Source organism: Monodelphis domestica, chromosome 5 (genome assembly GCF_027887165.1).
Source record: "Monodelphis domestica isolate mMonDom1 chromosome 5, mMonDom1.pri, whole genome shotgun sequence".
NCBI lineage: Eukaryota > Metazoa > Chordata > Mammalia > Didelphimorphia > Didelphidae > Monodelphis > Monodelphis domestica.
In genome coordinates this window covers 212,566,732-212,637,119 of record NC_077231.1, presented here as the reverse complement: position 1 = coordinate 212,637,119, position 70,388 = coordinate 212,566,732, and the positions used below count along the sequence as shown (strand labels likewise).

At 37.7% G+C, this 70,388-nt stretch overlaps 1 pseudogene; it reads right to left on the bottom strand.

The window, feature by feature from the left end:
• Nucleotides 1-34,291: 34,291 nt before the first annotated feature.
• LOC100619279 (ribonucleoside-diphosphate reductase subunit M2-like) lies at nt 34,292-37,346 on the bottom strand (annotated as a pseudogene).
• Nucleotides 37,347-70,388: the final 33,042 nt, after the last annotated feature.

Here is a 70,388-nt window from a genome sequence, read left to right as displayed (position 1 = left end):
GCTGACATATTGACCAGATGAAGATGAAAGAAGGGGGGTGGGGGTAGAGTGGAGCCAAACTCCAGAGAAGCTAAATATGTCTTCACTGTTTTTGGAAACAGTAAAACTCCTTTGTTCAATGACTCATGAGAATTTCATTTCATTCAGTGTTGAATCTGAATTGAGTTGTGCTGGCTTTAATATTCCATCCACAATATTTGGTAGTCTTGGCAGGCTGGGACAAGAAAAGAATTGGCCCTTTGGTTCACATCAGGGTTAACTTGGGGCAAGAGACTTACAAATACCAAAGAGGAAAGTAATCTAATCAGATGGCAGGACATTGCTTGGTTCCCTATTGCCAGAATCTTCTCTCTATAGGACTAGCAGAAGGCTCCAGCTCCCACAGAAGGATTAGCTACTGGAACAAGTTTCCCAGGAGGGTAAAGGGAGTAATAGTAAATCCATCATTCCCTAGATTTTGTTGATTGGGCTTTAGAAGTAGAATTGCCAACATAGTCAAACTAAAAGTAAACTGAGCGAACAAATTCAAAAACTAGAAACAGAGCTCTTAACATTAAGGGACTGTGTAGTGAAAACAGAGAGACAGCTAATGGAGCTAGTGGCTATTGTAAAGGTAAATTTAGGGTTGTGACTGAATATAAATGTAATTGGTCGCCAGGGAAAATCCCAAATAAAATACTCAAGTCAGTTGGAAATTTGATGGTGGTTTAGTTAATATAGAGGGAAGGAATTAAGAAGAAGAGAGAGGGAAAAGGGTATGGGATTTCTCTGGCATAGCCAGTGCCAGGGGGAGTTCAAAGACATCTGCCACAAGGTCTCCTTGGAAGATTAGAGGCTTTTTAAGAGGATAGTGTTTTGGAAGGTAAAGGAGAAAAACAAAAGGAATCAGCCTAAACTCCAAGAGAACACTAACTGCCAAACTCGGACAATAGCTACAACCACACCATGATGCTGAGCTCTCAATACGCTGCCACCAGAACCACCTCTTCACAAAAAGAGACCAGAGAGAGGAAGTATTGCCAAATATATAGACCATTTTTACATCACTTTCCTGTGTCTCACATGTACCAATGGTAGCTTAAGCTTGACTTAGAACAGCCCAGGGGTCTGTCAGTTGTTTCTGATTTGTCATTTGCTAGCATATGTTTGCCATAGGCCATCCTTCTCAATACTTAATCCTTAAGTAGGGGTGTAGACATTCCTGTTTTGTTAGACTAAGCAGGGTGGAGTACATCTAAAATTCACACTATGCAAATGATGATATTTTTCCTGATGCAGATTGGGACCACTGAGTCCCAAACAGGAATCCGCTCTTCTATGGTCTCTGACCCAGGAATTCCAGTTCCTCTGAAGATATAAACAAGGAGACTAGAGGAGAACAGACTTGAATCAGAGCCTAGGGAATTCCTATCAGCAGTAGGAAAATTTCAGGGTTATCCTATCATTGCTCCTCCCAAAAGGATTTTGATGAGTTTCCTACCTGAGTAAGCAGGCTGACCCTTTCCACCAAAGAGCTGAGATGATTGCAGAAATTGAAGCAGAAACTGGAGGAGTCTCTGGTACACTGGCTCCTGAGGGAGTGTGAAATGGAGCCAATATGGAAAAGCTATCAGCTTAGGATTTCAATAGCCTGGTGATACTCTCTGAAGACCTTTTTGAGAACCATCTAAATTTGTTAGAATTTGCAGAGGTGGGATTGTTCTCTTTAAATTTGGAGGTGACTGAGAGAAAGACTTATCTGTTTTCAATCATTTTTCAGTTGATTTCCACTCTTCATGACCCCTTTGGAATTTCCTTGGCAAAGATACTAGCTCGATTTGCCATTTCCTTCTTCACTCATTTGGCAGAGGAAGAAACAGGCCAACAGGGTTGTGACTTGCCCAGGGACACATAACTATTAAGTATCTGAGATCTGATTTAAACTCAAGAAGATGAATCTTCCTGATGCCAGGTCTGGTGCTCTATTGACTAGCTGCCCAGAGTTATATGTGCTGGCCTTATAAAAAAATGAATTCCCCTTAAAGTCAGCTTAAAGATGAGGATCTGAAATTCCTAAAAGAAATAGTTTGCACAGTTTGTATTTATGCTGTCCCACCAAGGCCTGTCACATTGTATGCCCAGGATGTTTCAGAGGCAATTAGATCCTGCTTTCTGAGTATACACACACACCACTGAATGGCTTCAGATATGGGTCCCCACAACACAATCTTATATTTGTGGGCTAGTGTTGCAAATAGTTTAATTGAGGAAACAAAGTTCAAGCTATGAAATTTATTGGCAAGGGAGAAAAAATGGGGATCAAGGATCCCTTGCATAACAAGCAAGCAGGAAGAAACCATTATTGGTGACTATAAAAACCAAACACTGACATTACACTACTTTTAATGACATTAACTATTCTACTGATGGACAATTGTCATGCTGACATCCATTGGTCTTTTATACCTAAACCAATATCAAGCATGTCAACTTGTATGGACTAAACCCCACTCGTATATATTTATGACACCAGATGGATCCCACACTCCAAAGACTTTATCATGGGATCAAAATCGAGACAGCTATAATTGTTCAAACACTAATGTATACCTTTCATTTTGGATATCTGTTATATATGTCAAAAGGAAATTTGTTTTGTATGCATTGTAAAACTCCTTGTATTGTAAAAAATTGGTCTATCAACAAGGGAATAGACATTGGTATGACTCTCCAAAGGAAAGGAGATAGAAATTTTTCATTCATAACACAAACCTAGCAACCCTAACTACAAAAATTATGTTCAATGCAGGAGATGCTGCACAGAAATGTTTAATGGACAGATGGTCCTGATATCACTCTTAAAAAAGGGATGAGATATCAGGCAAAATGCACTTTAGAAATTTTTAATTAGGAACCAACGTTATTGAAAATTGATCATCTACATCTATGTGTAGGTTATATTCCTAACAATGACTATGTAGACATTATGTGCCAACTGCCATTGCTGTAGTTAAATGATAATATAATTATTGATCACTACTCCTGAAACCCCATCTTTTGGATTAATATCTTTATGGAAACTCTTTCTTGCTCTCTGACACCAGTCCCAGAATTCAGGTGGGCCACTGGATTCGGGGTCTATTAGCTTCCACTTCAAGTACTGGAAGACTTTCTGGTACATGAAAGTAAAGCCTAGGTTGGACAATCTCTATGGACGCGCAGTTGTTGAACCTCCTAGATGAAATAGGTTATTATACACATACATGGAGCAAGGGCAAACTATACACTAAATTTCTCTTTTTTGGAGTATGTATTGAAAATAGGAAAAAATTTGGCACTAATAAGATTGTAGAAAAAACACATTGAATATTATTCATTTACAACTAGGAAAAATAAGTTACATCAAACTCTGTATGAACAAGTAACTGTAGAAATTGATTCTACATAGAAAGCAACTCAAGCTTCTATCAGTCCAAACATTGGTTTGGTGGAATGAATTTTGCAAACATTGGTTATGTTATATTCTTGGTTATTACACTGATTAATTCATTTATAGCAGAGATTTAAATAAGGCTCATATAAGAAATATGCAGCCAGAATGTACAAAGTCATTTTATTAGCTTCATTTTTGTTATGTCTTCAACAAATCAAAATGTTATATTTATGGCAAAATTGATATTTGTATTAATGTTTGCACTACTGTTTGAAAAATGTAAAAGATGTTAATATATTTGGTATGCTATTCAAAAAAAGGGGGATAAGACAGAAAGTAATTTTAAGAACATTTTTATACCATTTTTATATCATTTTAATCCTATTGAGCAATTTTGATTTGATGCTCTCACTTTTCTCTGAATATTATGATTATACTATGTTGTTTTCATTTTTCTCTTATATTTTGAAAAATATTTCAAGTACTTTTAACACTCTAATCCTGAGCAATGAAGGTGCAAATGTTTCTCTTAATATGTACCCAACAGTATCAGATTATAAGAACATGACAGCATTTGTTAAAGTTGCAGGTGACTATCCTGGGAAACCATCACTGATTGCATAAAAAGGGAATGCAGAGGACACCTCAATGGGCCGGATAGCCAAAGCCACACATACAGGCATATATTCCATAAGAGATGGATATATGTGGGCTGCTGAGGTTGGAGGTACTGGGACATGGTGCTTGACACCCTCATTCACAGGTGGCTCGGGTATCAAAGTCCAACCATATTGCCATGTGGCAGGCATCTAGGCGGGTATCCCTAAAATGCATAATCAGTCCAAGGGAGAAAAAGGAAATTCCCCTTCATATCCAGAGACAGTCATCTTTTATCTTGCTACAAAAGCTCTGGCAACTTCTTATAATCCTAACTGTGTGTGGGTAATAATCTAATGCACCTATCCTATGTTCTATGGGACTATTACCTCAATAATTCAGGATAATCAGAGTGAAATCTATTTTCTCATTACTTTTGTCATTATTTTTAATCATTTATGAAAATTTTCATCCTTGATTTTGATTGTTTAGTATTAAGAACACATTTTATCTTTGCAATAATCTTTATGAGCAAAGAGGAAGATTTTATTATTGTTGTTAATCACACTTACTTTTTTCAGCTAAGGCTTTGGCAATATATTTTGAATATCTATTTTTAATCACCTCAAGCATCAATTGATGATTCTACATGATTTTTATATTTTAATTTTAGTCACATTTCTATATCAATCACCTTTCATTTTATTTTAAAAAACAAAAAAGGGGGATATGTAGCATTCCAAGCATATTCACATCTATGAAATATAAATGACTGTATGATTACTGTGTCTCCAAGCATAAGGTTATACCAATAAGGCTTGTGAATGTAACCTTGAACTGGCCATGCGGCCCTTGGCTAAGACAAACTCATTAACATGCTCGGACTCAATTCCCCCGGGAAAGCACAGTTTGCAATCTACACGCCCAAAGGTGTTCCCTCTACCTTGCCACCCAATCTTAATTGTCTATACTTTGTGATGTGGTTACTACGTGGTTGGGAGTACCAACCAAGTAGGACAGGATTAAATTCAGAGGCAAACCCATGAACTTCCTCTTGGCTTTTTCTCCCCTTTCATGGAGCTCCACTCAGCTCCTTGGTGACTATGTCTCTCTCTCCTCTTAACCTTCTCCTTCCCCGAGGCTATAACCATCTCGGCCTGCATTCCCTATCTTAATCTCCTCATCCACCTCCTGTTCCTTTGTACTCATACTTTCCTATCAAAGGGAGTATCATAGGTCTGCCTGCCTATTCAAACACTGACTTGTCCCTGTCTTTCATTCTCCACCCTGGTTCTCGGTTCCTATCTCTCCTCGGTCCCATCACAAAGGTGAGCCCCTTCCCTTGTGGGACCCTGCTGGTCAGGGAAGTCCATTAAGGAAAACCCCACACCCTGGGGGGTAGGGGGGGACAGGGTACAAGAACTCTGAGGAGAGATTTACAGAAGTGTTTATAATACAATTATTATTTTTATATTTAGGGACTTTCTTGAGTTCAGAAATTTGATTAGTTGCATCTACCTGTATTATGTACAATAGTAGATGATTTCCAAAATCATGTTACTCACAAGAAAACAAAATTTAACTTAGAAAAATGAGACTTCTCTTCAGCAGCTATATAAAATGCTAGCAATGATATAAAATGGAGTCAGTTTGGTTCTCTCAATTTCCCCCTTTGATCCATGGGATCTCTCTATATAAGCCAATTATATAAGATTTTTAACATAGTCATGGTCAGCAGATTACATTAACATAAGCCTCTCTGGGAATATCCTGAAACAGACTTTAATGCACGAATTCAAACAGTCTAAAAAGAATTATGAGATGGAGAGCAGTAAAGGCGCATTTACAAAGGTTGGCTATTGCACTATTTCCCTGCAGCTATGTGAACCAACAAGATGGAATCACCAGGTTCCAATACATCTCAGCAGCAAGAGTTAGAAAGAGAAATTCCATTTAAAATCACACTAGACAATATAAAATATTTAGGAATGTATCTACTGAGACAAACACAGGAACTATATGAACACAACAACAAAACACTCTCCACATAATTAAAACTAGATCTAAACAACTAGAAAAATGTTGTTTGCTCATGGGTAGGACGAGCTAGCATAATAAAAATGACAATCTTGACCAAATTAATTTACTTATTTAGTGCCATACTCATTGAACTACCAAAAAACTTTTTTTATTGAATTAGAAAAAAACCATAACAAAATTCATTTGGAAGAACTTGAAAGATCAAGGATATCCAGGGAAATAATGAAAAAATGCAAAGGAATGTGGCCTTGCAGTCCCAGATCTCAAGCTATACTATAAAGCAGAGGTCATCAAAACAATATGGAACTGGCTAAGAGACAGAAAGGAGGATCAGTGGAATAGACTTAGGGTAACTGACCTCAGCAAGACAGTCTATGATAAGCCCAAAGATCCTAGCTTTAGGGATCAAAATCCACTATTTGATAAAAACTGCTGGATAAATTGGAAGACAGTATGGGAGAGATTAGGTTTGGATCAAAATCTCACACTCTACACCAAGATAAACTCAGAATGGGTGAATGATTTGAATATAAAGAAGGAAACTATCAGTAAATTAAGTGAACACAGAATAGTATACATGTCAAATCGTTGGAAAAGGAAAGATTTTAAGACCAAGCAAGAGTTAGAAAAAAAATCACAAAATGTAAACTAAATAATTTTGATTATATTAAATTAAAAAGCTTTTGTACAAACAAAACCAATGCAAACAAAATTAGAAGGGAAGTAACAAATTAGAAAAAAATCTAACAAAAACCTCTGAAAAAGGTCTGATTACTCAAATTTATAAAGAGCATGTGAAGACTGTTTCAGCGGAACAGGAGAAAGAAACAAACAAGAAGGTTCAACAGCTGAGATGGCGATGCAGCAAGGCACTGTGGAGTGCTTAGTGTGTGTTGGAGCACAAAGGACAACATGGCCATGGCCATCCAATGCAGCTGAGGAAGTCTCCAGGTGTAATGACTTTTCGTGCCATTGGATCCAGGCTTCCAATGCCGAGAGAGTGGGACTGTCTCTGTGCATCGACTTTTCCACTTAAATCTTCACGCAGAAGTGTCTTTGTGCACAAACACGCACAAAGACAATCTTTATCCTCGGTTACTAAGAGACCACTACATACATAAAGAGCTAAATCAGTTGTACAAAAAAATCAAACTATTCCCCAATTGTTAAATGGCCAAGAGACATGAATAGGCAATTGTCAGATAAAGAAATAAAAACTGTATTGATAAGCACATGAAAAAAGTATTCTAAATCTCTTATCAGAGAGATGAAAATCAAAACAACTCTGAGGTATCATCTCACACCTAGCAGATTGGCTAACATAACAGCAAAGGATTGTAATGAATGCTGGAGGGGATGTGGCAAAGTGGGGATATTAATGCACTGCTGGAAGAGTTGTGAATTGATCCAACCATTCTGGAGGGAAATTCGGAATTTTGCCCAAAGGACTTTAAAAGACTGTCTGCCCTTTGATCCAGCCATAGCACTGCTGGATTTGTACCCCAAAGAGATCATAAGTAAAAAGACATGTACAGGACTTCCGGTCAAGATGGAGGCTTAGAGAAAGCTAAAGTTCAGATCTCCTGAAACTCTTCCTTACCGATCTCAAATTGAATGCTCCTAGGGCACCGAAATTCAAAACGATCAACAGCATAGACCCCTGGAGTCTTCCTCCTGGACCTGGACCTGGATCAAAAGGTACAGCACCCCCCAAAAGCCAGAACCCAAGACCATTCAGACCTATGGAATAGGCAGAAGGAAGGTCCTAGGACCCATCCCCCCCCAACCCAGAGTGCCGAGTCCGAGTCCAAGGCAGCAAAGGCAACTTCAGACCCCACGGCCAGCTACTCTGAAGGCCACATCCTGAAAACAACCTAACCCAGTCGAGGGGGCACCCAGACAGCAGGGAAACAGAGAGGGACGGGGGAGCTCGTAACCCTCTGGCTGGATCCTTCCATCTGAGTCTCACGAAAAAAGTCCCTGCCTCAAGGCATACTAAATTCAACCCAGGGAAAGTTAATCTCATTAGAAGCCCTCAGCCCCCCTCCCCCCCCCCCCCCCGAGTGCAGGCGCTGGCCGGCTAAGGCACAGGAACAAGGGCCAAGCTAGGCTTAGAGCGTGGAAGTAAGGCAACAGAGAAGCATCAGGAGGGTGCCGAGGAGAGGAGTGCAGTAACAGGGACACACCAGCAACTCCTGGCTTCCTGGGAAGACAGAACAACAACTGCATAGAACGGACAATCTGCCTAGGGCTAAAACCTCTGAACTCCAGACAGAGATAAGAAAACCTAGTCCCCCCCACTCAGATAGAGATGGCAAACTCCACAGAAGCACAAAAGTCCCAAAATTAAAAAAAAAAAAAAACAAGAAGAAGGGGGTGAATTTGGACACATTTTATGGAGCAAAAATACAAAACACAGAGGAGATAGAAGAGGAAACACAAGCAAATGCTCCGAAACCTTCCAAAGGAAATGGAAACTCTCCACAAACCCATGAAGAATTTGAATCTGAAATGAGCAAAAAGATGGAAGCCTTCTGGGAGGAAAAGTGGGAAATAATGCAAAAGAAATTCACGCATCTACAAAACCAGTTTGACCAAACTGTAAAAGAAAACCAGGCTTTAAAGCAAGAACTAATAAAGCAAAGCCAAAAGAGCAAGAAATTAGAAGAGAACATAAAATATCTCACTGACAAAGTGACAGATTTGGAAAATAGAGGGAGAAGAGATAATTTAAGAATAATTGGACTTCCAGAAAAGCCAGAAATAAACAGCAAACTTGACATCATAATACAAGAGATAATCAAAGAAAATTGCTCAGAGATTCTAGAACAAGGGGGCAATACAGCCACTGACAGAGCTCACAGAACACCCTCTACACTAAACCCCCAAAAGACAACTCCCAGGAATGTAATTGCCAAATTCCAAAACTCTCAAACAAAAGAAAAAATCCTACAAGAAGCCAGAAAAAGACAAATTAGTTATAAAGGAATGCCAATCAGGGTCACACAAGATGTTGCAAGTTCTACTCTAAATGATCGTAAGGCATGGAACATGATCTTCAGAAAGCCAAGAGAACTGGGTCTTCAACCAAGAATCAGCTATCCAGCAAAACTGACTATATACTTCCAAGGGAAAGTATGGGCATTCAACAAAATAGAAGATTTCCAACTTTTTGCACTGAAAAGACCAGAGCTCTGTGGAAAGTTCGATATTGAAAATCAAAGAGCATGGAATACCTGAAAAGGTAAATATGAAGGAAAGGGAAAAGGAGAAAAATGTTATCTTCTTCTTTTACTCAAACTCTCTTCTATAAGGACTACATTTATATCAAATCTATGTATACTAACATGGGGGAAAATGTAATGTGTAAATAGGGGTAAAAGAAAGACCAAATAGAATAATCTTTCTCACACAAAGATTCACATGGGAAGGGGAGGGGAAGAAAACTCCTATAAGATGGAGAGGAAGAGAATTTTTACTTAAACCTTACTCTCAGGGAAATCAACTGTGAGAGGGAAAAACATCCAGATCCATTGGGATCTTGAATTCTATCTTACCCAACAAGGGTAGGGAGAAGGGAAAACCAATGGGGGGGGGAGGGGAAGAGGGAAAACAAAAGGGGAGGGAAAGAGAGGGCGGAAAGGGGAGGGAACAAAAAGGGAGGGACTAAAAAGGGAAACATATCAAGGGAGGGGACAAGGGAGACCAATATAAAGTAAATCACTGGACTAAAAGGTAGAGCCGAAGAAGAAAAGGTTAGAACTAGGGAAGGATATCAAAATGCCAGGGAGTCCACAAATGACAGTCATAACTTTGAACGTGAATGGGATGAACTCACCCATAAAACGTAGATGAATAGCAGAATGGATTAGAATCCAAAACCCTACCATATGTTGTCTTCAAGAAACACACATGAGGCAGGTTGACACCCACAAGGTCAGAATTAAAGGATAGAGTAAGACCTTCTGGGCCTCAACTGACAGAAAGAAGGCAGGAGTGGTAATCATGATATCTGATAAAGCCAAAGCAAAAATAGACCTGATCAAAAGGGATAGGGAAGGTAATTATATTTTGTTAAAAGGGACTTTAGATAATGAGGAAATATCACTAATCAACATGTATGCACCAAATAATATAGCACCCAAATTTCTAATGGTGAAACTAGGAGAACTGAAGGAAGAAATAGACAGTAAAATCATATTAGTGGGAGACTTAAACCAACCATTATCAAATTTAGATAAATCAAATCAAAAAATAAACAAGAAAGAGGTGAAAGAGGTGAATGAAATCTTAGAAAAATTAGAATTAATAGACATATGGAGAAAAATAAATAGGGATAAAAAGGAATACACCTTCTTCTCAGCACCACATGGCACATTCACAAAAATTGACCATACATTAGGTCACAGAAACATAGCATACAAATGCAGAAAAGCAGAAATAATAAATGTAGCCTTCTCAGATCACAAGGCAATAAAAATAATGATCAGTAAAGGTACATGGAAAACCAAATAAAAAATTAATTGGAAATTAAACAAAATGATACTCCAAAATTGTTTAGTTAGAGAAGAAGTCATAGAAACAATTAATAATTTTATTGAGGAAAATGACAATGGCGAGACATCCTTTCAAACCTTTTGGGATGCAGCCAAAGTGGTAATCAGAGGTAAATTCATATCCCTGAGTGCATATATCAACAAACTAGGGAGAGCAGAGATCGATCAATTGGAAATGCAAATAAAAAACTCAAAAGTGATCAAATTAAAAACCACCAGCAGAAAACCAAACTAGAAATCCTAAAAATTAAGGGAGAAATTAATAAAATCGAAAGTGATAGAACTATTGATTTAATAAATAAGACAAGAAGCTGGTACTTTGAAAAAAACAAACAAAATAGACAAAATACTGGTCAATCTAATTAAAAAAAGGAAGGAAGAAAAGCAAATTAACAGCATCAAAGATGAAAAGGGGGACAGCACCTCCGATGAAGATGAAATTAAGACAATCATTAGAAATTACTTTGCCCAATTATATGGCAATAAATACACCAATTTAGGTGATATGGATGAATATATACAAAAATACAAACTGCCTAGACTAACAGAAGAGGAAATAGAATTCTTAAATAATCCCATATCAGAAAATGAAATCCAACAAACCATCAAAGAACTTCCTAAGAAAAAATCCCCAGGGCCTGATGGATTCACTAGTGAATTCTATCAAACATTCAGAGAACAGTTAATACCAATACTATACAAACCATTTGACATAATAAGCAAAGAGGGAGTTCTACCAAACTCCTTTTATGACACAAACATGGTACTGATTCCAAAACCAGGCAGGTTAAAAACAGAGAAAGAAAACTATAGACCAATCTCCCTAACGAATATAGATGCAAAAATCTTAAATAGGATACTAGCAAAAAGACTCCAGCAAGTGATGAGAAGGGTCATCCACCATGATCAAGTAGGATTTATACCAGGGATGCAGGGCTGGTTCAATATTAGGAAAACTATCCACATAATCGACCATATCAACAAGCAAACCAACAAGAACCACATGATTATCTCAATAAATGCAGAAAAAGCCTTTGATAAAATACAACACCCATTCCTATTAAAAACACTAGAAAGCATAGGAATAGAAGGGCCGTTCCTAAAAATAATAAACAGTATATATCTAAAACCATCAGCTAATATCATCTGCAATGGGGATAAACTAAATCCATTCCCAATAAGATCAGGAGTGAAACAAGGATGCCCATTATCACCTCTACTATTTGACATTGTACTAGAAACACTAGCAGTAGCAATTAGAGAAGAAAAAGAAATTGAAGGCATCAAAATAGGCAAGGAGGAGACCAAGTTATCACTCTTTGCAGATGACATGATGGTCTACTTAAAGAATCCTAGAGATTCAACTAAAAAGCTAATTGAAATAATCAACAACTTTAGCAAAGTTGCAGGACACAAAATAAACCCACATAAGTCATCAGCTTTTCTATATATCTCCAACACAGCGCAGCAGAAAAAACTAGAAAGAGAAATCCCATTCAAAATCACCTTAGACAAAATAAAATACTTAGGAATCTATCTCCCGAGACAAACACAGGAACTATATGAACACAACTACAAAACACTCTCCACACAACTAAAACTAGACTTGAGCAATTGGAAAAACATTAACTGCTCATAGATAGGACGAGCCAATATAATAAAAATGACCATCCTACCCAAACTTATTCATCTATTTATCTATTTAGTGCCATACCCATTGAACTCCCAAAATATTTCTTTACTGGTTTAGAAAAAACCATAACAAAATTCATTTGGAATAACAAAAGATCAAGTATATCCAGGGAAATAATGAAAAAAAAAAAACACATATGATGGGGGCCTTGCAGTCCCAGACCTTAAACTATATTACAAAGCAGCAGTCATCAAAATAATTTAGTACTGGCTAAGAAACAGAAAGGAAGATCAGTGGAATAGACTGGGGGAAAGCGACCTCAGCAAGACAGTATACAATAAACCCAAAGATCCCAGCTTTTGGGACAAAAATCCATGATTCGATAAAAACTGCTGGGAAAATTGGAAGACAGTATGGGAGAGATTAGGAATAGATCAACACCTCACACCCTACACCAAGATAAATTCAAAATGGGTGAATCACTTAAACATAAAGAAGGAAACCATAAGTAAATTGGGTAAACACAGAATAATATACATGTCAGACCTTTGGGAGGGGAAAGGCTTTAAAACCAAGCAAGACATAGAAAGAATCACAAAATGTAAAATAAATAATTTTGACTACATCAAATTAAAAAGGTTTTGTACAAACAAAACCAATGTAACTAAAATCAGAAGGGAAACAACAAATTGGGAAAAAATCTTCATAGAAACCTCTGACAAAGGTTTAATTACTCATATTTATAATGAGCTAAATCAACTGTACAAAAAATCAAGCCATTCTCCAATTGATAAATGGGCAAGGGACATGGATAGGCAGTTCTCAGATAAAGAAATCAAAACTATTAACAAGCACATGAAGAAGTGTTCTAAATCTCTTATAATCAGAGAGATGCAAATCAAAACAACTCTGAGGTATCACCTCACACCTAGCAGATTGGCTAACATGACAGCTATGGAAAGTAATGAATGCTGGAGGGGATGTGGCAAAGTTGGGACATTAATTCATTGCTGGTGGAGTTGTGAACTGATCCAACCATTCTGGAGGGCAATTTGGAACTATGCCCAAAGGGCGATAAAAGACTGTCTGCCCTTTGATCCAGCCATAGCACTGCTGGGTTTGTACCCCAAAGAGATAATGGACAAAAAGACTTGTACAAAAATATTCATAGCTGCACTCTTTGTGGTGGCCAAAAATTGGAAAATGAGGGGATGCCCTTCAATTGGGGAATGGCTGAACAAACTGTGGTACATGTTGGTGATGGAATACTATTGTGCAAAAAGGAATAATAAAGTGGAGGAATTCCATGGAGACTGGAAAAACCTCCAGGAAGTGATGCAGAGCGAGAGGAGCAGAACCAGGAGAACATTGTACACAGAGAAGAATCCACTGTGGTATAATCGAATGTAATGGACTTCTCTATTGGTGGTGGTGTAATGGCCTGGAACAATCTGCAGGGATCTAGGAGAAAAAACACTATTCATAAGCAAAGGATAAACTATGGGAGTGGAAACATCGAGGAAAAGCTACTACAGTGGTTGAGGGGACATGACAGAGGAGAGACTCTAAACGAAACTCTAATGCAAATATCGACAACATGAAAATGGGTTCGAATCAAGAATACATATGACACCCAGTGGAATCATGCGTCAGCTATGGGGGGTGAGGGTGAGGAAAAGAAAATGATCTTTGTCTTTAATGAATAATGCTTGGAAATGATCAAATAAAATATTATTTAAAAAAAAAGAAAAAAAGGAAAAAAAAGACTTGTACAAGAATATCCATAGCTGCACTCTTTGTGGAGGCAAAAAATTGGAAAATGAGAGGATGACCTTCAATTGGGGAATGGCTGAACAAATTGTGGTATATGTTGGTGATGGAATACTATTGTGCTCAAAGGAATAACAAAGTGGCAGAATTCCATGGAGACTGGAACAACCTCCAGGAAGTGATGCAGAACGAAAAGAGCAGAGCCAGGAGAACATTGTACACAGAGACTGATACACTGTGGTACAATCGAACGTAATGGACTTTTCCATTAGTGTCAATGCAATGTCCCTGAACAACCTGCAGAGATCAAGGAGAAAAAAACAGTACCCTCAAGCAGAGGACAAACGGTGGGAGTAAAAACACCTAGGAAAGGCAACAACTTAACTACAGGGGTGGAGGGGATATGATTGAAGAAAGACTCTAAATGAACAACCTAATGCAAAAACCAATAACATGGAAATGATTTTGGATCGAGGACACATGTGATACCCAGAGGAATCATGCATCGCCAATGGGAGGGGTGGTGGAAGGAAGGGGGGGGGGAAGAAAAAGGAAATGATCTTTGTTTCTAATGAATAATGTTTGAAAATGACCAAATAAAATAATGTTTAGAGAAAAGAATAAAAAAAGAGGCCTTTCCCAATGTCCTGCTCACCAACAATGTATCAGTGTGTCCACTTTCTGTAACCACGAAAAATGTGGGTTTCAAGACTGTGAATTGCCAAAACTGTAAAGGTTTCAGCCAAACTGTAAAGATAATTTTTAGTGTCTTGATTTAAATAAAAAATAAGTGGTCACCATGGGAAAATTCCCAAATATGAAAATACCCAAATCATCTGGGTTTTATGGAGATTTTAATTAATATAAATGAAGGAATTTAAGGGAAGGGAGAGATAGAGAGAAAGAGAAAATAGTAGGAAGGACCTAGGCCATTTGGCCTAGGCCTGAGCCTTAAGAGAGACTAGTCAGTCTTTTATCACTCACCACAAGATTTATCCCAAGCAAAACTCCAGTCCTTCACTGAAATCCTCATCTCCTGAACTAAGTTCAGAGATCCAGCTCCTCCAACTAACTCCAAACTTCAACCTCCACGGTGAACTCCCTAACTGAACTACAAACTCCAACTAGTCTGAACTCCAACTAACTCAATTTCAAACTCTCCTTCCTTTTAAAGAAATTTTCTCTTGTGTCACCTCCCCTAAATTTTCTTTTTTTTTTTGTTTTAGATATTTAATTTATTTTTTGTCATTACATGTAATAAATTTTCACAAAAGTTTTCAGAAGTTATGTGATGCAAATTTTCTCCCTCCTTCCCCCCCCCTCCCAGAGCTGGAAAACAATTCAATCTGGGTTATATGTGTATTAGGTATTTGGGGTATGTTGTATTATTACATATAATAATATATAATAATGTAATATATTATTTTAGGTATATTACAATTTAACAAAATGAATTTTAACACTTATACAGTGCAAAACACTGTGGGATAGAAAAAGAACATTGGAACTCAATTTAGAATTTTAGACATCAGAATTTGAATCTGGCCTCTGATACTAGCCATGTGACTAAGGACACATACTTAAAGCCTCAGTTTCCTCATCTGTCAAGTGTAGTAGTTAGCTCATAAGGTTATTACTAGGATTGAATGAGAAATGGTAGAGAAAACACTAGGTTTTTTTTTTTCCTAAGCCCTTACCTTCTGTCTTAAAATTCATACTAAGTATGGGTTTCAAGGCAGAAAATGCATAAGGGCTAGGCAACTGGGGTCACATTGTTCAGGGTCACATATTTAGGAAATGTCTACGGTCAAATTTGAACCCAGCACCTCTCATCTCCAGACTCTATCCACTAAGTTACCTAGCTGTCCTCTAGCTGTTGTAATGCAAAGTGATATACAGGGTGTCCCCCAAAGTCTTAGTGTAGTTTTAAACTTTTGTAGTCTCAATAGCTTAAAACTTTTGTAATTTCAATAGCTTAAAAATCTAATAGCTTAGATTTGTACCTAAGATTTTAGGGACATTTTAAATGTTGACTACTATCATTACTATTGTAATGAAAAGTAGAGAATAAAGTGCATGAGACAGTTAAAGAGCAGTGTGGGAGTTTTGAAGAAGGAAAGACTTTCCAATTAGGGAAAATCAAGGAATCTTCATAGAAGAGGTGGCATTTGAACTGTTTTTTCAAAAAAATATCCACTATAAAAGCTTTCATGCCTTTTTTATGTAAGATAATGTACCCCATTCTATTTCTCTCTTCTTCCTTCTCCCAATACATTCCTTTTTATCACTCCTTAATTTTTTAAAATATATGATCCCATCATATTCAACTCATACCCTTGCCCTTTGTCTGTGTATATATGCCTTCTAACTTAACTAATAATGATAAAATTTGTAAGAGTTACAAGAATCATTTTTCTATGAAGGGATATAAACAGTTTAAATCTTACTGAATGTCTTTTGATTTCCCTTTCCTGTTTACCTTTTTATACTTCTCTTGAATCTTATATTTGAGGGTCAAATTTTCCATTCACCTCTAATCTTTTCATCAGGAATATTTGAAAGTCCTCTATTTCATTAAATACTCTTTTTTTTTCCTAAAGGATTCTGCTCAGTTTTGCTGGGTAGGTGATTTTTGGTTGAAGTCCTAGCTCCTTTGCTCTCTGGAATATCATATTCCAGACCCTCTAATACTTTAATGTAGAATGTGCTAAATCTTGTATTATTCTGACTGTGGCCTCATAATATCTGAATTTTTTCTATTTAGCTATTTGTAATACTTTCTCTATGAGCTTTGGAATTTGGCTATAATATTCCTGGGTGGCATCCTTTTGGGATCTCTCAGGAGGTGATTGGTGAATTCTTTCCATTTCCATTTTGTCTCTGGTTCTAGAGATTTGTGTTTTTTTTTTTTTTTGATGATTTCTTGAAAGATGATGTCTAAATTCTTTTTCTGATCACGACTTCTAGATAGCACAATAATTCTTAGATTCTCTCTTCTGGATTTATTTTCCAGGTCAGTTGTTTTTCCCATGAGATAGTTCACATTTTATCAAATTTTTAATTCTTTTGACTTTGTTTGATTGTTTCTTAATGTCTCATGGAGTCGTTAGCTTCCACTTGCCCAGTTCTAATTTTGAAGAAATTCTTTTCTTTAATGAACAAAATTTTGTACTTCTTTTTCCATTTGCCAGCTTTGCATTTTAAGAAGTTCTTCTCTTTGGTGGATTTTTGTACTTCTTCTACCAACTTGCCTATTCTGTTTTTTTAAGATATTATTTTCTTCAGTATTTTTTGTTCCTTCTTTACCAAGCTGTCTATTCTTTCCCCCTGGTTTTCCTGTATCACTCTCATTTCTTTTCCAATTTTTCTTCTACCTCCCTTATGTGATTTAAAATAATTTTGGGGGCTCCACCAGTAATTCTTTTTGGGCTTGAGACCAATTCATATTGGAGGCTTTGGATGCAGTAATATTGACTTTGTTGTCTACTTCTGAGTTTTTGTTTTTTTCTTCCCTGTCACCAAAATGACTTTCTATGGTGAGTTTTTGTTGTTGTTGTTGTTGTTTGCTCATTTTCCAGTCTTTTCCTTGTCTTTTATGTGTCCAAAATGGAGAAACAGTCTCAGAGGCCCCCGCCTTCAGCTTCCTTCAGAGCAAGCTTCCTCAGAGCCCAGGAACAACACCGACCCAAAAAATCCACCACCTCCCTAAATTTTCACATCTACCAATCACAGTAGATGTTTTCCCCAGGACTGACCATTCTTAGTTCACATCTTCTTTTGTTATCACCTTCTCTGGGTAGACTAAAAATTCACACCTCTTTGCTAAGCTTGCCCTTTGTAAGTTGCTTGACCTTTTAGTGATTAATTTAACCTTTATAGGTACTTAGTACCCTTTTGTATTAAATCTAAGAATAGACCTAGCTTAAGGTTTTAGCTTCACTATAAGTATGAGTTGGGGACTTATCATTGTTCAGTAAGGAATTTACAACTTTATTTTCCTCTAAGGCACTATCTAAGTATGGGTGGAGTAATGTTAAAATTCCCAAAACATTCCTCATCAAGTACCTTCATTTGTTACAATAAGGGAATAGCTTAACCAAATCTTCTAAGGTAAAGTCTGAGCAGTTTTACAATTCACATTTCCCCAAACCCCTCCAACACTTGTTATTTCCCTTTCTTGTCAATTTTGTCAATACGAAAGATATAAGAGAACAGAGAGAGAGAGAGAGAGAGAGAGAGAGAGAGAGAGAGAGAGAGAGGGCCCAAAAGCTAGGTTCTCTGGAGCTAAACAAATTGCTTTCAATGGTCTTGGTGGGTTGTAGAATGGTCTTAGTCTCTGTAATGGGAAGGACTGTCCCCTGATGTATATTATGATAAGCCCAACACTCATGAAACTAGATAGCTTTAAGGTGATTTAAAACATGATTTACCCCACCATGAAGATTGCTGACAGCATTGTCTCCTTCAGTCCTCCTGAAAGGAATATACAGGGTGGGAAAAGCCAGAAATGGAATAGTACAAAAAAAAAACCATTATGAAAAAGTTAGGGATAAGAGTGGGAACAGGTTTCACTTGAGAACAATGTATCCAAGAGTCCTTTCTCTCAGCCTTGATTGCTTTTGAAGGGATTAGGAACACCTGGAATGGGTCTTCCTAAACTCACTGGGTCCCCTTGATTGACTGGAAATGCTTAATTTTAAGGAGGAAAATGGGGTTTTTATTATTTTAATTTTTTATTTTTAAAAGGGTTGAACTGGATTATTTAAGAGTGTGGTCACCAGGAATTTAATGTATTCCAAAAGAGATTTATTTACAATTTATTTACAAAATGTAGAAAGAGTGAAGTTAAGAAAATCAGAGAGAGGATAGGGTAAGATATCTACCTTATGCAATAAGTAATTTACATCCAGTCCCTGGCTCAACCTGAGCAGGGAGAGTTAGTCCTTAGGTCTCTTTGCCAAGGACCTGGGGAAGTCTCTCCTGAGGCTAATGTCTTGAGAAAATCTAATATGAAAGGAGTCACCCTTTCACTCACTACATCTCAGGTTCAGTCAGCAGATTCTCCACCAGCCTCCACTCCAAAGAAAGAACTGCCAATAGAAGTGCACTCAGGAAGTTGTCACTCCCTGTAATATTTATTGGGAAAGGAAATGGGATTGGAAAAATGGGGATAATGGGAGGTTTTTATAGGGCTAAGGAAGAGTTAAGGGGAGAGGGAACACTGCTTGGTGAAGCAAAGGAGGGAGATGCCCCTGCTGAGAGGAAGCAGCAGGGGTCCAATGTGGTCTGTTTGCCTTTGAATGACTGAACTGAAGTTCAGCTCCCTCTATGACCAGAAAAGATAGTCCACTTATCTGACTGCGAATTCAAATAATATAAAGTTTAATAACCAGTTTGGATTGGAGTTTTTTTCTCAGCTTCAGAGTTAAAAGTGATGAGATCTTACTGCAGGCTTTGGCAAAATAGAGTATGGCTTTCTATATGTCCTTGAGGCAAACAAATTCTTATGCATTGTGTGTTTTTCCAGCTAAAGGCAAAGATCCTGAGTATCTAGGTAAATGAGGGTGCTTTAAAAAAATTGAGCAAAGATCTTTCACAGTGAAACAAGTAGCTTCACAGGAAATCTAGAAACTAATGGTAGCAAAGTTGGGAACTATCAGGTATCTGGGTATAACATAAGTGTTAATGATGCATAAATATTATTATTCAAAGTGATAAACAAATTCACCATCAGGGCCTGGCATAGATTTCTTAATAGAAAGGATAAGAGGGCTACAAGGGGATCTACATGGAACAATAATACCTTGATCCTCCGAGAGTTGATAAATATGTGTAATACATTCAATGGCTTCCCTCGACAAAGAATGTTAAAGAATGAATGATGAAGGGCTTCCCTTAGCCTTGATTGCAAGGAGAAGAAAGAATTTTAACAATTCTATATCTGAGAATGAAGTCACTAATCTGCTACTTTACTACAGATGATAACCCTGATGCAGGAAACATTATTGACTGTGCTAGAAGTGTCCATGCAAAGGTCCTAATTTTCCTAAACTGCCCCAGATTATCACCATCTCATGTTAGGAAAAGAAATATTCAAGTTCAGTGGAGGTGCTTTGTTTTTGGTGCTGCTCTGACTTATTGTAGCCATGTTGCACTAGGATACTCCTTGTGAATTACAGAGATGTGTCATCACACATCATATGGGCTGGATGGTGAGACCTTGAGATTTAGTCTTTCTGCTTGGGGAAGGAAAGACTTAGGATTTCTGGCTTTTGTTTGCCCATTCAATTTGATTTGGGTTTTGTTTCATTCTTGTTTTTATTTTTTTCTTTCTATCCCTTAATGCTATCCATGATAGGAGGACTGTTTAATCATTTAAATGGTAGAAGATTCTTTAGGAAATCATTAGGACCTTACCACTGTAAACCTTAAAATTTCCCAGACTCTACTTTATAAGATTGGATTAAGACCATTCCCCATTTGGGCAGTGAACTCTACTTAAAGCAGGAATGTGAGAATTCTACTTTACCTACTTGGGTCTGCCCTAGGGGAAGATAAAGTTTTAAACTCTTTTCTGAACAATGAAAAGTACTTAAACCCATACTTTTCTTAAGCTAAGTACCTATAAAGGTCAAGCAACTTGTGAATTTACAAGGAACAAAGAACTGGAAAACTTACTCAGAGCTTTCCTGGTGTGAATTACTCAAAAATCCACACCTTCTTAGGTGTGGACTAAGAATGGGCGGTCCTTTAGAAACATCTACAGCGATTGGTAGATGTAAGGACTTAGGGGAGGTGACAGAGGAGATTTTGCCCTTAAAAATAAGAGCTCAGAGAAGAGCTGGGTTCAGATTCTGAAACATTCAGATGGAGGAGGGAGCTAGTGAAAGCAGCTGAGATGCTGCTGGCCTGGTGTCATTAGAAATCCTTACTTAGACAGATCTTATGGTGAGTTATAAAAAACTGACTGATTTCTCTTTTAAGACTCAGGTCTAGGCCATATTGGCTTTGAGGCCCTTCATACTTATTCCTTTTTCACTCTCTCTCTCTTTCTTTGATTACTCATTGTATTGTTAATTAAAATCTCTATAAAACCCAATTAACTTGGGTATTTGAATAATTGGGAATATTTCCCTGGCGACCACCTTATATTTGATTTTAAAACCCAAGACACTGTAGTGAAACATATTTCTGAGGTCAAATTTACTCACCCTCTTTTATATCTATCACAGTTTGTATCTTCCACTATTTTAATCACTACAGTTTAAGACCTCAACCATTTTTAAATCTCACACTACCAAGAGATGGTATGTGATAGTATCAGAGAATTTGTTTTCATATTTTTTTGACATGACATCTTTGACTTGTCTGACTTCCTCTGAACCTGATTACACCAGCTTCCTTGATGTGATATCCTATTCTAGGGATATGAAAGGTCCATACTACCAGATTTGGTCATCACATAAGACCCAATGAGTCACTCTAGCCTGATTATGTACTGACCAGACGCTTTTTCAGATGAAGATAGGAGAAAGGAATCCTATCTAGAAAAGCTAGGTGCCACTGCATCTTTGATATGTTTGAACACAGTAAACTTCCTTTGTTCAATGACTTATAAATGCCTCCTTTCATTTCCAGCAACAAACCTCAACTAAGAGTGTTCTGACTTTAGAGCCTCTCCTAACAATAAATTTTTGCCTGGAATATTATAATAGCCTTTAAATTGCTTTCTCTGCTTTTAATCTCTACTCCTTTTCTGACCCATTCTTCACATAATTGTCAAAATAAACTTCCTAAAATATCCACATGAGGATCTCACTCCCCTGTCCAAGAAATTTCACTGGGTCTAATCCAAGAAAAATTAATTTTAATGACGCATCATATGATTTTTAACATCAATAAAAATACTCCTTTTTCTGTTTAAATCTCCCCTCACCTCTGTAAAGGTTAAATTTAATGGGTGGACTTAAATTATATGAAATAACCTGGTCATCTAAATTATTATATCTCAAGTCAGAAGTTTATTTATCAAAATAGAGGAGAAACAATAAAGTAGAAAAATATGAAAGAGGTCAGAGAAAATACCTATATTAGTCCTCAACCAGGAGAACTGGTAGTGAGTAACCAACCCCATGGCCTGCTTCAAGATGGAAGCTAGTAATTCTATCAAACATTCAAAGAACAACTAATCCCAATATTAAACAAACTATTTGACAGAATAGGCCAAGAAGGAGTTCTACCAAATTCATTCTACGACACAAACATGGTACTGATCCCAAAGCCAGGCAGGTCAAAAACAGAGAAAGAAAACTATAGACCAATCTTCCAAATGAATATAGATGCAAAAATCTTAAATAGGATACTAGCAAACAGGCTCCAGCAAGTCATCACAAGGGTCATCCACTATGACCAGGCAGGATTCATACCAGGAATGCAAGGATGGTTCAATATTAGGAAAACCATCCACATAATTGACCATATTAACAAGCAAACTGACAAAAATCACATGATTATCTCAATAAATGCAGAAAAAGCCTTTGATAAAATACAACACCCATTCCTATTGAAAACACTAGAAAGTATAGGAATAGAAGGGCCTTTCAAAAAAATAATAAACAGTATATATCTAAAACCATCAGCAAACATCATCTGCAATGGGGATAAACTAGAAGCCTTTCCAATAAGATCAGGAGTAAAACAAGGATGCCCATTATCACCTCTATTATTTAACATTGTACTAGAAACACTAGCAGTAGCAATTAGAGAAGAAAAAGAAATTGAAGGTATTAAAATTGGCAATGAGGAGACCAAGTTATCACTCTTTGCAGATGATATGATGGCTTACTTAAGGAATCTTAGAGAATCAACCAAAAAGTTACTCAAAATAATCAACAACTTTAGCAAAGTTGCAGGATACAAAATAAATCCGCATAAGTCATCAGCATTTCTATATATCTCTAACCCACTTCAGCAGCAAGAATTAGAAAGTGAAATACCATTTAAAATCACCCTAGACAATATAAAATACTTAGGAATCTATCTGCCGATATAAACACAGGAACTATATGAACACAACTACAAAACGCTTTCCACACAGCTAAAACTAGATCTAAACAATTGGAAAAACATTGATTGCTCATGGGTGGGATGAGCTAACATAATAAAAATGATAATCCTACCCAAATTAATTTACTTATTTAGTGCCATACCCATTGAACTACCAAAAAACTTTTTTACTGAATTAGAAAAAACCATAACTAAGTTCATTTGGAAGAACAAAAAATCAAGGATATCCAGGGAAATCATGAGAAAAAAAATGCAAAGGAAGGAGGACTTGCAGTCCCAGATCTCAAACTATACTATAAAGCAGTGGTTATCAAAACAATTTGGTACTGGCTAAGAGACAGAAAGGAGGATCAGTGGAATAGACTTGATGTAAATGATCTCAGCAAGACAGTTTATGACAAACCCAAAGACCCCAGCTTTTTGGACAAAAATCCATTATTTGATAAAAAACTGCTGGGAAAATTGGAAGGCAGTGTGGGAGAGATTAGGCTTGGATCAACACCTCATACCCTACACGAAGATAAATTCAGAATGGGTGAATGACTTGAACATAAAGAAGGAAACTATAAGTAAATTAGGTGAACACAGAATAGTATACATGTCAGACCTTTGGGAAGGGAAAGATTTTAAAACCAAGCAAGACTTAGAAAGAGTCACAAAATGTAAAATAAATTATTTTGACTACATCAAATTAAAAAGGTTTTGTACAAACAAAACCAATGTAACTAAAATCAGAAGGAAAGCAACAAATTGGGAAGCAATCTTCATAAAAACCTCTGACAAAGGTTTAATTACTCAAATTTACAAAGAGCTAAATCAATTGTACAAAAAATCAAACCATTCTCCAATTGATAAATGGGCAAGGGACATGAACAGGCAGTTCTCAGCCAAAGAAATCAAAATAAGCACATGAAAAAGTGTTCTAAATCTCTTATAATCAGAGAGATGCAAATCAAAACAACTCTGAGGTATCACCTCACACCTAGCAAATTGACTAACATAACAGCTATGGAAAGTAATGAATGCTAGAGGGGATGTGGCAAAGTAGGGGCACTGATTCATTGATGGTGGAGTTGTGAATTGATCCAACCATTCTGGAGGGCAGTTTGGAACTATGCCCAAAGGGCGATAAAAGACTGTCTGCCCTTTGATTCAGCCATAGCACTGCTGGGCTTGTACCCCAAAGAGATAATAAGGAAAAAGACGTGTACAAGAATATTCATAGCTGTACTCTTTATGGTGGCCAAAAATTGGAAAATGAGGGGATGCCCTTCAATTGGGGAATGGCTGAACAAATTGTGGTATATGTTGGTGATGGAATACTATTGTGCATAATAAAGTGGGGGAATTCCATGGAGACTGGAACAACCTCCAGGAAGTGATGCAGAGTGAGAGGAGTAGAACCAGGAAATCATTATACACAGAGACTGATACACTGTGGTACAATCGAAGGTGATGGACTTCTCCATTAGGAACAATTCAATGTCCCTGAACAATCTGCAGGGATCTAAAAAACACTATCCACAAGCAGAGGATAAACTGTGGGAGTAGAAACACCGATGAAAAGCAACTGCTTGACTACAGGGGTGGAGGGGATATGACTGAGGAGAGACTCTGAATGAACACTCTAATGCAATTACCAACAACATGGAAATGGGTTTGAATCAAGAACACATGTGATACCCAGTGGAATCATGGGTGGGCTATGGGAGAGGTGGTGGGAGGGTGGGGAGAGAAGAAAAGAAAATTATCTTTGTTTCCAATGAATAATGTTTGGAAATGACCAAATAAAAATTAAAAAATAAAAAAGATGGAAGCTAGTCTTTTAGGAAGGGAGTCAGCCTTTTCACCCAACCAATTAGTTCAGGAGTCAGAGTCTAAGTTGAAGTCACAATCCAAGTGAAGTTCCCTCAAAGACTATCTCTAGGAGACACTCTTCATGAGAATCAACTTCATGAAACAGCCCCAGATGAAGGATTTCATTACTTTTATGGTGGTTTCCTATCCCTTCCCTTCTTCACAGGGGCCAATCACAGTTTCCAAATTGTCTAGCACTGCCCAGGGGCAGTGTCTTTGGGATTGACTTCTCATCTCTAAAGGTGTTACCTCTCCTCCTAGGATTCACATATTTCTGAGTTGTTACCCAGTTTAGCACATGGGTTGCAGACCTCCCCCAACTTAAGGTTAAGTAGGGGTGTCTTCCTTTTGGAGATGTAAACTCCTGTAGTAAGAGTTTGTGGGCTTTCTTTACTTTAGGGTTAAATATGGGTGTATTTGCTTTTGTTGATTAATTCAAAAGTAGACAAAGGAGAGTTAATCTTGTCCTCACAATCTAGTGAGGTACTAAGTAGGGGTACTTAAGTTATTTATTATTAACCAAAGTTGTAACTCCAACTAAGCAAAGAGAATAAAGGATTCCCTTTCATAAGTGTAAACTCAAAGAGAACAAAGAATTCCCTTTTACACCTCTTAGCTCAGATCAAGAGAGGCTTTTCCTATTCTAGTTGAGTAAATGTAATCTACTCCTAGACTTCCTTCCACTCAGATATCTACCTGGGAAAGAAGCATTAATTTTGTTAATTTTATAAACAAAGATAGAACAGGAATCCTTACTTGTTTATCCTATAAACAAAACCATCCAGAACTGAGCCTTCTCCCTTCTGCCCTTGCTATTCCTCTCATCAAATTCTGGGATGATCTAGTATTCAATAAGGGAAACTAAGCCAGTGAAAACCTGATTGATATAGCTTATGTTTTTCTAGTCACTGATTGCTACAGGAAACTGGGTTTCATAAACCACTGGACATTCTTAAGTGCCAGAGAGGGGGGGTTCAACTGCATTTGAAAGCCACTTCCTCTAGCTGTTTTGAAGCTATGGGTATCTGCCCCCCTGAGGACTAGTCCTATCCCTCCCAATAATGAAGTAATTGAGAGGACTCTTAACTTCACCTCCACATAAAAATAGTCACTAATTGGGAGTTCAGGAAAGGTCCAAATGATATACTGTGAGGACACTCAGAAGGAAGATGCCTCTAGGTATAAAAGATGCTATTTGCCTTTACTTAAGAGTTTTTGGTGCAAAGCCATTGCTCTATCCTTTGTTAATAGGTTGCATGTCTCTATTAATAAATGATGTCCATCTCAGAGATTTGCCCCAGTCTGCTTTTTATTAAATTCTAGGTGCTACAAGTCTCTGATAGTTGAGCTTTCACTTGTCTTCCCCAGAACCAAACCTTTTCATCAGTTGCTATCTCCAATATTTGTCACCTAGACTATGATCATCATTTTCATTCCTCCATTGGAATCCCAGAATCTACTCTTGGGAAGCCAGATTTAATCTCACCTTTATCCCTAATCTGGCATCCATATCATTTCTCAACTCTTTCCAAATGGAAATGTAACCTTCAATCCAATCTTTTCTGCTTCCCTTTTTGTGTGTCTTCTTCCATTAGAATATAAGCTCTTGGGGCATCTGGGTAGCTCATTGGATTGAGAGGCAGGTCTAGAGAGGGGAGGTCCTGGGTTCAAATCTGGCCTCAGACACTGCCTAGCTGTGTGACCCTGGGCAAGTCACTTAACTCTCATTGCCTAGCCCTTACCACTCTTATGCCTTGGAACCAGTACATAGTATTAATTCTAAGGTAGATGGTAAGGGTTTTAAAAAAAAAGGAACATAAGCTCTTTGAGGGCAGGTACTTTCTTTCATATATTTTGTCCTATTTCCAATATGTAGCACAGTATTATCACATAGTAAACACTTAATAAATTAATAAATTCTCTCCTTCATCTATCTATTAATCAATGATAAGACACAAATTCTTCTGCTTGACATATTAAAACCTTATAGTATGATCTAGCCAATCTTTCCAGACAAATGCATTTCACATTATCCCCTTTGTATATTCTATGTTTCAGATAAACTGGCCTACTTAGTCTTCCCTAAAACTGTCATTTCATCTTCCACCTCTGAATCTTTACAGAGCTTAGCCTTTATACTTAGTAATCACACATATCTCATGTTCAACTCTTAAAATCATTCAAGGCTATTTTCTTAGGTGCAATCTCCTGCAGAAAGTCTTTCCTGATAGCTCTTAATAATACTTTTCATGTTCACATTCTATCCTATTGCTCTCAGTCATTTGTAATTTCTCTCTTCCTCTCAGGAAAATGCAAGCTAATTGAGGGAAGGAATTATTTTGAGTGCAAGATTTTAAAGGATTTCACTGATATGGGGGTGTGATTTCCTTTCTGTAGCCAAAATAAGAACATGATCCATGACTCCACAAAAAATACAAACTACCCTGAATAAATGTAAACAGTAAAAGAAGCTACAACTATCTGAATGGAAAAATTGCATGTGACCCTGGCCAAATCTGGCATTGTGCCTTCTTTATTCTTCTATATAATATCTGAACTGGTTTGGGGTTGGTGGGGCAGATTGGCTTTTGTGAATACACTTCTTTAATTAATATAATTAAGTTCAATAAAAACCTATTAATAACCAGGTTAGCGTGAGTCCTTCTTTCTTTGTTATCTCAGTATGCTCTGGAGGGTATACCACCCTACAATGGGCATAATCAGTGCAGAACAGATCTGCCTTCTGTTAGATTTAAAATAGTTTTGAGCGTTAAATAGTTGTAGATAAGAGAGTGGGAGCCATAAAATGTAATAATTAAAATGTTTGGGAGCAAGGGAAATATATAACAATTATGACCGCTGAAATATGTTTTCTACTGTGTCTTTGTTTTATATAAATATAAGATGGTCGCCAGGGAATATATTCCCAATTTATGAATATGCCCAAGCCAATTGGGTTTTATAGAGAAATTTAATTTATAATACACTGATTAATCAATAGAAAAAGAGAGAAGGTAAGAAAGGAATAAGAATGAAGGGCCTCAAGCCAATAAGGCCTAGACCTCAGTCCTAAGAGATAAATCAGTCAGTTGGTTTTATCACTCACCCAGGATCTCTCTAGGTAAGGCTTCTCATGCCAACCTCAGGCTCCACCTTCAAGAGAGCCTTCTTTCAAGAAATGTTTCCAGAGAATTCTCCTCCTGACTCCTCCTGAGTTCTCCTTCCACAGCCTCCTTCAAGACCTCTCCAGGACTCTCCCTCCAGGACCTCTCTCCTCTCAGATCTCCTTCAGAGCATCCCTCCTCTCCAGTCCCCCTACCCCACTATCTTTAAGCAAACAACCTAAGTTCCCTCCCCTCAGTTCTCACATCTACCAATCACTGTCAATGTCTCTCCTGTGCCAATGGTGGCTCTAGCTTAACCCAGGACCGCCCAGAGGTCTGTCCCCTTTGCACATGTATGGCGAAAGTCATATTCTCAAATAATTAAATCTTGATCTTTGCTGCAGCCCTTCCTAAATCCTGTTACTCTGAGTAGGGTGGAGATTGTAAGTTCCAAGACCTGGTTCTGCCATTCCAAGTATCTCTATTGTATCAAGTCTAAAATCAATCATGACTCAAAGAACTTCCTGTTCTATGCTTAAGCATAGGTCAAAGCCCTTTCCATTGTTTAGCAAAAGGTTTCTGTCCTAAAGTAGTCTTAAGTAGGGAGGAGAAGGATCCTCCCATGCCAAGGAGTTTCATATTCCAATAGAGTTCTTACTATCAGTAGGAAATTTTTTCAAGTATGAAATTTCCCAATGGGGAAATTTCCAACATTCATAAAACTAAGAAATTTTAAGGTTTACACTTCTTACATTTAGCATAGTTGGCAGAGTGGTCTGCCCCCTACAAATCTTGAATCCTCATAACTTTGAGGACTAGAGGTTTGGCAGTCAAAAGCAGGGATGGCTGACAGTTGTTTTTTTTTTCTCTAGGTGAAGACTCCATCCTCTCCATCACCATCACCTGTAAGGCATGTACAGTATTCAAACAATGTTTTCCTTGCACCAGAAGGGTTAGAAGGCTCAGACACTCCCTAACTGTGTGACCCTGGACAAGTCATTTGACCCCTATTGCCTAGCCCTTAACACTCTTATATTATAAATAAAATCCTTGGTGACCTAAATTAATTATACATTTAGTCTCAGCCATAATTTCACCCTTTACACTTGAAACAAAAACACAGCATTGATTCCAAGACAGAAGGTAAGGGTTTAAAAAAAAAAAAGAAGGGCTAGAAGGTAAGCATTTCATCAGTAGCACAGATCTTCCTTTTCCATATTTTACTTGATTTTGTCTCAAAGGTTTATAAACTCTATTAAGTCCAGGAGTGTGTGTGTGTGTGTGTGTGAGAGAGAGAGACAGAGAGTGATTATTTTTTCTGTGCTAATTGGCTTGTGGGTTTATATATAAAAATTAGCACTTGTCTATGGGTAGTTATCATTTCAGTATGGGTCCATTGTATTTGGGATTTCCAAATGGAGTCAATATCTGCTCTTCTTCTCATTATGCTTCCTTCTCACTGAAACAGTTATATCTGCTTCTACAAAGATCTAAACTTTTCCCCAAATCTCTACTTATACTAAACAAAAATTTAGTAGCAACCATATTTTCTCAACTATAAAAGAGGGGAAGAATAAAAACAAGAATAATAAAAGCATGGAAAGTGCCGGAAGGAAAAGTTCATTTCCATAGAAATAACCTGGCAACTAACTCTACTGGCTACCAAGCCAGAATAGGCTTCTTCTATTGAGCTGAGCATTCTTTCAAAGGGAGAAGAAATCGCCCAACTTAATGGAGAAACCAGCTTTGAATAAATTCTTCTTTAACAGACAAGAGAAGGGAAAGAATCCTTGGGTTACTCAGCAATCACATCTTTAGTTCTTGCCTGGGGGTTGGAGGAAGGAGAGAACATTTTTCTTCTCTGTCTAATCCCTTTGACTACAATGCATGGAAGGTGTTGGAGAGAAGGGTGAGGGATATAGCACCCAGACATCACCCACTCTACCCTGCTTGTGCTTCTTCCTCCTTAATGTAAAACAAAAATGGATATTTGTTCTAGTCCTTTTTCTATCCCAGTGACATGGGCACTGTACCCCCAGAAACCCAGGCAAACTATTATCAGGGAAACTCCCTTGCTCCCTTACATCCTCTTGACTCTGAGCCTAAAAACACCCAAAGACCCCTCTAGGGTCCTGAGATGACTATCTTCCTTTGATCATTCTCTAGATTTAAGATGGATAGAGAGATGCACCTCCTGGCTACAACTAGATCCTAACAGACATCTGTTTGTTCTCTAAAACTAAGGAATCTTTATGTCCCCAGGCAGATGATCACCCTACCTCACCAAATGCCTGGGTGGCTAACACTTTCTGTTGTAAAAAGTATAAAATCCCCAGAACTGATGTCATCTAGGGGAACAGCCTTTCTATTCATGGTGTCCTCCCAAGGAACTGCTCCCCATCTTGCTATTCCACTTAGCTATCCTCCTGGCCATTCTCAACATTACCTCCTAAATTAATAAATTTCTCTTTTTGTTTTTAAGCCAAGTTTTGGAGTCTTGCATTCTTGCAAAAGGTATCCTTCCCGAAGAACCCCAGGGGTACACATCTGCACTCCCACAACACCAGAAGCTCTAAAACACAGTTCTAGAAATCCATTCTCCAAAAACTAGTAAATTCTGAGTTTCATTGCCATAGCAGAGCTATCTAGGAAAGGGGCTTGTGAAAACAGGTTAGTTTGCTTTGTAGCCCAGTACAGGAACATGTTCTTGAACATAATAATATATGGCTGTTTCATTTGTTTGATTGTGTCAGACTCTTTGTGACCCTGTAAACCATAGCTACTGTCTGAGGAGTTTTCTTGGCAAAGATATTGGTGTGGTTTGACATTCCCTTTTTCAGTGGAGCATCTTTCATCAGAACTCTCCGCTATGAACTGTCCATCTTGGGTAACCCTACACAGCTTCATTGAGCTATGCAAGCTTCTTCACTCTGATCTAGGAGGGGAATATGTGATTAATAATGCTTATTAAATTGAATTGAACTGAGAGCACTCTTTGTTTTTGTTTCCCCAATGCTTAGCACAAGATATAGAAGTTTCATTGAATGGAATTTAGAACATCATTCTATTTATACACAGGTTTTGTTTTTGTTTTTTTCAGGATCATGACTGTTTCATAAAGTGATCATTAAGATAATCATTTATGAATTCCTTGTCCTAGTACTGTTCCATCTGTTATCCTCTGGATCATTTTGCGATCCAAGGCCATTCCTTTATTTTTAAAAAATTCATCATTGTCTTTTTCATCAATCAATCAACAAAGATTGATTAAGCCTCTACTATGTGCTGTGTTATGTTTGTTTGTTTGTTTGTTTTGACTCATGTTCATATATCAGAGTTTCTCCTCAGCTCTGGTCTTTTCACAGGAGTTCTTGGAAGGCGACTATTTCATTAAAGGTTCACTCTCCCCCCTCCCTCAGTTTTTCTGGTTAAATTATTTTTAGTTATATGTCTAAATCTTTTGACTTTTGATACATCATATGCCAAGATTTCTGATCATTTATAGTGGTGGCTAGTTGCCAAACCTTGTATGGTCCTACATCTTCTTGGTACTCTCTCTCTTTATGGCCCTTGCAGTATCTTCTCTTGGACCCAGAAGCTCAAGATTTTGGCTAGGATATTCTGTGAGTTTTCATTTTGGAGTTGCTTTATGGAGGTGACCTAGATTCTTTTTGGTTTCACTTTGTCCAAGTGACTCTTTGGTGTCTCTTTGGTAGGTCAGTCTCAAAAGCAGGTCCCGAGTTCGATCCTCAGAAGGAGGGTGTGATATACTGGGAGAGGCTACTGGAGACTAGAAGAGTCACTCAGCTTTGGCCTGGGCTTAGTCCCCATCTGAAGTGGACTGTGGATTCTCACTGAGGCTTTGACCTTTAAGCTAAGTAAACTGGGGGTCATTAAATCTTTCTAGGCTACAAGCTTGGGGGCTTCTAAATTCCATGGTGACACCTGTATAGTTGTTACATATGTTGTTTGCCTTATCAGTAAGTGGGGGAGGGAATAGAGGGAGAGAAAGAAATGAGAATTAAAAAGAAAAAATTTAAATCCCCACCTTTCCTCTTAGAATCAAAGCTGTGTATTGGTTTTAAGGCAGCAGAGCAGTAAAGGGCTAGGCAATGGTTGTTAAGTGACTTGCTCAGGATCACACAGCAAGGAAGTATCTGAATCCAAATTTGAACCCAGGACCACCTGTCTCTAAACCTGGCTCTCAATTCACTGAGCCATCTACCTGCCTCAGAATTCAAAATTAAAAAAAAATAATAATATTAAAAACAAATTATCAGTCCATATATAAAATCTACATAAGATTAGTTACCATCTTTGGTGGGATAGGAAGGGAGAGACTTCAAGACTCAAAATTCTTTTTAAAATGTTGGAAGCAATTTTTACATGTAATTGGGGGAAATGAAATTTAAAAAACAATCAAAATTTTAAAAATAAATTAAAATGCTAAAAAAACCAATAAGGAAGTAAAATAAACTTTTTTTTTTTCCTGGTAAAGAAAAAAAGTAACCTAGCTAATAAATATGTCTTTGGTTTTTCTAGAAGTCAGCATCTAAACTAAAAGTCTCCTCAGATGGAGGACATTACTCTTACCCTCTGATATTCCCCTAATCTCTTATCAAAGAAGTTAATTTTCCCTTTTAATAAGATGTTCTCCATATTGTCAAATGGATTTTCTATTTAAAAAACTTTGCTGGGGGACAACTAGGTGGCCCAGCCTAGAGATGGGAAGTCCTGGGTTCAAATGTAGCCTCAAATACTTCCTAACTGTGTGAACCTCGGCAAGTCACTGTACCCCCATTGCCTAGCCCTTACCACACAGTATTCATTCTAAGACAGAAGGTGAATTTAAAACAAACAAACAAAAAAATCATTGCTAAACAGAGAACTAGAAACAAAGTAGATGCTCATTAGTGGAGAAATGGCTAAACAAATTGTGGTACATGAATGTAATGGACTATTATGGTGCTATAAGAAACTGAATATTATGGATACAAAGAAGCCTGGAAAGATTTACATGAACTGATAAAGAGTAAAATAAGCAGAGTTAAGAAAAAAATATATACTTAATGACTATAACAATGTAAATGAAAACAATTACAAAATAAAATTAATCATGTAAAATCAGAACAAGTCTAATAAGGATGTCAAAGCAGAATCTAGAAGCCCTCAAACTTGTAGCCTAGTAAGAGTTAATGACCCCCAGTTTACTTAGCTTAAAGGTGAAAGCCCCAGGTTTGGCCTTGTCACTGGAGAGTTTCTCCCTGAGGGAAAGTCCAACTTCCCTAGCCTCAGACTAACAATAGACCTTAAAGGAGTTTAGGTGGGGAGTGTTAATCCCTTCAGGTGTTAAGTATCTCTTTTGTCCCAGTGGTTTCTCCCCTTTGGTCAAAGCCCTTTACCAAGGTGGCCCAATCCTTCCCTTTTGTGTCCATTGTAAAGCATTAGCCCCTCACTGTTATTCCTGTCTGGGACTCCTCATTTTCCTTTGTTACCATTGTAAAGTCAATCACTCATCCCTCTCATCCTCAGCCCCCAGGTCCCCCTTGAAAGGTATTTAAACTTTCCACTTTAATGGCTCCTTGGAGTCAATCTAGCATGATTGACTCTCCCAGGGAGTCAGTGACCAGAGAAACCAGAGTTTCAATTCTTGGACCTCTGCTTGGCTCCAGCTCTTTGTGGAGGCCTAATTTAGCACTGTACCCCTTTCCTTAATTAAGGAGCGATTTTCCCGAGTATTTAATAGTCCTGTGTTTTTACCCTGTCAACAAGCCCAAGGAAAACAATGCTCAGATTTAACCACTACCCAGTCAAGCACTAGATACTACCCAGAGCCAAATTCTGGGTGTCTGCAGGATGAATTCTCTTCAAAGGAGATTTTCCAAGGAAGTGAAGAACTTGGGGGCCTTATATACACTCTTGAAGAATATAGGACAGGAAGGTTCAATTGATAGACTTTACAATGAACACAAGAGAAGGAGGAGGGAGAGGATAATGCTTTACAATGGATACAAGAAAAGGATAATTTCAGCCTAGAACTGGACTACCAGGGAGGGGCCTCAGATATAATTCTAGAAACTTCTAAGACAAAAAGGTACTTAATATTTGATTATATCTACTAATTCTAAGCTGAGATCAATGAGCACCTTAAGGTTTATTCAGTCTAAGACCAGGTCAGTCTGGGACTTCCCTTAAGGAAAGTTCCCAAAGGAAAGGGGTGAACTTGGGGGATTCCATAAACACAGTTGACACTTTGCTACAAATTAATGTACTGTTTCATTAAAATGCAATTCATTCTGATCAATTTATCCATCAAAATCATGATTAGGAACTCCTGTTCTATTCTGGCAGCATTGATGATTATTCATTTTACTTTTTCCTCTGAAGGTTTGCTTACTAGTTGTTTGTTTGAACATGGAACAGATGAAGTTACAGTATAAAGTCCCCTCTTGTTTAATAAGTTCATTGGAAAAAGCTAATCTGGGAAACAAACCTCTTTTCTTGAGCCAGAATATTGATGCAAAAGAATCAAAAAAGATTCCTTTAACAGTTGCAAAGGCTATCACACATTCACCATATGTTTGCTTCTTTGTCACCAATCCAGTGTAATCCAGCTTTCTTTTTTAACACAGGGTAGTGTTTCAATGCCATTGAAGAGGAATTCCATTTCTTTTGAACCCAATGAGTGTCAATAAGGAGAATGTACATTTCAGAATGTGTTTTCTACATAATCTTAAAGCCATAGAAGCATCAGGTTTAGGTCGTCTGTATTTGTTGGCTCAACTGCTGCACCAAATTCTCATTTCCTCTGCCATTACATGCTATCCAGAAAGCCAATACATGCAATATAAAATATTTCCCCTCAAGCTTCAGAGATTCTCTATACTGAATTTCCTTATAGAAATCCCCTTCCCCAGCTGTCTAGAAAGAGACCTCTATTTTCTCTAAAATTAGCCAAATGTGGAAGTAATGAATAAGATGACAAAGTGCATAGGATTCTCCTTCAGCCTGACACTAATATGATTTAGGGAAGAGAATGGAGTTCTCTTTGTCTATGAAGTTAAGCCCCTTAAGGGTGAAAAGCAAAGCTGTGGCTGGTGGGTGACTTGGAGGGCTCCTGAGAAGTTCAGGAATGCCTTTGGTGAATGAGGCAAAGCAGGTAGAAGAGCAGTTGGATAAACTGAGGAGGAAGCAAACTGAGAGACAAGTCTGAGCTGAAAGGTCTAAAATGCTTTCATGGTTTCTTAAAATATGATATATAGTGTAATAGATAATATTGAAGGGTATATTTGATGGATAAATGATAACTAATAAATCAGGTAGTTATCTTCTTTTGCCTGCCCTCCTCCCTCTATACCTCCCTTCCTTCCCTCTTCTTCCCTTCAGCTTTCCCTTCGCCTGTTCTTCTGGTTTCTAAATCAGTCAGGGTGAGTTAATGATGTTTCAAATGAAAACGCTCTCTATCTTCTTTTATCTTAAATAAGGGTTTATTTGGGGAAGATAGGAAAATATGGAGGATGGAGGTAAGAGGGTTGGGGTTTTCCCTAATTCTATAGTTAGCCTTAGATTGGAGGATTTTGAGAGAAATGGTTGATAGGTCTAGTATTTCAGTCACTATCACCAACAGAGCAAGTCAAAGAGATATATGGACTATTGTCCTTCTTCTTCTGCCTTCAAAGTCACCAGGCCACCTCCAGCTTGATTACCCCAGGTCCCAGAGATAAACCCATCTTCTTCCTTCCCTGATTCAAAGGCAACCAGGAAATCAGTCAGGACCCTGATTCCAAGGCAACCACCATCAGCCAAGTCCCTGATTCAAAGGCCATCAGTATCAGCCAAGACCAGAATTCCTTCCCCAGTTAGTTTGGCTCCAAACTGCCTTCCTCAGTAACATTCCAAATCAGAATCTTCATTTGATTGACAGTCAGTTCATCACTCAGCCACTGCTTCTGTCCTTTTGCATGCCTTATAATTTCTCTCTTCCACACTAGGCTCCTTTTTCATGGCTTTCAGGGAGTCCAATTATGCTTAAATTAGCTCTCCTTAATCTGATTTCTAAGTCAGTTTTTTTATATGATATCATATATTTTCTTTTGTTTTTTTAAAAAAAGCCTTACCTTCCATCTTAGAATTAATACTGTATATTACTTCCAAGGCAGAGGAGCATTAAGGATTAGGCAATGGGAGTTAAGTAGTTTCCCAGAGTTACACAGCTGGGAAGTGTCTGAGGTTATACTTGAACCCAGGACCTCCCTGTTATGGGGGTTCAGATGTGTACCCCTGGGGTTCGGGAAGGATACCCTTTGCAAGAATTCAAGACTCCAAAACTTAGCTTAAAAACAAAAAGAGAAATTTATTAATTTAGAAAGTAATGTTGAGAATGGCCAGGAGGATAGCAAGGTGGACAGCATGAATGGAAAGGCTGTTCCCCCAGAGGACATCAGTTCTGGGGATTTTATACTCTTTACAACAGATGCTGTGTCATGGTGTGGAGGTGACCTAGCATTTGGTGGAGTGAGGTGGTCATCTGACTGGGGTCTGCCTGGAGGCATAAAGATTCCTTAACAAACAGATATCTTGAGATGTAGCCTGATAGGGAGGTGTAGCCTGGAGGTGCATCTCTCTGTCCATATTAAATGTAGAGATAGTCATCTCAGGACCCTAGGGGGGTCATTGGGTGTTTTTAGGCTCAGAGGCATGAGGATGGAAAGGGAGGGAGGGAGTTTCCCTGATAACAGTTCACCTGAGTTTCTGGGGTACAGTGCCCATGTCACTCCCATCTCCAGGCCTGGCTCTCAAACCACTGAACCACTTAGCTGCCCCTAATCCTCTAATTTTTCCCAGTCTTTTGGCTTTGCTTTTCATATTTCATTTCTCACAGTTATGAACTTGTTTTATTTTCATGTTAATTGGGAAAGGTTTTGTATCTCTTGAACAAAGATGTTAATTCTTTTAAGTCTTGTCTCCAAGGTTTTCATTTTTTAAACATCTAATTCTTTTCTCTGATGCTCTCATTTAGTTTTTAATATCATTTTAACCCCTAAAAACCCCCTCATATGTGTTCTAAGAATCGCTTTAAGTTTATAAATGGTTTGGATTTATTATCTTTTTATGGACTTGTATATCCTGATCATCCCTGGCACCATAATAATTCTTTATCATGAGACTCTATTAAAAATTATTTACTCTTCCAACTTTAGATCTCCTCAAGTTAGAACTTTGTATTAGGCCCAAGTTCTATACATTCCTAGGGAGAATGTCAGGGCATTGTTTGGCCCTGTTTTGTATTCTCTGGGGTCCTGCTGCTTCATTATCTGGTAAATGGTCTGTTCTTCAAGGATCTCAGGAGTGGTTCAATCTGGTAATGTGCAAACTTTCCATGCACCCTAAATGGTCTGATCAAGGGTTAAGTCTGATTGCTCCCACCTTTACCTTTGACCCTGTTTGGGGTCTGCAGAGAGATTCTAACTAGAGTTCTGATGGACTGCTATTAATATCAGCCCCTGTGAGCTAGCTGGGAGATTCTATAGGTTCAAAGTGACAGAATTTAGGCTCATCTCCCATTTTCATTTATTCTCTTCTTCCCAGCCTTGGTCTCAGTTCCTTGTCCTTGTTATTCAGCTACAGGCCCAGTTTGTGGGCTGGATCCATGACCTTGCTCCTAGGTCAGAGCACTTTAGCTGTTGTTTGTTTCTGTTCTTGTTCCTGGCCCAGGACACAGCCTTAGGCCAGATTGGAACTGGATCCCAACCAATCACCCTACTTCTTGCCATAATTCTTCCACCTCAATCCACATTGTATCAGGAATAGAGTTCCAAGGTCACAGTTCCCTAGTCCAGTCCCTTTGCCAGGAGGCTCTTTGGGGCCTTCTTTTCTGGATTGTCTCCCCTAAGCCCACAGGCTTCTTGCTCGGCTGAACCTATGGAATCTTCCAGTTGCTTCACAGGGGCTGGTGACAATGGCAATCTGCCAGAGCTCTAACCTGAGGCTGCTTGCAGTTATATCACTCAGACCCCAAAGAGGAGCAAACCTTTGTAAAGGTGGGCAGAAGAGATCTGAACTGGACAGCTATCTTTGCCAGTCTGTAAGAACCTTACATTTTTATGGGAACTCAATAATATCGTAATGTATGATACTAATAAATAAGAAAAGTATATATTGAAGAAATACAAAGAGAATAAATGCAAATAAATATAAAGTGGTTAAATAAAAGGTAGTTTTATGGGGAGGTAACTAACAGACATTCCCCCAAATCTTCTTGTCGAAAGTAATGCTTGAAGGGCATCTTGAAGAGAGAGAGGGGTTCTATGAGATGGAGATGAGAAGTAAATTCTCTGAAAATATGAAATAATTTGGATGAGAGGTCAGGAGGACCTGCCTGACCCAAGGTAGTGACTATGTGAATAAGGAGAGGGAATCTGATTCTAGAGGTTTTTTCCAGGTGGAAATGTCAAGATTGGATGATTGTGGTGAAGGGTCAAGAACACCAAAGTTAAGAACTTGGCCAACTGAAAGAACAGTGATGCCTTTGGCAGAAATAGGGAAAATAACGCAATACAAAGGAAAACAACAGAGTAACTACAGCAGTGTAAAGAAAATAGCTTTGAAAGATTTCATCAGGCTTCTGATTAATGCAGTGACCAACCAGGACTCCAGAGGATTGGCAATGAAGTATAACAGTTACCTCCTGATAGAGGAGGATTGACCTTCAGGTATGTTATGATACATGCCTTTTTTTAAAAAACATGGCACATGGAGGCAGCTGGGTAGCTCAGTGGATTGAGAGCCAGTCTTAGAGACAGGAGGTCCTAGGTTAAAATCTGGCCTCAGACACTTCCCAGCTGTGTGACCCTGGGCAAGTCACTTGACCCCCATTGCCTAGCCCTTACCACCCTTCTGCCTTGGAGCCAATACACAGTATTGACTCCAAGATGGAAGGTAAGGGTTTAAAAAAACAAAACAAAACATGGCACATGTATAGATTTCTTTTGCTTGATTATGCATTTTTTTGGCAAGGATTGTGCATTTTTTAAAAATTGGGGGTTAGGAAGGAAAGGGGAATTAGCAATTGTGTTGTCCAAAACATAAAAAAATAGTCAAGGAAACATTTTTAAGATGCACTGAAGAGAACAGAAGGAAATTCAGAAGGAAACAAATAGGACAACTTTCACATAACCTGAAGTTTTTTGGGTTGTTGTTTTTAAACCCTTGCCTTCTCTCTTAGAAATAATTCTAAGGCAGAAGGACAAGGGCCAGACAAATAGAGGTTAAATGACATGCTTGGTATCACACAAATTGGAAGTATCTGAGATCAGATTTAAATCCAAGCCCTACTGACTCCAGGCCTGGTGCTCTATCTATTGAGCCACCTAACAGCCCCTCAAATAATATGTTGGATTTATTTTTTATATGTGTGTGTGTGTGTGTGTGTGTGTGTATACACATATATATTTATTTTTTAAAAAGCAAGTTGTATATTTATCGATTTGCATCTTCACATATAATCTTCCTTTTCTATTCTACTTTGTATATGGAAATATGGGAGGTTTTGGGGGGGGGAGATCATTCATTAAAGGCATTTAAAAAAAGAAATAGGAAAGTTTGTAAAAGGGAGCAAATGGCAATGTGAAGATAATGGATTCTGTTTTGGATTTACTGAGTTTGAGATTTTTTTTGTGATATATGGATCAGTATGTCTAATAGGCAATGTAAAACTGATGTTTAGGAGAGAGACTGGGGCTTGATATACAGATCTGTGAGTCATATACATAGAGATGATCCCTAAACTCATGAGATCATATGAGGTCATATGGATACAGGGTGGAGAAAGAGAAGAGAAAGTCCAGGGAGCAGAGGGAGGAAGTGCTCCCATGGGGTGGCTGGACAGTGGGGCAAGGCATACAAAAAATGTCCTCAGGCACTGTGGAGAGGGGGACCGAGCAGCAACCCCTGTGCCTGTCCAGCATGTGTGCCAAGACCTTGCCAACAGAACCGTTCAAGGGAGTTGATATGGATGAAGAGCCAGAATAAGAGACTGGGAAGAAGCAGTTACACAGGCAGATTATCAGTCACAAAAACTTGTTGAGAGAAATTAGTTGGGTCAGATACATACAGAAGATAGGTTAGGAAGCTTGATGACTTAAGCAAATAGCACCAAATTTGGCAATTTAAAAGATTTTTGTTAACTTTGGACAGGGCAGTTTGTTGAGTGTTGAGGTCGGAAGCCAGAGCCTTTAGAATCACAAAAGGTGGAGAAGTGAGTGAAAGGGCAAGAAGGGAGGCAATGAATATAGACAGCTTTTCTAGGTTTTTGTGTGGAGATAAGATAGAACAATGGCCTTAGAGGATAGTAGGAAGGTTTCTTGTTTTTAAAGAATGGTGGAGACATATTTGAAGGCATTTTTGAAATTTGAAATTTGAAAAGAATCAAGCAAGGAAATCCTGAAGATTAGATAGAAGTCATTATTGAGAATGAAATCTGTTATTTGTCTTTCATTTTCATTTTGAAGAGGACCAGTAGCATCATGGGGTAATAGAATGACTTGTGCACAAATTGGATTTAAGTGAGGCAGAGTTGCCTCACTCTTATCCATAGTTATCCAAGTCCAGTGGTGAGATAAAAGTCAGGATGATGGGTGATGGCTTGGGAAGCAGATCTTGGCATCTTCAATGTCTGACCAGGCTCTAAGAGCCTGGGCTCTTAGAGCCCAGGTGTCTTGTCTGCCCTCCCCTCAGACACTGAATACCCCACTCCACCCCCTCTCAGAGACCCAGTGCCAAACCCTGCCCCTCCCAACCTTGCTCCCTAGCCTCCCCTTTACCCCAGACAGGGGAGGGAGGAAACACTCCCATTGGGCTATGGGGCAGAGGGGCAGGTGAGGAGAGGAACATGTGGAGAAGGGGAGGAGAGTGGTCCCAGTGCTCTGCTCCCCTCCAGCTATGTGCCACACTATGAGCTATGTTCCTCCCAAACCTAACTTCTCTCAATCCCCATCATGGGGATCACTTTCACCACAGACTCAGTAGATTGCCACCCCTGTTGTACCCTCACACAGCATGTAAGCCCTTCATCCTAGCACCTTACATCAGACAGGGGAGGGAGGAAACCCCCCCAGGCTGCTGGGCAGAGGGGGGGAAGTGAGGAATAACCTCAGACTCATGGAGAAGGGGATTGGAATAGCTCTGCCCCAAATCTCTCAGGCTTTCTAGTAACTAACTCTGCCTGGTGGCTACAGGTGTGCCCATAGAGAGGGCTCTGTGTGACCTTTTTGGCATGCGTGCCATAGGTTCTCCATCATTGTTCTAAGCAATTCATAGCATCTGCTTCAGGCACCTTCCTGGCCATTGAAACAGATTATTCTTATCCATCCATTCCACTTTGAGAAATCTTTACATGCTCGGCATAGACATCCCCTAACTCATCAAAAGTTTGTGACCTATCAGTTATCCTCAAACTGGTTTTGCCCATCTGACAAGATGGATATTACAGAAGTGTGTTTGCTGTGCCTGCTACAGTTTCTTGGGAATCACAGCTGAGGAATGGACACCAAAAATGGATAAGCATCCTTGAAAAGGGGTTGGCAGGCCCTCGCACCAGAGGTGCTAGTCCTCTCTGAACATCCCATAACTTTCATAAAACTCCTCTAGTCTATTAGAGAAGTTGGGTTGGGATAGAATCAATGGCATATATAGAGTCAAGGAGAAAGGTTATTTCATTTTCAGTGACTAAAAGAAAGGAGAGATTAAGGAATAATTTCAAGGCAGTTTGAGATGAAGAGAAGGAGCAAAGAGAAAGCTCATAGGGGATGATATCAATTTTCTCAAAAAAAATGGAGGGGGTTGTAGGAGGAGAATTTGTGGGAAGCTTGAGGAGAAAAAAGGTTTGGAAAAGCTTCTGTGGGTATTGAGGTAGAGAAACAATTAATAAAAGGATTGCATTGTTTGAGTGAAAGCCCAGTTGAAACTGGATAACACTAATTTATAATGTATTTAGTGAGTGTGGGCATATCTGATTATCCCACTCCCACAGGTAACTAGTTGCCCATGGGAATGCAAATTGCTATTTGATTAGGGTTATAAAGAAATAAAGAACTAAGAACATCAGTTTTTAATAGGGATTTCCTGGCCTGCCTCTTAGAACATATTAAGGAGCCTCTCAAGTTCAGGAATAATGGAGAGGTCAGATTAGGGTGTTCTGGACATGTTACCTATACAAACAGAGACTGAAGTAGGGACTGGACTTTTAATTTCCTTGGCCTAGAGAATTCCCTGGATTAGGAAACTCCTATTTAAATTTGTCTAACCAAAGCAAGTCAGCATCTTCTGTTCAAGTCATAGTCTTAGTGAATTTCTCAGAGTATTGAAACATTAAATTGTTTTCCCAGGTCACATGGCCAGTAGGTGTCACAGATAGGACTAGAACTCAGGTCTCCCTGATTTAAGGCTGCTTCTCTGTCCACTAAATAATGTTACAAGTAAGATCTAATTGGATTATGTGCTAAACAGCTAGTAATTATAGATAGCTTTGGTGTAATAGTATTCTAATTCCTTTTTGAAAAGCTTTAGCACTGCTCCACTTTTAATTTAATTAAATCAGTCCAAAATTACTTCCATTCATTCTTCTAAGTCAGTATTAGGAATAGGAGCTTGAAGCTGACTACTGTGGCTATTAGAATAGACAAGAAATAGTAAGAACCTGTAATATGGGTGATTGTGGTGTGAATAGTCAATTGATTAGATGTGCAAGGTAAGGAAGAAGAAAGGAGCAAAGATGAATTGGGTTTTGATCTGGAGTAAATGTTAGGATTGTGGTACAATCCATAAAAATAGAGAAGTTCAAAGGAGGAGCATATTTTTTAATGGTATTTATGCTAAATTACTATCTTGATATTTTGGCACAAACTCACTGCGGGATTCAAGAGTTGGGTTGAAAGTTGATCCAATTCATAGATCTTATCATGAATCCTTTCTTCTTTTTTGAAAAATATTTAATATCTTTTAATTGCCAAGCTCTACCTTCTCACCCTCCCACTCTACCCTGCCCTTCAATTGAGAAGACAAGAAAAGCAAAATCCATCACCAGCAGGTATAGTCTAATCAAAATAATTTTCCACATTAGTCTTGTCCTTCCAAAATTTGTCCCATTCTGCATTCTGAGTCTATTATCTCTCTTTTCTCACATGTATGCTTTCTCTGATTTCTGTTTTGCAGTTGACTTGGATAAATGGCTTTCCTTGTTTTTTTGTTATGTCTTGTTAAATTATGGAATTGGTATCTGGATAGAAGAGTTAGGTCTTTGATATAGAGGTTGGTTACTGCTTTTCCATTAAAAAATGGCAACCAGGAGTTTTAGCTTGAACTAAAAAAAAATATCTTCTAAAAATATTAAATGGAACAAATGGATTAATTCTAGCCAAATATCCCTTCTATCTGGGGAAATAATTTTCTATTCTAACTCCTGCTTCTGTTCTTGCTGGAGTTAATGTCTCCCTTGGAAAAGGGTAGGGGGAGGAGATGTATCTATTACTCCCACCCTTTGGACCACAGTACACCAGAGGCAGGTAACATATTTCATTAGTCCTATGGAATTCTTGTTGGTCATTATGCTGTTAAGAATTCAGCACAAGAATATTCCATGACATTTATATTCCACAAATTGTTCATTTGTTCACCAGTTTATAGGCATACTTTCAGATCTTCTTCTTTACTGCCTCAAAAAGAACTATAATTTTGTACATTTTTAGTTTATTTTGTTTAGGACTAATCTCTCCTCTAATTGAACTTTTCTCAAATTTCCCCTCCTTCCTTCTCCTCTTCCCTCTTATTTCCCTGTTGAGTGAAATGTATCTCTGTATCTAATTGTGTATATGTATATTCTTTCTTTTGACAAGTTCAGATGAGAGTGAGGTTCAAGTTATCAGCTACACCCTCCTACTACTTTTCTTCCTTGTTTGTATAAATATTTATTTATGCATCTTGGTTACATAAAATAATTTCCCTATATCTTCCTTCCTACTCCATGTAATATTTAAAATTATGAGGCTGATTGTAGCTTAATAACTTTATTAGATCAAAGTAGTAGTAGTAGTAAAGAGAGGGAAAAGTAGAAGAAAGGTAGAGAGATACTTAGCTTTCTAATCTATTGGCTGCCATAATGGGCCTGTAGTTAAATTCCAACAATGGTCCCTTCAGCTCCTCCATGCACATGCCAAAGATCTCAACTTCCTGCTGGGTCTTCCCTTATAATCTCTTTTCTCCACTGACTTTCACAAATCACATCTCAGGAACCAATCATAGTTTCTTAATTTGCCTGGGCCGCCCATGGGTGCAGTGGCTGTGGAATCAGTTTCCTGTCTCATTGGTTCCTTGGTTCTTTAACTTCCTTTCTCTGAAGGTTTATTTATACCTGAATTTACTCAGTGGCATTTGACTTCCAGGTCACTGAGAGATAACATTTAAAAAAGGCAACACTGGAGAGAGAGAAATTTGTTTCTGATACCCATCAATTTAGTCTTCTTTCCCTCTCTTTTCATTCTTCAAGATCATCACAACATATAGAACCACTTTCAAGCCTTGTCTAATTGGACACCTTCTATGAATCCTAATGATATTAAACTTCAGAAGGGACACATATGTCATCTCCTCATATTTGAATGGAAGCAATTTATTATCATCTAGTCTTTTATCATTGTTCATTCATGTTTACTTTTTTATGTTTCTCTGAACTCCTGTGTTTGATCTTCAATGTTTCTCTGCAGCTCTGGTCTTTTCATCAGGAATGCTTGGAAGTCCTCTATTTCATAAAAAAATCCACCCCCCCACCCCCCACCCCAAGAGCATTATACTTAGTTTTGTGGGGTAAGTTATTCTTGGCTGTAAGCTCATATCCTTTGCTTTCATCAGTCCTTTCCACATCTTATTCTGCTTAAAGATCACAAGTAAGGAGAAATCATTACCTCCCAAGGCAGCCTATTCCACTTTTGGATACCTCTCCTATTTAGTAAGTTTTTCATTGTGTATTGGGACTAAATGTGCCTATAGGAGACATCATAGGAATATTCACCCAGACATCCACTGGAAACTTCTGGAGACTCTAAGGACATAACTCATTTCTTGGACCTTTAGGGATGATGAACTTCTTGGATGTTTCCAACCATGTGATGCATTAAAAGGACATGGCCATTTATAATTATGTGGCAAACTCTGTTATCCCTTAGTCCTTCACCTACTTTGTAATAAAGCAGGGAGGGGTGGCAGGGTGCTGTGTCTATTAAAAGAAGAAGCAATTTCTGTCTCAGCTCTTTATGTTGTGACTCTTCCATGTGGCAAGTATTGTGATCTCTGCTTTGGCTTTCCAGGGAGAGAGGTGGGCAATCAGAGCTTCACTTTTCCTTCTCTGATGCTGAGTGAGTGGGTGTTCAGGGAGGACTAGCACCTCTGGTAAGAGGACTTAACCACCTCTTTTCAGGGCTGCTCATCCACTTTTGGTGCCCACCTCTCATCCAATTCTCACCTGTGACTCCAAGAAGCTATAACTTGCAGATTGAAGGTAACTGATAGGCCACAAACCCCTTGAGGAGTTAGGGAGATGTCTATCCCAAACATGTTAAGAATTCTCCCAGGAGAATAGGCAGATGAGCATAATCTGTTCCAATGGCCAGGAAGGTAGCTGAAGCAGATACTGTGAATTGCTTAGAGCTTGATCAGACATTAAAGATGCCAGGGTTATCCACTATGTCTTAGGCCATTGATAGTCAATCTGAATTTCGTCTAGTTATTGGATTTGGAGGTCTTGGGAAGAGGAGCATGAGGTTGATGACTGAGCAACTTTGCCTGACATGTCCAATTCATGCACAAGTCAAGATATCACTCCATGATGTCATTGGCTCTCTGAGGAAACAAAGGACAAAACAACAAAAAACAATAGCTAACTCCACAGGAAATATAGAGTCATCTAGACAGACTTACTCGGGGGCTTCTGGTTGCCTTTGTCCCTTCTGGATTTGTTCTTTCCTGACTTTAGGTTACTGCGTATTTCAAGCAGGGAGGATTTTGTGAATCCAAGTTTTAAAGGTTGATTCACTCTTAGAAATGAATAGAGGCATAATAGAAATTCTTGGAACTTGGTGGTGGCTAATAACAGGGAAAAGATTCAGGGAGTATGGTTGCTAACAAGAGAATTACGCCATAAAAGTATATGGTGCTAGGAGTGGTTAAATAGTACAGTGCCAAGGTGAAATACTACATTTCTGATAAAAAGTCTCTTTTTCTTTTTTGGTAATGATATTTAATTTTATTTATTTATATGTAATACAACAGTCTTGTAAAATTCCTTTATGCTCTGATGAAGCTTAATTAACCTCTCAACAGATTGTAACTGGAATTATAAGGTGTTATACTGATTTCTATTTTAATTTATCTTTTAATGTGTGCTATGATTCTTTTGTGCTCACCATTCCTTTTTGTGAATAGGAATAATCTACCTGTCCCAAACCTGATTCATATTATAAACTGAGTGCTTATTGGTGGTGGTGGTGATCATTTACTATAATTTGCACTGGACCTAGGACCCTGGGATGGGAGTAGAGAGTTGTTAATGATCTAATTAGTTTGAAGAAAAGGAGCCACTCTCATTACAGGTCAGGCTCCCAAGTCCTAGAATATAGTTCACATACCATAATGATTAGTATGGGACAGAGTACCCTGGCCCCATAGACTCTCACCCAAAATGTTTTTCTATGCTAGATTTACATCAAACTTGTTATGATTAAAATTCTCTGGAGACCATATCTTCATTTTATAATTATTATTTATTAAATAGCAAAAAGTGGTCCAGATAAAGAAAGAAAGAAGCATGAATCATATGAGGCCAGCTAGCTTTTTCTGCTGTTTCCCCCATGAGCAGACAGAGCCAGTCTTGAACCAGAACTCCTGCCCTCTCTAGTCCATTCTTCCAAGGGAAGAGAGTGACTTCCTGTTCCCTATGCTAATTAATGATCTTTATAATGTCCCTTTCTTGAGCCTCTCTGATTGATGGACTCAGATCTCAGTTTGGATAAGAGGTGAGTCTTCTGGATATTAGGAGTATATTGGAGTTGTTTGGAATGGCCATGAAAAGCATGTACAATGTCTCCTAGCATGGTGGTAGAGAAAAGGAGGGAGGACTTGATTAATGTCCTTAGGAAGATACAGTTCAGAACTTAAAACCTAAGATTTTTTGCTTTAAAATCAAAGGGTTGCTTTTGGGGACCAAAATGGGGTTCAGATTAATATTAACTTTCCACAAACTTTAGCTCTCTGAAAGTTCTAGTCATTGTTCCTAGTTCTGTACCTATAATTTCTTTTCATATGATAGTTCTTCCAATACATGAAAACTATGATCATGCCTCCTAAGTCTTCTCCTCTCTAGGTTAATGATTTTGGGCTTTTTAACTGGAACTTGTTTGGCATGGTTTCCAGTTCTCTCACAATTGTGGTAATTCTCTTTTGGATATACTTTTGCTTCTCTCTGCCCTTCCTAAAATGGCTATGATTAGTCATGCCAGAGCTACTACAGTAGTTCTCTCAGAAGATTAGCCAAAGGAATTATTAGAAAGAAATACAAAAGACTGAAGCTCTTAATTTGAGAAAAAATGGAGAACTGATAAAATTTTACAGTGACCAGTGTGCATGATGTATGTTTTTCTGCCTCAGATAAGTAATTGTTTTCTATGTTCAATGTACAATCTGGATTACCTTCTCTGACCACTTCCCCACCATGCCCCAATGGTAAAGGGGAAAAAAATGTCTCTTCATTTCCTAGGTTGCCAGAGAATTTGTATTTCTTTGCAATATATATATATATATATATATATATATATATATACTCTCATAGAATTCTAAATGGTAACCCTGAAAGGTTAGGATTTTCTCTTTGTTTACTGCCTTTGGTTTGAGTTCACACAATCCCAGTTCTATTTAACTACTTAATATCCAATAATTTGTAAAGAACAATTTACTTTTTAAAAATATAACCTGAACAAATGAACAAAACTAATACTGAATTTCCCCTAATTCAGGAAATTACTGAATCACCAAAAATTCCCCTAATACTAAAAGGCATACTCTTCTCCAGTACTATTTTGGTTCCTGGGGAAGAGTAAGTTCAATTTAGTTTAGTTCTTATAGAGCATTATTCTTCCACTGTTAAATGATTTCTTATTTCAATTGGCTCTGGTCTAAAATCTCAAAGGACCTCTTGATGTTTCTCTTTGCTTCTCCAGGCAGTTGGTGTTGGGCTGACTTCGATGCCTGTCCTGGATTCCAGCTTCCAGATTCTTTGGCTCACTCTCCTATACTTTCTTAGAGGGGACAAGGTGGTGGAGGAAAGATTAAGGATCAGAGTCTATTTCTTAGAGTTTCAGGGTCTAGGAGGGGAAAAGGCCTTTCGCTTTATTGTGGTCTTTCCAGGAGCCAAAGACTCAACAAATGGAATAAAGAAGAAGCCCTGAAACTAATGGACTTTGACTATTTTCTCTTTCTTTCTGACCACCAAAGAGATACCTCTTCACTTTATGATTAGCTAATCACAACCAATTATACAATAATCTGCACAGCTTCCACAGTCTTTCTAAAGCTCTTCCCATATCAATATCACATTTCTCCCAGAAGCAAACTCCCTGGTCAGTCTTCCATGTTGAGAGGTTGCTTGAGCTGAGGAAACTGATAGGGTTTGTACTTCAGGCCTTGTTAAACCTTAAAACCATTGTGATGTGAAAGCAAAGAAGAAAAAGGATTTGAAGAGAAAGAGTGGAATTCTGACTTCTATCATAAAGTTTAGAGGGTGTGGGAAGTGACATAGAAGAGAAAGAGAAAACTAAACAAGGAACTAAACAAGAAAAATGAGGAAATTAAATGCTTTTGGAGAAAGCAGCTATTTATCCTCTAAGGAATTATGATATGACTTCATCTGTACTATCAAGATAAAAGGAAAAAGAAACTAATAGAAGTGGTTGGTGACTTCCTGCTCAGGGATATTGAGGCAGTTAATCTGACCTTAACGATAGAGAAATCTGTTATAGAGTATGTCTTTGGCAAGATATTTTGGAGAATGTGTATCATTTCTATCTCCCTCTCTCCCCACCTTGCTAGTTCATTTTCTTGTCATTTCTTTTTTCTTGAGGCAGTAATGGATAGACAGCCACCCTTGAAGATCTGCATTCAAGTCCTTATGACTCATATTGGTCAATAGTAGTAATGGGTAAGTCACTTAACCTCTTGGTGCTCTTGGCCAAAGGTATCAAGTCAGCTAACCAGCACAAACTTCAAAGTAGACTGGGAATGCAAATGAAATAAAGATGGAAATTCAATTGTGAAATGTTTTACAAAAACAAAATACAAATACAACATAGATAATGTTAATTTGTGATTTTTCTTTAAAAAAATTTTTTTTTTATTATATACTTAGTAGTCTGTAGAGTCCAGCTAATTAAATTATTTGTGGGTCACAGAATGGGATAAGAAGAATGAGGTTGGGATCAGAAAGGTCACAGACAAACTTACAGACTCCAAGGCCTTTTGCTGATCAGTGACAAAGTTTATTGATTTCAGGTAGATACTTAAAGAGAAAGTGACATAGGCTAAGGGATTAGATAAGTTTTTCTTTACAAATATTTGGAAATCTTCTCTTCTGTTGAATGCCCATACTTTCCCCTGGAAGTATATAGTCAGTTTTGATGGGTTGAAGACCAAATTCTTTTGCCTTTCTGAATATCATTTTCTAAGCCTTGTGGTCCTTTAGTGTGGAAGCTGCCAGATCTTGTGTAATCCTGATTGGTGCTCCTTGATATCTGAATTGTCTCTTTTTGGGTTCTTGTAAAATTTTCTCCTTAGCTTGGAAGCTCTTGAATTTGGCAATTACATTCCTGGGGGTTGTCTTTTGAGGATTTAGTGTAGAGGGTGTTCTATGAACTCTTTCAATGTCTATTTTGCCCCCTTGTTCAAGAACATCAGGGCAGTTTTCTTGGATAATTTCTTGTAGTATGATGTTTATTTCTGGGTTTTTAGGTAGACCAATGATTCTTAAATTGTCTATTCGAGACTAGTTTTCCCAATCTATCATTTTGTCAGTGAGATATTTTATGTTTTCTTCTCTTTTGTCAGTCTTTAGAAGTTGCCTTATTAATTCTTCCTGTTTTGCAAGATCACTGGCTTCTAATTGCCTAATTCTGTTCTTTAAGGACTGGTTTTCTGCTATAATCTTTTGATTTTCTTTTTTGGATTGTTCTATCTTGCTTTTCATGGCTTCCAACTGTTTCTCCAACTGGTAGTTCCTGTCCTTTAAACTATTATTTTCTTTTTTGAACTATTTCCCACTTCTCTTGCCAAAATTCTTCCATGTTTTTGATGATTTCTGATTTAAATTCTTCAAGAGCTTGTGGCCAATTTCCTTTTTTTTTTTTGAAAGTTTGGGTGCATCTATTTGTATGTTCTCTTCTGCTATTTCCTCGGTAGTCTGGATTTTTCCTTCATAAAACTTGGTGTTGGGAAGTAGTTTTTCCTGGATGTTGTTTGCCATCACTATGGTGGTTTTTCCTTCCCTTTCCAGTTAGAAATATGAGTAAGGAGGGCAGGCTCTCTGTCTATGGAGCTAAGGAGTGTGGTTTTTGCCTGAGGCTACCTCTCGAGACTCTACAGCTTCTTCTGTTTACTGTCCTTCTCTGTGCTATTTCTGCACGGGTGCCCAAGGTCTGTGCTCTTCATCCTGCTGGGGTCTCAGGTCTACCTGCTCTCAGGGGTAGGTCTTTGGTGGTCTTAGTTGGCTGCCAAGGACCTAGAGGTGCCCTTTGCTTACTCACTGATTCTAGTGCACTGGTTCTGATTCTGGTTCCATAAGGGTGTGGGGAGGGTTGATCAGCTTGCTTTTTGGTGGAAGCTATTTCACCCCCTTATAGTGTGGAAATGCCCAAATCCCACATACCTTCAATGCTGTGCCCTACTGTAGAGTCCCTTCGTTCATATGAATTTGATTTTTTTTTTGGAATTTTGAGGTAGTCTATATTGGTAGGTAGTAAGGAGAGAAAGAGTCCTGGGTCTACACTATCACCATGTTTACCCAGAAGTCCTAGGTAAGTTTTTTACAGTGACAATGGTTAGTAATGATTTATAATCTTAGTAAAATGACTTAGTTTACCTCACTGAAGCTTAGACAGAATTTTCTATAGGATAATAAATCACAGGTAAATATGTAACCATCTAGCCAAGTTTCTCACAGAATTTCTGCATGAGTAATTTCTTGGAAGAACATACAGTTTCTGCAAAGTACCACAGGGAAGGGTGGAAAGGAGGAGTTTTAGGGGTATCATGTGAGGAGTGATTCTGGCCATATTATGGCTTTGATTTTACTGAGGTCCATTCTCACTACTAGGGGCTATATCTGCTCCTTTTTTATGTAAATTAAACAAATGAAAGCAAGGTAAGTGAGCATATGATTTGTATGGATTGTGTAAGACTAGAAAGATAAATTCTAATTCTATTTGCTTGGAAATGGAGCTTTTGAAATGTCTTTTTTTTACTAGAATTTTTTTTCAGATTATGTTTCCAGATATACTGTTCATGCTGACCATAGTAGTTTTTCATAGGCAGCTGAAGAAACGTTGTTTCGCAAATCTCAGTGACTTCAGTTGGAGAGCTGAAAATGTTTGTAGCTCTTGCCCAGGGTATCTAGCCTGAAATCAGGAGGTCCAATCCAAGGGGTACTAAGATTGCCTTCCCAATAAGGCCTCTTTCTCTGAGTTTTTGCACAGCCTTAGTTGGATTGTTAGGCTTGCTATGGCTTTTGTGGAGACTAAAAGTCCTTTTAACTTTATGACAAGCATCATACCACACTAAAAGGGCTAATCTTATTCACCTGATTCTGTTAGCATCTAATTCTTTGTTCCAAAAGCCAAGCCAATATTTACTTTTTCTTTGTTTATAAGTCAAATTTGTTTTATTTATAAGTGCTAATGCTACTAAAATATATTTTGTTCTATTGTATCTATTTTCCTAATCAATTCTTATTAAGTCCTTTTGGAGTGTAAACTAAGTATGGGTTGACTATGTTGTGCCATCTTCTGGTGGAATAAGTGTGAGGTTAACTTTTGTCTAAGTATCATGGTTTGGTAGTATAACATGAAACAAATGTGATCAGTTATAGAGATAATAAATAGAATGGGAAATACACTTTGGAATTTTACATTTGATATAGAAATAATTATACCTAATATCAGAACACAATACTGTACGTTATAAGTTACATTTTTCAAGGTAGCTGAACCATAATAATAGTAATAGTTTGGCAGAGGTTAATACAAAGGGTGAGGTAGGCACTTATTAACATAAAATTAGGTAATTTTTTTATTTTTGAGAAGTGGTTTAGTTAAGATTGATCAGTCTTAGGGAGGCTTGCCACCTCCTGAGATTGTTCTGCCACATGAACTGTTCTTTTGGGTTTGTCTCCAAAGCATGGGCTTTGGTGACTCAGATCTTTAGAGTGGTCATCTAGGCTTTTCATATTTGGCTGTTACTGAAAATTTCTCTGCTGTAGGTGTTCATTTCCTGTGCAAATAAAAATAAAACCTCAACCCCCATATTATAATTTGGAGGTTTTAAAAATTTGTTTCGTAGATAGCTTTCTCCAATTCATGTTTAGTGATTATACAAATGAATTAACTTACAAGAGATTCATTGTAACTCCAATTGAAACAAAAACTTGGGGTGGGGTACTTCTTAACTAAGTAGTGGAACATATTTGATTGCTATGCACATTCAAATTTCTGGGGCTTCAATTATTATTTCACTTTGCTTTGATTATAACTGTGAAAATAGGATTAACTCTCCCCTGGCCTATTTTTAGCTAATCAAATCAAGAACTTAAAGTACTCCCACTTAATACTAAGTAAGAGAATTTGAAAGTCACTTGCTAAAGTGGATAACTCCAGAGGTCACTTTCCTGCCCCTGGGCAGTACTAGGCAAATTGAATGACTGTGATTGGTTCCTGTAAAGTGGGGAAGGGACGAGAAGGGACGTGGAAAAAGGACTATAAAAAGTCCTGAACTTCCTGTCCAAGGGCCTTCTCCTTTGGACTTCTTCTTTGGAAGACTTCTCCTTTGAACTTCTCTTTTGGAGTTTGTCTTTGGAGACTTGCTGGGTGAATAGCTGGCTTTCCTTTCCTGGCTTCTGGAGACATTGTTTTCAAAGATTCCTGCCTTGGCTTTGGAGGAGGCTGCAATGGTAGAACTCATGCTGAAGACACCACTGGAGTTCTGGCTGAGGAGATCCATGTTGGGAAAAAGGAAGTGGGGAAGCCCATGCGGGGCTGAACCTCATTTCACCAGAGAAGGGCTGGTAGGCTTGTTAAAATCTGTCTTTTTAGCTATATTTTTCCACTTTCACTCTTTCCACCTCCACCTTTGTAAATAAAGCTGGTAAAAGTCATTTTGACATAAGCTATAATATTTTTAAATCAACCACAATATTACTTTAGAATTTTCATATTAGCATAAAAACCTAAATTTTAAATTCTTACATAATATATTGCTTTGAAAGGTAAAAGCAGGGAGAGGATTATAACACTGTTTGACTTCAGGTAAGAGTCTGGGTTATTAATCAGTCATGCAGTAACTATGGTACATTGTCTTTTCTCTTGAGTGGTAGTTTAGTGATCTATCAGACAACTATACCTGAATTCAAAATTCAAAAATAATATTATAAAAATAATATTAGTTGCAATCCCAAAAGCTTTTTTTTTACTTTAAACATCAAATCCCACTAATTGCAGCTTGAAGCGGAAAAATTTCCAAGATTCATATACACAGTGAAAAGCTTTGATTTTACAAGTCATGATAACCAATTTTTCTTTCCAATAATTTTCCAGTCTTTTCTGAGTTTCAGTACTCATCAACAATGCTTAAACTATGTGTCCATTCTCCCCATTTCATATAGAAAAAAGAAAAAAAAACAATTTTGGGGGGAGTTAAATGTCCACTAACATTGTCTTGATTAATGATGGCTAATGTAACAGGAGTTTATTAGTGACTTGGAAGAGAATCAACAAAATATTTAAATAAACAAATGCAAAAAAAGATGTGCAAAATCACAAACTTCACATTGTTACATTTTGTTTAAAAATGGGTGAATTATATAAGTATGCTAATATAAACACTTCCTTCTTTTAAATTTCCTTTGGATTTGTTTTACTTTGATAGTTTTTTCACTTGATTTTGTAGCTGTTATTTTTTTATGTAATCATTGTATTTATTATTTTTATTGTCTTTTCATCCCTTCATATATTTTCCTTATTTTCTTTGTATATCCAACATTTATAATTTGTAATGACAATAAAATCAGTTATATTCAAATATCACAATCTATTCAGCCATTTCCACTAGTCATTGCATTTGTGTCATTTATAATAATGTCATTACACATAGAGCTTCCATGAATATTTTCAGATATAAACAGATTTTTTATCCTTCCAATAATGCCATTATACTGTGGGTTTTAGATTTACTCTACCCTGCTTAGTCTTGTTTTTTTTTTTTTCAGAGACAATATTTTATTTCCCAGGTAGTTGTTAAAGTTTACTTTCCTTTCTCATCTGTCTGGAACTATTCTTTTTTTTTAAATTATTTATTTAGTCAATTTAGAACATTATTCCTTGGTTACAAGAATTACATTATTTCTCTCCCTCCCCTCCTCCTACCCTCCTGCAGCTGATGCACAATTTCATTGGGTATTACATGTGTCCTTGATCAGAACCTCTTTTCATGTTGTTGGTGTTTGCATTAGGATGTTCATTTAGAGTCTACATCCCCAGCCATATTCCCTTGACCTATGTATTCAAGGAGCTGTTTTTCCTCTGTGTTTCTACTCCCACAATTTTTCCTCTGAATGTGGATAGTGTTCTTTTTCATAAGTCCCTCAGAATTGTTCTGGATCACTGCATTGCTACTAGTAGAGAAGCCCATTACATTCAATTGTGCCACAGTGTATCAGTCTCTGTGTACAGAGGTTCTGTGTGGTTCTGCTCCTTTCACTCTGTGCCAATTCCTAGAGGTCATTCCAGTTCACATGGAATTCCTCTAGTTTATTATTTCTTTCTTTTTTTTTTAAATCCTTACCTTCCGTCTTGGAGTCAATACTGTGTATTGGCTCCAAGGCAGAAGAGTGGTAAGGGCTAGGCAATGGGGGTCAAGTGACTTGCCCAGGCTCACACACCTGGGAAGTATCTGAGGCCAGATTTTAACCTAGGACCTCCCGTCTCTAGGCCTAGCTCTCAATCCACTGAGCTACCCAGCTGCCCCCTTAGTTTATTATTTCTTTAAGCACAATAGTATTCTATCACCAACATATACCACAATTTGTTCAGCTATTCCGCAATTGGAGGGCATTTCCTCATTTTCCAATTTTTGGCCACCACAAAGAGTGCAGCTATGAATATTCTTGTACAAGTCTTTTTCCTTATTATCCCTTTGGGATACAAACCCAGCAGTGCTATGGCTGGATCAAAGGGCAGACAGTCCTTTATCTCCCTTTGGGCATAGTTCCAAATTGCCCTCCAGAATGGTTGGATCAGTTCACAACTGCACCAGCAATGAATTAATGTCCCAACTTTGCCACATCCCCTCCAGCATTCATTACTTTCCTTTGCTGTCATATTAGCCAATCTGCTAGGTGTGAGGTGATACCTCAGAGTTGTTTTGATTTGCATCTCTCTGATTATAAGAGATGTAGAACACTTCTTCATGGGCTTATTAATAGTTTTGATTTCTTTAACTGAAAATTGCCTATTCATGTCCCTCTCTCTCTCTCTCTCTCTCTCTCTCTCTCTCTCTCTCTCTCTCTCAGAAACATTGGGCTTGCTCAGCAACATTGGGCTTTCTCGACTTGGCAAGATTGGGAGCTCCTGGTGGCAGTTTGGTATTTGTGGCTTGGTGATGAGGTTACTGGGAGAAGCTTTGCAGTGTGGTTTAGGTGAGGCATCTTTCCTGAGTGCCTGGTTGCTGATTCCTTCTTACTTTACCTCTTAAAGCACTATCCTCCTAGGAGGCCCCTCATCTTGGAGGGGACCTTGTGGCAGGAAGCTGAGCTAGATTTAATCTTCTGAGGAGGCCTCATGGCTGAGGCCTGGGAACTTCCCTTGACTTAGACTAAGCCAGAGAAATCTTATACCCTTTCCTCTCTCTCTTCTTAATTTCTTCCTACTATTGTAATTAAACCACCATAAAAATCCCAAACTGACTTGAGTATTTTACTGGGATTGAATTTAAATCCCTGGTGACCACTAAAATAATATATTCATTCAACAACCTCAATTTTACCCTTAATAAGACCTTAATACTAGGAATAGGATTCCTAGATTAATGAGCATGAAGAGAATTATAGCTCTTAGTGTACATTTCCATCTTGTTTTCCAAAAAGCAATTCACAGCTGTTCTAGAAATATAATATTAGGCTTGTTTCTTCAGGTTCCTATCAACATTTAATTTAATTAAGTTAAACAGACTAAATTTCAGGTAACCTACATTACCAGGACCATATTTAGCTAGATTGGTCCTTAGACAGCAGACACAATCTTTCCCAAACCAAGTCTTTCTGGTTTGGCCACACCCAGTGGAACTTTTGTTCCAATGCCACAACCCCTTAGGAATGCAGGATTATCTCCATAGTATAAGGAGTACTAAGTAAAACTTTTATAGAATATTTATACTCCCTTACAATTATTTCCCCACCAGAGACTATGTTTGGATTGTATGTATGCTCAGGCTTAGATCTACTACTAGCCTCAAGCAGATATGAAGGGACCTAACGCATGCCCTGCACACAGGGAGCTTCAGAGAAAACAATAGGGGATTCGCTTTGGTAGACAATTCAGTACTAAGCTACTTCATAGTGTTAGAATTTATATGAAAGAACGAATGGAAAATATTTTTATAAATCCTAATAATTGCTTTAATTTCATCTTCATTGGTAGTATATTCATTCTTTTCATTTTTAATGCTAGTGATATAAATGTCTTCTCTTTTCAAGATCTTTTTTAAAAATCAGATTAACTAATGGTTTATCAGTTTTGTTGATTTTTTGTTCATTTTTTTTTCCCATGGCTATATGATTCATGTTGTTTCCCCTTTTTCCTTCCCCCTCCTGGAGTTGACAAGCAATCCAACGGGGTTATAAATGTATTATTGTTGATTTTTCATACAATTTCTAGACTTATTTATTAGTTTAATGGTTTTCTTACATTTCAATTTTATTGATTCCATCTTTAGTTTATAAGATTTCTAATTTTGTGCTTAGGTGATGATTTTAATTTTATTCTTTTTCTAGTTTTTTAAAAATTGCATTCATTGATCTTTTATTTCTCTATTTTATTAACATGAACATTTAGAGACATAAATGTCCTCTATTATTTCTCTGTATCTCATAGGTTTTGATATGTTGGCTCATTATTATGATTCTTTTAAATATGATTATAATTTTAATAATTTGTTCTTTAAAGCACTTACTCTTTAAAATTAAGTTATTTGGTCTCAAATATTTTTAACTTTTTGTTAAATATTAAATATGATTTTTATTGCATGGTAGTCTGAAAAGGAAGCATTTAATAATTTTGTTTTTCTACATTTAACTATGTTTTTATTCTTTAAAATATGGTCAGTTTTTATAAAGGTGTCATGTACCACTCAGAAGGTATACTTCCTTTTGTTTTCTTTCAGTTCTCTTCAGATATTTATCATATATAACTTACCTAAGATCCTATTCATCTCCTTAACTTCTTTCTTATTTCATTTTTAGTTAGATTTGTCTAGTTTTGAGAGGGAAAAATTAAAGTCCTCCACTATTATTATTTTGCTATTTCTATTTGTAACTACTTTAGTGTTTTCTTTAAAAAACTGGATGCCATAACAGTTGGTACACACAAGTCCAATATTAATAATGGTGGGCCAGAGCCAAAATGGGGGTGTAGGAGCACCAAAAGCCAAAACCTTTCTGACTATTGTTCCATATCTATCTTTAAAACATGCTTCATTCTAAATTAATTAATTAAATAAAATTTGCCAAATTAAAAAAAACTGCTTCAAAGAAATAGAAATTCTAACCAAAGAAGAAGAAATCATGGGACTCTCCTGTTAAACACAACTTGAAAGGTAGGCACAGAGTGTCCATTTTCATGAGATAAGGGAGAGACCAGCTGGCTGAACACCCTCCCCTTCTCACCACACTGAGATCTGCTATTAAATATGGGCTGTCTGTGAGAGCTTCAGGCAGGGGCTGCAGCTGTGAGGGAACACCTCTGACCCACCAGTGAGGTCTGGGGCTCTGACAATGGCTGGCAGAGAAGAACTTAGGCGGGGGCAGGCATTGAACTGGACATTCTTAGTCCCCACTGACTACTGTGAAGATTTTGCCCTAAGGCAGGCTAGCTCAGCAGGTTAGCTGAACTGGTTGAATTCAGTATACCAGAAAAGAATTGAGAAAATAGAAGATTCAGCCTCAGGGCAGAGTAGCTGAAACACCCTGGTTCAGTAAGTCAACAGGAAGGCTAGTTTATAGTCCATAGGGTGGCAAAATAAATAAATAAATAAATTGAGTAAACAAGAGGGAAAAAAGAAAGTTACAATTGAAAGTTTCTATGGCAATGATGGTGAACCTATGGCATGGGTGCCAAAGATGGCAAGCAGAACACTGTCTTTGGACACTTGGCCATCCTCCCCCCCCCCCCCCCCCCCCCCCCCCCCCCGCCCATTCCCCTCCACTTCCCCTAGAAAGGCAGAGGGACTCAGGCAGAGCTGTTCCCCTCCCCCTCTCAATCATGCATGATGACATTTTTTCACATTATCCTCCCCCTCATCCCCCCCCCCATGCCCAGGAGTCCAATGGAAGTACATAGTGGGTAAGTGGGCAGCTCATGAGAAGCAGAGCTGGAGGGGAGTGGAGCACTTGGGCCACTCCCCTCCCCCTATCTACAATAACTGAGGTCATTCCTCACTTCACCTGCTCTTCCACCCAACAACCCAATAGAAGATCTTCCTCCCTCTCTTCTGTGGGGTAAAGGGAAGAGGAAGGGACATCTAGCACTTGATGTGGGGGAACGTCAGGGCATGCCATCTCTGGGGGGTGGGGTAGATATGGTACTCAGTCTGGAGGTGGGGGATGGAGGCAGGACCCAGCACTCCATCTCTAAAAGGTCCACTATTACTGTTCTATGGGGATAAGGACCAAAGAACAGAACCAACAGAGGAGACTGGGATCCAAAAAATGTCAAGCAAAGCGTCAAAAAACCCCCAGGGAATTGGACTCAGGCTCTGGAAGAGCTCAAAAAGGAATGAAAAAATCAAATAAGACATACTGAAGAAAAATGGGAAAAGGAAAACAGCAGCCTGAAAAGCAAAATAGGTCATCTGGAAACAGAGACACAGGAATGAAAACAAACAAAATAATTCATTAAACATCATAATTGACCTGCTGGAAAACGAGGCAAAAAAATTCAGAGGAAGAGAATAATGACTTGAAAAGAAGAATGGACTAAATGGAAAAGGAGAATTAAAAGATCATGGAAGAAGTTCAATCTTTAAAAATTAGGATAGGGCAAATAGAAGCTAATGACTTCATGAGACACCAATAAACAATAAAACAAAATCAAAAGAATGAGAAAATATAAGATACTTCATTGAAAAAAACAACTGAACAATATTAATAATCCTTTATTATCTATGGTTCCTCCCCCCCCACCAGCATAATATAGTTACTTGTTCATCCCTTCCAGTTATATCCATTTTAGACTCTACCCTATCAGAGATCATGACTGCTAACCTGCCTTTTCTGAATCCTTTTCTGAATCCACTGAGGCATAGGATATTCTCCAGTTACTAGCTGTGCATTTCCATTTACTACATCCCTCCTTACTGTTTGTCCCTCTCTTCCTTTCTTTCTGCCATACCTTTCCTCGAATGTTAAATTTCCTTTGTTTAGTACCTGTCCAATTTACATTCCTTCCCAGAAATCTTCCCTTTTCCTTTCCTCTTGTCCTTCTAGTTTCACATTGGCCCCACTTTTCCAAAGGTCCCTACTTTGTCCCTTCCCCTTTACCTTTTAATTCTTATTATATCTACCCTTTCAAAAGTCCCTTCCTTATCTCTCCAACCTTGACCTCCTACTCAATGAATTCAAGATTCTAAAAATCCCTACCCTATCTTTTCCTAAGAGTCCTTCCCTTCCCTGCATACCTCTTGATATATATTTTCCTCTAGGTATCTCTCCCTTTTCTTATGCCCTTTTCCTTCTTTCTCTTAACCTATCCTTCCTTCTCTTAGTCCCTCAGTCCCCTAAGGGACTCCCATTTCTTCCCTTATCCCATTCCCCTTCCCTCCTATTACTCTGTATATTAAGAAGATTTTTACTTTATTCTACTTAATTGTGTTTATTATTCTCTCTTTAGCCCAGGTCTGATGAGAATAGGGTTCTACTACCAGCCCTTTTCCTCCTCTCTGTTGCAGTTCTTCCACTCATTCCTTGTTTAAATGAGATGACTGTTCCATTCTACCTCTTCCTGGTCTACTTCACTATCATTTTGATTCATTCCATTGCATTCACTTTGACCTTGATCCATCTATACATTTTCTAGCCAATGATGTCATTGAGGGGCCATAGATGACATTTTCTCACATAGGAATCAAATAATTTGACCTTTTGGGCCACTTATGATTGCTCTTTCATCATTAATTTTGTATCTTTTTTATTGATTAAATTTTCTACTGAGTTCTTTGTTTCTCTCCAAGAATACCTGAGACCTCTTTAGTTTGTTAAATATACATTTTTCACCTTGTATAATTATGCTCAGCTTTGCTGGGTTATGCCATTCTTGGTTGTAAAATCCATTCTTTTGCTCTAAGAAATACTGTTGTCCATGCCCTGCATTCTTTTAATGTTGCAGCTGCTGTCTTGTTATTCTCACTGTAACTCCACAGCATTTAAATTGTTTTTTTTTTCTTATTGCTTATTGTATTTTATCCTTAATCTGGAAGTTATGGGACTTAGCAATGATGTTTCTCTCCAGGTTCTTAGAGATATATTCTTTCAATTTCTATTTTACCCTCTGATTCTAGAATTTCTGGGCAGTTACTTTTGTGAATTTTAGATTTTCTCCACCCTGATTAGTCTTTAAAAATCCTAACAACCAGGAATGTATACACCCCTACTTAAGGATTAAGTGTTGAGGAGGATGGCCTATGACAGACATGCTCTAGCAAGTGACAAATAATAAACAACTGACAGACCCCCCCCTGGAATGTCCTAAATCAAACTTAAGCTACCATTGGTACATGTGAGACGCAGGAAGTGATGTAAAGAATGGTCTATATATTTTGTGTCATTTCCTTTCTCCAGCCTCTCTAGAGGAGATGTGGCTCTCGCTCTGGCTGGTGTGGCTGGTGGCAGTGTGCTGGGTGTCTTGGAGGTTTGGTGGTTTGTGGCTTGCTGGTGAGGTAACTGGAAGAAGCTCTGTAGCATGGGTTAGGTGAGGCATCTTCCCTGAGTGACCTTGGTGAGTGGTTTAGGATGATTCCTTTTTCCTTTACCTCCTAAAACGCTATACTCCTAGGAGTATATCTTGGAGGAGGCCTTGTGGTTTGAAGCCTAGCTAGACTTGCTTAGGCCACACTAGAGAAATATTATACCTCTTTCCTCTCTCTCTTCTTCTTAATTTTCTTCCTTCCACTATAAAAATCCCAAACTGACTTGAGCATTTTACTAGGATTGAATTAACCCTGAAAAAACCCCTGGCGACCACTAGTATAATATATTCAGTCAACAATCCCTAACTTTACCCCTTATACCTTGATAATTTCTTGGAGTATGGTGTCTAAACTCTTTTTTTATCTTAGCTTTCTGGAAGTCTAAATATTCTTAAATTATTTCTTCTTGATTTATTTTTTTGAGTTTGTTTTTTCTGGGTCATATTTAGTTATTCCAGTTTTTATTATCTAGAGCTCAACATAATCTTGGGTCCCCACTTAAGATCTAGTCCATGATTGACCGTTGGTACTCTAACTAGAGTCTGAGGGTAGTCCTGACACTGAAAATGACAGCATATGGTCCACCTACCACTGTTGTAGCAACCAGGTTGCTGGTTGCTGGACTCCTGGAGGTGACCACAGCTGACCAGACCCCAATCGCTCAGCAACCCCATTCACTGATGAGTGCTCCTTCTTTACACCTCCTATTACCTCAACCTGGCATAGAACAGATGTCTAGATTTCATTCTTTGGTGCTTCTAAGTCTCTTGTTTGTTAACAGTGAAACTTGAGGTCCTGCACTTGGAAACAGGCATCTGTATGTTCTGTGGTATCCACTTCTTTACTACCCATCTGTGGGTCAGTGAGGGTCTCTGAAACCAAGGCTGAATCAGATATAGCTGCTCCCAGGGCCCTCTGTTTGCCAATTCCAATGGTATCATCAGGGATTCAAGCTCTGGGGTTCAGCAGATAAAACGAGGTTGCCACTGCTGCCCTCAAGGACCTGCAGCAGTAGTACTGAAGCCAAGGACATCAGAAACCTTCCTCCCTTGTTCCTGGCAATTCAGCTTTGCCTCTTCAACTCTTTCAACTCTCCTCTTGTTTTTTTTTTTTTTGCCACTTTTGGCATTGATCCTGTGGAGTTATTTTTGATTGTTTGTAGTGGGGTGTAGGAAAGTGAAGAAACTTCACACCCTACTCTGCCATCTTCCTGTAATGCCCTGAGGCTGGGTTTGAACTCAAGAAGATGAGTAATCTGTGATTTTTATAAATCAATATGGGCCAGTAGGAATCTGTTTCTTTCAAGTTTGACATCACTGCTCTAGGCAATTCTAAGACTAAATTGCAGAGAAGGCACCAAACTTTCAATAGCCAATGGATTTTCCTCACTAGGAGTTTCTTTTATCAATGAAATCATAGATCCATCCAATCCTCATCTCTTTTCTTTTTCTGATCTGAAAGGATAGCCTTTTAAAATAAAATTTTATTAATATCTTTTGATTTTTACATCATATTTCCCAATGTATGCCAATAAATATCTTTTCCCAGAAAACAAACCCTTAAAATGAAGAATTTAAAAAAGAGAAAAAAAGCTTGGCAAAAATATCTAACTGTGGAATGTAGCAGCACACCATCAGTTGACTTCAGTGCTGATATTGCTCCTCCAAATTGCCTGAGGACAGATAATACTATTTCTCTGCCTCTCTAGCCTCTGACTATTGCAGCCCCCTCTCTATTCTCAGTCTATAGACTTTTAGTAGTTATGTAAAACAATTTACATAACCTCTTTTTGAAGCTGTGCTTTTCAAATTTATTTAAATTCTAGTCCTTTGTCCCTCATGGGTACCCTAATGGTCTGAGGGATCCCGAATTATCACTTACTTGCTTCAATGAAAGACCCTTTATTATTACTATTTGGTAGTTCTGTATTATTCAGGTTAATACAATGTACTAAAAAAAATTAGCTTATATGTTGTTCCATACCAAAAGTCTCCCAGTTTTGAAGAAGTAAAGAAAATAGGTGTCATCTCACATGATTTCAAATTTTCATTGAGATAATAGCTCTGACTCATTTGTGAAGTGATAATAATAATAGCACCTACTCCCACAGGCTTGTTGTGAGGATCAAATTTCATAGTATGTAAAATGCTTTGCAAACATTAAAGTGCTTTATGAAGTTAGTTAATACTTTGGACCAAACTTGGTCATTATATTTTCACAATATTCAATTTTAATTGTTTCTTGTTGTTGCCTTTTTCCATTTAAATGGTTGTCATTATGTAGATTATTTTCCTGGTTTGGTTTAATTCACTTTGCATTAGCTTAGATAAGTCTTTCCATGTTTCTCTGAAATTTACTGTGAGGTAATATTCTGACATTAGTGTACCACAACTTGTTTAGCTTTTCCTTAAATTGATAGGAATCTTTGTTTCTAGTTTTTTGCTACTACAAACTACAACCAGTATTTCTTATTTTGTTGTATGTAGGACTTTTCTTTTATTCTTAACTTCCTTGTGGTTAGAGACTATTCATAAGCAAGGCCCTTTGATCACATCTATTCTTTTCTTTCCTTTTCCTTTTTTATTTATTCACCTAGATATTTACCTATTCTTTTATGAAGAATTGAAGCTGAATAGCATCCAATGGGCAAATGAGAATCATTTAGTGGGAGTGAGTGGACTCCCATGAATTACAAAAGAGGAATTGTGCAATCATAAAAATGTAATGATGTTAGTGAAATATTGGACCATAAAAAAAGATGAGATGATGAGATAATAATTACCACCATATCTGGCATATACTAAGACTTTATAAATGTTTGTTATTATTATTATTATTATTGTCATTAGTAATAGATGATCAAATAATGAGTGTTAAAGTTAATCAATGGACAGTCTTTACATTCCTTTAGTACTATTATAGGTAGGTAGGTGATAATACTGAGGAGGCCAAAGTAAATTGTCCCTATTCCCATAACAACACCAGGGACTATTGTAAGCAAGGAAGTTGTGATGCAGATCTGGGGCAGTTTGAATTTACTTTGCCAAAGTAGACTAATCAATGACCCAGATGTGGACCCTTTAGTCAAGAAGAACAAAAAATCAATTTTTAGGATTTTGGCAAAGAGCTTTGAGATCTCTGGAAACCTCTTTGCTCACTACTTTTAACCTTCTTATCAGTGGCTTTTGTCACTTTTTATCTTCCTGATCTATTTTTTATCTATTTTGGAAATGCCTAGGAGTTTTGGAATATGTTTTTACTAAGATTATTGATGTGATTCATTACAATAGATACTGAGACAGTTATCCACATCCATGTATGGAAATAGGAATCTAGGTCTGCCTTCTTTTATTTTACTTCTAGAAAGTTTGACATTGGGGCAGCTAGGCGGTTTAGTGGATAGGGTGCTAGGCTGGACCTTGGGAGGACCTGGGTTCAAAACTGTCTCAGACATTTCCTAGCTGTGTGACTCTGGGTAAATCACTTAACTCTATTTGCCTAGTCCTTGCTCTCCAGTCTTTGCTACAGAAAGTAAGGGTTAAAAAAAAAAGTTTTGATGTAGGAGAGGTAATCAGGAAAACCTGGGCTAGAAGGGATCCCTTCTTCACGAATAACCAGGCTCCTGTAATTAGCTTGAAAATAAAAGAAATTTATTAAATTGAATGCAAGTTGGATTATTGAATTGAGTTGGCTAGGAGGCAGGAGTAGGTGGAATACTGCCTCCCTGAGGAGATGGAGTTTGGAATACTTATATAATCCTGAAAATAGCGCATATATAACTAAAGATGGAATGATGGGGGGGGGGGTGATGGAGTGGTGTTTTATATGCTTATGTCTTGCTCAAAGTCAAAGGGGGATGAGCTTGTCCAGTTAGGAGGTGGTTAGATATTTGAGCTCAAAATAGATGCTTATCAATGCAAGATGGAGTTGGGAGAGGTGCCTATCTGTGTTCATCAAGAATGAAGGGAGAGGCCAGAGGGGATATTCCTCTCAGCTCAAAGTCACCTTCCCTCAGGAATGCAAGGGGAAATGATTTTTTTTTTTTTAATTTACTCTCTAACCTGGGACAGCCTTGGGGTTTGGGGTTGTCTAGGGGAAGCTGGTACCCTCATATCATTTGACATTATACAAAGACTGGCTAGAAAATGCTACAAACTGGCTAGATGAAAGACTATAAGAATATTTCTTTCCCAAGGAAAACTTTCCTAGTTCTAAGTAGAACAATGAAAAGTACTTGCTTAACTAGTTGTTATTAATTAATGTTTTACCTTTCTTATACTATTCCCCAAATTCTCCTACTTGGCTGTTGAGCCTGAATGGTGCTTCTAGCACTATGAAGACTCATCCAACTCCTAATCATACTCCTCTCATCTTACCTTGTATCACTTTCATTTTATTTTTTTCTGTATTCTCAGAAGCTTATTAATTATTTAGTTATACTCAACATAGACAAAGAAGTTTAACTGTGGTGTCTAGTTAGTGTGTGTCTGACTTTTTCCTTGCACAAGAAATAAAAATGCTTTGATTAAGCAGAAATTGCAGAATTCTGGTCTAGTTTTTCAATACATGTAATGGTAAGAATAAAGAGGAAAACCTTGTATCATAGAGTATGGACTTCCTCCATTGAATTATGGAAAGATATAGACAGAAAGTACCGATCAATATGTAAGTATTGATCTGCACTGTTGGAGGGAGAATCTACATCAATAGGATTCCCTGGTCCTTTGGAGAGTTTATTTTTGTAGGTGAGGTTTCTGTACCTGGCATGATGGGAGGTAGGACTGAACAGCTAAACCTTTTATGAACTTCTTGTCTATTATTTTTCCAGTACTACCTTTCTTTCTTGGCCAATATAAACTTCTTGGTCACTTAAAATTCATGGGCCTCAGTTTCCCCATCTGAACAATGAGGAGGTTGGATCAGATGACTTCTGGTGTTCTTTATTACTGTCTCTCAATCTATGAAACAGGTATCTAATAAGATAATCTTATATCATAAGAAAAAAAATTATACAAAGAATTCAAAGAAATATGGGAAAGCAGATAAAATGTTATAGCAAAAAATCCAACAATATTCATGTTGACTGTAATCATGTAAGTAAAGACAATAATAATGAAAACAACTTGTTTTTATTGATTTATTTTTTATTTTAAAAATATTTTCCCATGTTTCATGACTCATTTTCTTTCCCTCCCTCCTCCTAGAGTCGACAATTCCATTGGGTTGTACAAATGCTATCACTTGATACTTATTATTCATTTTTTCTATAGAGCAATATTTTAAAGCCCAAACCAATGGAAACAACTTATAATATATGCAACATAAAAAAGGTCAGAGAAGGATGAGGAAAACAGAGTAATTGTGGGTATTACTACCGTGAAGTAAATACAAACAATATTTAGGATGTAGATTAATAGTTGGTAAATAATGCAAAAGAAAGACAGGAGTAATCACAAACCCTTGAATTTTATTTTACCATGAATGCTCATTTTTTTCTTTTCTTAAATAGTGCATGACCTAGTGGATAGAGGATAGGCCAAGGAATGTTCCTCTGATACATAATAGGCTGTATAAAAGTGGACAAGGGCTGCAGGCAACTCTAACCCACTAAAGAGCTGTTGATCTTCATTTGTGGAGAGGGTTGAGATATCAGGAATTCTACACACCGATGGAGTCATAGGTATAGAGTCCTTTTTATTCCCAAAGAAATGTTCTTTTTCATCTGTTTGAATACATGTATTTATCAATAGAAGTAAAAGCAAAATTGATTTAAAAATATACATTTATTAAAGTTGGACCTAAAGACAGCTAGCAGAAGATAAATGCAAGTGCTACATGATCCTGTAAGACTAGCCTAGGATAATAACTTCAAAGTGAGCTGAGGCTTTGAAGAAAGCAAAGGAATGATTAAAAAGTATTTTTTAAAAGGCTATATTGAGGAAAAGAAGAGACTCAAAAAATAGGATCAGACAATGAGAATGGATAATGGAGAGAGTTGGTAAGTAGAGTTACTTACCTTTTGCTTTGCTTCTGTTTTTTTGTTTTTTTTTGTTTGTTTTGTTTTGTTTCTTTTTTTCCTGCCAAGGAGATTGGACTTTGTACTTCTAGGGATAAAACAAAAAAGGGTTTATGGGGAAGTGAAACCCAAGATAAGTATAGAGATAGTAAGAGAGTGCCTGGTGGCCTTAATGAATTCAAATCACCAGACCCAGATGTACCACATTCCAGGGTCCTGAATGTGATTATTAAGCAGATATGATTCTAAAGCACTGTCAGTAATCTTTAATAGAGTATGGAGAAATGGAAGAGGAATCCAGGAAGGAAAACATTGTATTGATTTTTTTTTTAAAAGAGAAGAGTTCAGTAAGATTGACTTCAATTTCTGGGGCAAATTCTAGAATATATTATTATATAAATGTTTAGTAAGCATTTGAAAGTAGAGGTCACAAAGAGCCAGAATGGTTTTTTATCAAGAACAGGTCATGCCAGACTCACTGAATTCCTTTTTGACAGGGTTACTAAACTGGCAGATCAGGATTATGCTGCAGATATAGTTTATTTAGATTTTAGTAAAGTATTTGCTGAAATCTCTCATGCTAGTCTTATGTAAATGAAGGAGAAATGTAAGCTAAGTAAAAGTAAGGCTGGACACTGGTTGAATGGTCAGATCCAAAAAAGTAATTAATTTTTTATCTCATTTCATATGGAGGACTCTAGTGGCATGCCCAAGAGATCTGTCCTTGACCATATTCTTTTTAACATTTTTAATAATGACTTAGATCAGTAGTATGAAATTCAAATGAAAATTGGAGAGTCATAGAACCCCTTCTAGGGGTAACATATTGACTTATAAAACTACATGTTAACATTATTTATATTCTATAGCATTTTTATTTACTTTGTTAAATATTTCTCAATTATATTTTAATCAGACTCCCTAATTTATGTTTTGACACCTCAGATTTAGCTAATCCTTCATTCTTTTCTTGAAGGATTTGCCTAAAAAATAGATAGTATGTCCATCAAATAAGTTTATTGAACAAACTAAGGAGGATAGCTAACATTTTAGATTTCAAATAGATTGTAATCATGGTTCTATAAGAAATTTAAAAGAGAAGGATGGAATATTGAAAGTGAAATGAGTAGAGCAAAGAGAACATCATATACAGCAATAGAAATGTTGTTTGAGGAAAGATTTGTTTATGTCTACCTCCAGAGAAAGAATTGATTAACAGAAATAAGCAAGACATAGTTTCATATGTCTTTTTAACTGTGGGAGTAGAAACAGAGAAGAAAAGCAAATGCCTGATCACATGAGTTGATGGGGATATGATTGGGGATGTAGACTCTAAAGGATCACCCTAGTGCAAATATCAATAATATGGTAATAGGTATTGATTAATGACACATGTAAAACCCAGTGGAATTGAGCATTGGCTATGGGAAGGGGTTGAGAGGAGGGGAAGGAAAGAACATGAATCATGGAATCATGGAAAAAATTTTCTTAATCAGTTCAATAATATTTAAAAATTAAAATAGAAAATACATATGTCTTTTTGTCAAATGATGTCTTCTGTAATACTGAAAAGGGAAGGAGGGAAAGCACTACCTAGGTATTCTAATGTAACAAATAAATAAATTTCAATTAAAAATAACATATATGAAAAATGAAAGCAATTGATATTTTAGGGAAGACACAATTTCTAAATTCATATGCTTACAATAAGAATTTTAAAAAGGGAAAGATGTAGAATATGCATAGGTTTAAAAAAATCAAATATAAAGAATAAAATGTGGGAAAATGGCTCCACAGTAGTACATATACTAGTTTCAGTGGAGTATAAGCTTAATATAAGTAAACAGTGAGATATGACTCCCCAAAGAGTTTATGTCAATAAGAGACATAGTGCCCAGAAGTAAGGAGGTGATAATCTCATAGTATTCAACCTGTCAAACCGTGTCTGGAATATGGTATTTAGTTCTATGAGAAAAATTTCATAGTTCTAACTTTTTATATAATTTTACATTATAAGAACCTTTTATTGTGATAATATTTATTTTTTTAATAGTATTTTATTTGATCATTTCCATGCATTTCTCATTAAAGACAAAGATCATTTTCTTTTCCTCCCTCCCACCCCCCGTGGCCGACGCATGATTCCACTGGTATCACATGTGTTCTTGATTCGAACCCATTGCCATGTTGTTAGGATTTGCATCAGAGTGTTCTTTCCTCTGTCATGTCCCCTCAGCCATTGTAGTCAGGCAGTTGCTTTTCCTCGGTGTTTCTACTTCCTCAGTTTGTCCTCTGCTTATGGATAGTGTTTTTTTCTCCTTGATCCCTGCAGATTGTGCAGGGGCATTACACTGCCACTAATGGAGAAGTCCATTACGTTCGATTATACCACAGTGTGTTTGTCTCTGTGTACAATGTTCTCCTGGTTCTGCTCCTCTCACTCTGCATGTGATAATATTTATTGCAATAACTGGATCTCATCCAAAGCTCCTTAAAATGTTGAAATCATCTGCTATTATATATCTTGAGTAACCTACATACCTTATCTAGAAACCACCTACTTGCAGTGGTTGTATCTGTGCTCTGGAGATTGTTTTCATGAAGTAGTGCCCTTGTTTGAACTCTACATAACAGTGATGGTGAACCTATGGCATGTGTGCCAAAAATGGCACACAGAGAGCTCTCTGTGGGCATGTGTCCTCCCCCTCACCATACACCCCCCTCACACACACACTAAGTTTGCTACTGGAAAGGCAAAGGGACTTGGGTAGAGCTATTCCCTTTCCCCTCTCCACCAAGACTG